The sequence below is a fragment of the Calidris pugnax genome, unplaced genomic scaffold (genome assembly GCF_001431845.1).
Source record: "Calidris pugnax isolate Ruff unplaced genomic scaffold, ASM143184v1 scaffold103, whole genome shotgun sequence".
Lineage (NCBI taxonomy): Eukaryota > Metazoa > Chordata > Aves > Charadriiformes > Scolopacidae > Calidris > Calidris pugnax.
This window is the reverse complement of record NW_015090990.1, coordinates 4,326,748-4,398,551: the sequence shown is the minus strand read 5'-3', so window position 1 is coordinate 4,398,551 and position 71,804 is coordinate 4,326,748. Positions and strand designations below refer to the sequence as shown.

The 71,804-nt window shown below is 38.3% G+C and overlaps 1 protein-coding gene across 1 annotated transcript; it reads right to left on the bottom strand.

Annotated features, from left to right (window-relative positions):
* Positions 1 to 11,329: 11,329 nt before the first annotated feature.
* Positions 11,330 to 39,795, bottom strand: TANK (TRAF family member associated NFKB activator). Its single transcript, XM_014954689.1, has 10 exons — positions 39,724 to 39,795; positions 38,998 to 39,131; positions 35,228 to 35,374; positions 31,940 to 32,048; positions 30,982 to 31,094; positions 23,084 to 23,263; positions 21,737 to 21,813; positions 19,456 to 19,574; positions 17,248 to 17,831; positions 11,330 to 12,871 (listed from the first exon to the last, which is right to left on the bottom strand). The coding sequence occupies exons 3-10, from the start codon at positions 35,324 to 35,326 to the stop codon at positions 12,704 to 12,706; spliced, it is 1,449 nt and encodes a 482-aa protein (XP_014810175.1). The 5' UTR covers positions 35,327 to 35,374; positions 38,998 to 39,131; positions 39,724 to 39,795; the 3' UTR covers positions 11,330 to 12,703.
* Between the last annotated feature and the right edge of the window lie 32,009 nt (positions 39,796 to 71,804).

Genomic DNA, 71,804 nt, shown 5'->3' with positions numbered 1-71,804 from the left:
TAGAGTAAGGATTTCTATAAATCTGCCTAGTATGACCCTAGTATTTCAAGCAAAATTGTCCCTCTCAAAGATATGACTTTTTAAGGATCTGTGAAGATAAATGTATATATATTCCAGTTCCGGCTGAAAATGTATGGATCTGTTTATATCCCCACTTTCCTCTAACTTGTGTACGATATTGATTTGATGGTGGAACAGAATGATGAAGAATTATATTCTAAATCTAAATATCTCTTCTTTGTCTGACTGAATTACCGGGTGCTGTTTAGAAAGCCGCCGTTGGACTCGGATAGGGAAAGCCCGTTTTGAAGGAAGAGGGGAGGGGGCAGCCGGATTTAAAGCCGCTGGGCGAGCGAGGAAGCAGTGAGGCAGAGCGGTGCTGGGCTGTGCGGCGGCAGCTGCTGCGGAGCGGCGCGGAGCGGAGCGGGGCCGGCCCGCCGTGCCTGGGCCGGGCCGGGCCGGGCTGGGGGGCAGCCCGCGCTACGCCTCTGCACCGCCTTCCGAAACAGCCTCTGTTTGTAACCGAACTAGAGCTGAATTGCAGGCACACAAAGGTGTTTCAACTGAACGTGCAATTACTGAGTAATAAAATGGAAAAGGGTTAGTACGGGAGGGGAAGTGACAGCGGGAAAAGCCGGCAGAAGCAGCGGCGGTGGGAGGCAGGCGGCGCCGCACGGCGGGCTGCGGCACAGGCACCTGCCCCTGGCGAGGAGCGAACTCCCTGGCCTGCCTTCCTGGAGAATCCGCTTCTTCTTCTTCATCCTGAACACACTGAGAGATTTATTCGTGAAAATAAGACTATTAAGAATTCACAGATTATCGAAAACATTAGCTAATCACCCTACGCCTGTCCTAGAAGAGACAGACAGACAGTGGGGAAAGCGCTGGGGACAGGCTGGTGTGAAATGCAGCAGCCTTGCAAAGCCTTTCCAGCTCCAGCCTGCTATTACAAGAAAAGGATCATGTGAGGATCCTTTGAAAGGCAATGTTCTGACTAAAGCAAGCAACTGCATTAATTGGGAGTCTTGTATTCATACATGCTGGGCTAAATAAAGCAAGCTGGTTTGCTGCAGCAGGCTGGGGAAAATATATAAAACTAATCCTTTCAACTACTTTGTCGTTGATTAGAGTATCCATAACAAATGCAGAGTCCTAAGAGTTCCGTGTAGTAGCACGGAATACCTTTTTAGGGAACAGAATAAGAATCCTAAACTGAAACAAAATGACCAAAGGGGTTTTTTGGGTTTGGTTTGGGGTTTTTGTGTGTTTTTTTGTTGGTTTTTTTTTTGTTTTTTTTTTTTGTCATTTGTTGCGGGGGGAAGCGGGGGCGGAGGGAAGCGCGAATTACCACGATTGCCTACTTTCGAGAGCTGAATCTACAAGGTATCCCCCCACCTTTTTTTTTTTTTTTTTTTTTTTTTAATCGCCTGAAGTTAACTTTCATGATAGAGACAAACTCGGCAGGACAACAAAGCTTTGATCTTTGTGTGAAGGAAGAAAGTAATAGAGTGAAAGTCTCTCCAGAGGGTAATTATTCTTTGGCCGCTCAGGCAAGAAGTTCCCTGTCACTGTTAAGGTTAATATTAAGGTAGCTCCACTATACTTTCCCATATTAAAAAAAAAAAAAAAAATCCTCCTCAGAATGTTATACTATTAATTGCCAATTTGCATATGTGTGCAGCTGCTGTTTTGGCTCCGATCTTCCATCCGATAAGCTTGCTGGAGGTATCACAGAGCACTTGGCAGCTTTCCTATTTGAAAAGAAAGCCTTCCTAACTACAGAACAGCTGATAGTCTATCAGTGATAGACCCTGATGGCGTGAATTACAATTACACTACTTTTCACACTAAATCTGGGTGATAGCTACTTGGAAAGAAGTTTCATCATTTTTTACCACAAACTGGAAAAAGAATTACATGGTCATGCTGTGCTTTTAAAGGCAGTTTGGTTCACTTTTGTCTATTTAACACCTAATTCCGAGGAGTCCATAGGCATCTGGAGATCTGAACGTCGCGTAATGAATTCACTGTTTAGATGGGAGATTTTTTAAATCTACCTCAAATTACATTTATTAACAAGGCGAGCAGGAAGTGTTAGAGTTGTTAGACGCTTCATTTATTAAATAATTTGTGGGTATTTTCAGTTGTCATATCCAGAGTCATGGGGGTTTACTTATTTTTTAATTAGCAATTCCAAAACAATGCTACTGCAATTTAACAATTCATCACGTAATCTGGGGCTGTTCAGTTCAGCCACTAATGCTAGATAATTCAGATTGTTATTTTGATCTGTTTATAACTCATTTTGTTGTGATAAGAGAACTGCTGCCTTGAAATTAAATGGCACAATTTCCTATGGACCTTGTTGCGACCTCGAAGTTAACTATATCGTCTTTGTCTACCTATTTCTTAACATTATACCTGCTATAGGAAAGCAACGGTAATTTAAAATTTTCACTTATTTGTTCTCTCACTTCATGATTGGTCCCTATTTCGCCTTAATGTGTTTTCTTATACCACTGCGGAGGAGGAGGTGGGGAGGAATGCAAGTGTCAAAGTAAATTTAATTGTAAGAGTAAGTCACCCACATTGCTGCCGAGGTCACGGTGTCTAAACTTTTTCCTTTATACGCCAGCAAGTTAATTTAGCGAGATTTAGCTGCCTTCGTCGTTAAATGTAGCTGTTTAAATATCTTATAAAGGCGTGGTGGAAAGCCTGACTCCTGACGTAGCTAACCTAACAGAAAATAGACTTTGTTTTCCTTTTTTAGTTGCTTGCTTTATTAGATTTCTCACTCTCGCAGATTATCCAAAAACTACCCATTGATTGATCGCCCGTAGAGCTGCATTTGGTGTAAAGAAAAACTTCACAGCTTTATTGGCTCCCAGGAGACAAAACAAACATAACAAGATATTCGTATTAATACAAACAATGCAACAAATGAGAAAATCACCACATTTAAATAAGACGGTAAAGTCAGTCCAGTGTACATCCCAGCCTCTGATCTACTAGACATGGCAGCTCAACTAATCACCAGCGCTCTCCGCCACGGGTCCCTATGGGAGGTGCGTTATTGCTCACAGCATCTCCTCCTCGCGAACACAATTAGCGTAAGAAAATGCCACCGAATAAAACTTTAAGAGCCCAGTTTAACGGCATTTTACCGCAGCTTTGCGACTCCAACTATGAAGGCTGAGATTAGTCTGCTTCTTCAAAGAGATTTTGAAATTATATTTTTTTCTTTCGGTGCATACTCGTACCTGGAAGCTGTTGCTCATTTTTTTTTAGGGCACCACGCATCTAATCATAACAAGGCGTTTATTGTGGGAAGAGAAAGCGAGAAGATTCCAACTTTCTGCCATTTCTTCTGAAGACAAAGAAAGGGATGTGTCCCTTTACCCTTGGTTTAAAAAAAGTCCAAGGAACAGTTTTATTTTTAAAGAAAGAAACTTCCCCTCCCAACACAAACACACCCACACACGCCACGAACTTTTTTATTTAAAAGAGAGCTAATACCCTCTTAACTTCGTCCCGGAAACATCACAAAAGGAAAGGAACCGGTTTTGAGGGCAGCAAGCCAGTAAGTCCAGTCTCTGTGTTATTTCCTACGCGCTCTTTATCAAAAGACGCAACCAGCTTGATATATAGTAACATTTTCTTCACCGGCATTTTCTTATAATAGCTATTTTCTTCACCCTTTAATGGAAAAGTCACTTAGGCCCAGTGGGAAATACGGACCTTCTGAAATGCTATGGGAGTCTTACCATCCTTATCATCTTGTTACCCTCACGCAAAGGGCTAGGTAATTGCTGTTCTGCCATTCTGGTAATCTCTTCTCTTTAATAGACTGACTAAAATCAAAGTGAAGCTGGATTTGTTGGCCATACGATTCCCTTGAAGCCTAAAGAGGTTTGACAGTTCTGAGAATCGCATCACGTTTCAGGTCTTGAATCCATTTTCCACCGGATGGTGGGGTCGAAAAAGGCTGAAGGGGCTGCCTTTTCTTTCTGTGTTTGTAGCGTCTTCAGGCCGGACGGGCATTTCTTGGCATTCCTGGTATTCTACTTGAAGGAAAAGGCAAGGCTACCTTATAAATTCTTACTGCACTTCCGCCCATTACACTTTAATGGGCTTGTGAACTTGAACGCATGATTACAGCCTCTCCGCTAATAACATCCGCACTGGGCTTTTTTCACACTTGAGCGTCGATCCCCGCACACTCCCGCCTCGGCGGAGCTTTGGGTAAAACTTTGGGCGCACAGGGTTTGCAACATCGGCTCCTGCGGGCGGGAATCGCTTACCTTCCCTCTTCCGTGCGCAGCTCCGTAAGACTTGTGTGAGGGAGCAACACGCACGTGTTTGGATAATAAAAAACCGCATCTAAAACTAAATTGACTCTAAAAGAATTTGTAAAGCATACAGGATTTTGTTCTCTTAGAAGACGCATACACAGATTACTACACGACTCCTCAAACAGTTGCAATTGCGGCATATAATGCCGAGTTAGCACTACACAAAGTACATTTTAAAATGACGACTCTTAAAACCTTGCTAAGGTGTAGGAAGCTAGTTCATGACCAACTGATACAATGTTTTGAATTACTTTCCAGCTACGTATTCTTCTCAAATTTATTTTTCCCAAAATACCTGTGTGTGTATACACAAAATTATATGAAGTAAAACCTTCGCAGAAATGGAGGGAATAGTACGCTGAAGGAGATTTCAGAAGTGATACAAAAGAATGAAAGGAAGTTTTGTTGGTAGAAGGAAACCTGCTGTTCCTGTTCCCTGGGCAGAAGGAGGACTAAACCTGGTGGCTTTATCCTGGAAGACTTTTATCATTCTTTGAATACTTAGGGACACTAAATTCCCTGAATAAAGAAATCAGATGAATCCATTCTAATTAGGGATATTCCTGTTGCTACCGTCTTGTATCACTTCAGGCAACTGGGAATCTATAAGTAACAAGCTTATTTGATCTGTATCAACTGCAGTTAAATGGACACATGGATGAGAACTCTATTAAAAAATCAGTGTATGCGATTTTGGCTGCTGAGTCTCCGTGGGCTTTCACATCTCGGATGGCATGGAGCCCGAGGTTTCTCTCCCGTGCTCCTATTGAGCTTGGACGTGACTTTTTTACGCCCCCACCCTTATGTCCAGAGTTATGTACATGTTTCCACATATTAAAAATGTAGTCTACACTGCTCGAATTGGCAACACTATGAGAGCCTCTCCAGACGTCTCCGTCACCAGGTCCATGCGCGCTTTGAACAGTTTCACTCAAGCCAGCTAGTTCCGTTGGTCTGGTTCTGCACTGGAGGAGAACTTGCCTAAGACTACAATGGTATTTTTCTCCTGCTCACTTCACATTGTGTGCCTCCTCCTCCAACTGCTGTAATCCCTTTAACCCAACAGAAACCTCCAACGCCCGACTGTTGATAAATTGGTGGGTCGGATGGCCTTTCACTTGGTTGTCACCCCTGGAAAAAAGTGCTAATGGACATTTGTAGATGGGATTCTCGCCCGACCGGAGGCTCAGTTTCTGTTGTGCAGGCACGGTCTTGTCACACAAAGGCTCGACTCCATACCCCGTCTGTACGTCTATTCTTTTGCATGCACACTGACCCCAGGAACAGTTTCTGGGGTTTGTCAGGGCACCTGTTGTAACCAGATGTTCTGACAGCCTCACACTCCGCCATCTCAACGACTTGTCTCATTCCGTTATCCCGCGTGCGTGAGTAACCCGTGTACAGGAGCCTTGTGGTGGCGAGAAGGGCAGTTAATCAATAAAAACAATAAATAGAACATTATTTGTCACTCCTTTGCCTGCGGTCAATTAAAAAGAAGAAACTTTGACTGGCGGCATATCAGTAATGTCAGGAGGGGCGGCAGTGCAGCTGCACGGGCTGCCTTGGTTCATCCATCATTACCTAGCAAATGAGCCGACTGCCTTGTGGGCAGGTACAGAAGCCCTGGCAGGCGAGCAAGAGAAGAGATTATTTTTGCATATCTCCTGTGAATCTCCAGGGAATTCAGTGGCGTTCCTGATCTCAAATGCTTGTAATTAAGAGGATGGCATCTTTGGGCTGGAGAATTCCGGAGAAAATCATTTTCACAGCACCTAGAGGGCTTGATGTCGCGCTTGATGACAGATGGGAAACCTTTATGAAGGCTCCGTAACCTTTTGCCCTGAGAGAGTATACTTTTTGACGCTGCAGGATTGGGAGGATATAGATGTTTTTACTCGGGTGATAGTGTGGCGATTTTTTGAAACAACGAGTCATTTATTAAAGTATTTTAATGGACTATGCAAACAGCGAAAACCTGACAAAGCTCGTGTCACTGCTGAGAGCGAAAACATAACTATTAACCATAGAATGTTTTGCTTACGGAGACTTTTATCTTGCACAGAAATAAGACATTGGAAAAGACTAGCAGATAAGCTTTCACGTTTCATCTTTTCAGATCATGACCTCAGGAATGCCATGCCACTTCCATTAATCCTTTTCTCGAATTAAGATGCCTGTGAATATGAATAAAGTAGTATTTAAAAAACGATAGAAAGGAAAAGAGAAAGAGAAAACAAGACTCATTCACATTCCGAGTCTGCTTTCTGTCTCACACGTATTACATTTCACAAAACAGATAGAAACAATAGAGCTTATTAAGAAAAACTTGTTTTGAATGGCAAATTAAGCATAATGGAAATACACACGTTTTTACAAGTAGTTATTTTTTTCACCAATTGAATATTTTAAACCTTTTAAAAGTATGTACTTGTCTCTGAAAAATGTTTTTCTTTTAGCTCATTTTCACCATATCACCCTGCTATATATATCTATCTACAATTTTTAATTCGGTCAGCTTAGAGACCTTAATAAGCACAGCACCTTGTCTGCGGCCAGACATTAGCCAATAGGGGTGCCCTACCTCAGCTATTTATGAGCAATATCAGTGTGGGTTTCCAGGCTGAAGAGGCTGATGCACGGATCGGTCCACATTATGGCTTCTTAGGCAGGAAAACCCGTGTTTATGATATTCGAGAAGATATCTCAGCATTCATCTTCGACGGAAATACCTTTTCGGTGCAGATGAATGATCAAAATAGGTATAATAATTTGATGCTAGTTTGGAAAATTATGTGAAATCAAGAAACGATCCGAGAATCTTTTAATGAAAAGTAAGCTTGACCTAATGAAAAGTCAGTTTCTGCTTTAATCCTTATGTATAGTTCTAGAAAATATTAAAGATAATAACAAAGAAAGGCAAGTTTTTATCTCCATCCCCCATATCTCTAAATTCAGAAGCACAGAAAAAAAATAATCTCCTTTAAAAAGGGCACAGAGGTTAGCTTGAATTTTGCTTTATATTATAAATCCATTAAATCAGTATTCCCGGTTTGCACAAACCTGATTTAGTGTTATATGATCTCTTAAAACATAAAACACTCCAATGTTGAGCACTAAGGTGGACTGCATTTTTCTGCTTCTTAGGTATTGCAGCGATCTGGGAATTTATTTTTACAGCCTGAGATGTCAGTATGCCACAGAAGCATGAAAATCTCACCATCTGTATGCTCATGGACAATCTCATCAAGTACACTCAACGACAGACTTAGAATAACAAAATTTAAACGCTATTACTACCGCCTATCCGTACATGCACTCAAATCTATTTTAAATAGCATTCAACCTGAGTTATCATGCCGCTTACCTCAGGCCTAAAACACTAGAATCCATTTCAGTGTTTGCTTACCCGCATGAATCCTGTCGTGTAACAGGCACATGCTATTTGAAATAACACTTGTTAAATTAAATGGGAGGTTACACGGAGATGCGTAGCATTTAATTTTGCCGAGTGCTGATCCATAACCCAGTGAAGGTTCAGGAGTCGAGCAATGGCTTCACCTGGCAGTTTACCTAATGTGCCGGGCAGTGTCCTTCTGGATATGTGTTACTTGTCAGTGCCAGGAAACAGGGATATGTTTTAGCTGGAACTCTGCTATAGCAGACACTACATAGTTTAGATTAACTCCTTTCAGTAGTACAGCATCAATGTGTTATTCCCTTAACATAAAACATACAGATTATGTAAATCTGTAATAAATACTATTTTGAAGTGTATAGTAATCAGAAATCTTTCAGGGCAGGATGGAATGGAAACTGAGAAATATTGGAGAGTAAACATTCCAACGCTCATTCCTCTGCTTCTCCTGGCAGAGAGGAGCACTTGCTGTAGCTGGGCTGCTATCGCTCCAGCGCCGGGGTCTGCCCTGTGAATCCCAGAGTGTGGACTTTCAGGGAAAGCTAGGGCCAAAGTGATCCCACGCAAAGCGTTTCTCCTCTCTCCGCAGACCCTGTTTGTAAATGGGAAGGGTTGCTGCTGGTCTGAGGCAAGGCCAGCCCTTTCTGTACCTCCTCACAGGGTGCAGACTGGGTACGTGCGGTCATTCAGGCTTGCAAGGGCAAGCAATCCGAGAGGCAAAAGGCAGCGGCGGAAGAGAGGCCGTTACAACTCGCTTACAACATGTTCAGCATTCCAGGCTCTAGTCACTGCGCACAACTAAGAGGGCAACGGAGCCCCTGGAGCCCATCAGGAATTGGCACAGCTCTGCATTGGCGGGCCTGGTCCAGGGCTTCCCTAGGAAGCACCGCTGCGCTGCCGACTATCGTCCGTCGTCCTGCGGGGGAGAGGGAGCCAGGATGTCAGCGTGAGGAACCCACAGGACTTGTACGAAGTCTCTCTCTCGCCTCTGCCCCTCGTGGGGACACATACTGACGGGCTCCTGGAAGCCTGGGCACCGAGGGCGAGGTCTGCAATCTACCACTGATACCCACCAGCCTGCCAGATCCCCCCGGGTGCTGCCGCCCCGCCGCCCGGTCCCATCGGGACCCTCTCTGGGTTACCATCTATGGCGGGCGCGGCGCTGCCTGCTGCGGAGGGGCCTGATTGTGTCGGGCTTGCCATGCGGCCGGCGAGGAGGGATCGCGGCAGGCAGGCAGGCGGAGGGAGGGATAGGAAGGAAGGGAGGAAGGAAGGAAGGAAGGAGGCCGGGCTGATTAGCATGCAGCAGCGCTCGCAAGCCCGGCTCCATTGTTTTAACACCTCCCCTCTCCTCCGCGCCAATCTGTCACCGTTCAGCAGGCGAACGCTGCTGCCTCGAATGCTGCTCTTCTCAAATGAGACGGATAATTAGCTGCCCCGCACGAATGGCGCACTCTTCTCACCCCTGATTGCTATCACCTTCTTGCTCCTGGCAGTTTTGACACCTCGTAATCAGCCTGCTGCTTTTTCTCTTTTCTTTCCCCATTTCTGATTTTTTTCTCCCCCTTCCTTCAGTGTGTTTCTTTTTTTTTTTTTTTTTTAAATGCAATCCCAGTTGCCATTTGGATTGAGACTCCTCTGTTGAGTTAACCTTGTATGATTGCGGGGGAAAGGGGAATGTACGGTAGGGAGGAAAAGAAATCGCCTCCTCTTGAGTCTCATCTGCTGAGTGAACCACGGGTGGGGGTAGGAGCATCTCGGCTTGATCCTCCACTGCTTTTGTTCCTAAGGGGGAACAGTGTCTCCTGAGCATCCTCTGAATTAACGTTATCTCGGATGGGGAAGGATCGTGTGTGGAGCGACTCCTCCGCTCAGTTAATGGAGACAAGACCGCATGTCTGTTATCTGTTTAGTTAAATTCAGCAATATGAGGAGGGGATTTTAGAAGTAAGTTCACACGGCCAGGAAGCTCTCGCTCTTCCTCCCGGGTAGGGAGGGAAGGAAGACAACTTCTCCTGAGCCGCTTAAAGTGAATTCACTGTGTTTGATGGGAGTCGGAAGAGAGCTCTGATTGGAGTGCGAGATGGCAGAGGGAACTTCTTCCCTTCTGATTCCGGAGAAATAAGAGATCCCAGTTAATGCTCTAGTGATTTCTGTGAGATCTTAAAAAACAGAGGACTCGTGGAATCTGTCATAGGAGCGTTTTCCTCTCCTCTAACAAGCACTGACAGTCTAATTACTGGAGCTACGAGCAGCTGTCGAGTTAGCCGGAGAGACAGAGGAGCTCCGTGTGTTCTGCCCGGCCGCCGGCACCGAGCCCTCGCAGCAGGCTGAGGCAGCCGGAGCGCCGCAGCGTGCCCCTCAGGCCCCCCGGGGAGGAGAGGGGGGCGGTTTGGTTCCCTGCTTTCGAGTCAGAACTAGAGTTCCCGCCAACACCGCGGTAGGGGCGCCGGGACAAGTGAGCCCGGACGGGACCTCGAAAGCTTCAGCCCCCGCGCTGCCCCGGGAGGATTCTGCCGGCCCTGGCAGAGGGGGGATTCGGTAGAACACCTTGGCACAAGTCTGCTGCTCCTTGTTCTCTCTCAAGCTCCACTTCCTTCCCCTAGATTTTTTTTTTTTTTAATGAAATCCCACTTCCCGTTTGGGTTCAACCTCCTCTGCTGAGTTGAGCTTGTGTGGAAGGGGGAGCGGAGGGGAGGAATACTGAGCCTCCTCTGGTGAGTGCGATCAAGCAGATGTCCCTGCTGGCAGCAGCAGTCCCCGCCAGGAAAGCTTTATGAGAGGGGCCCACTCAGGGACCGCACTCACCTCCCACTTCAAGTCGCTCACAACTGCTTAGCGTGAGATTTATGTATTTCTTTACTTATTTATTTCTATTTATTTATTTATAAACCAGACTGGTGCCCTTCTCGGTGGTCTCTGGTCGGTGACCCTATCTGGATGCCCTCAGGCAGCAATAGTTTTAAGCACACCGAATCTAACAGCTTCCTAAGATGCCGCAGTAGGCAGGAGCTCTCCTAGCGGGAGATGGATGGGTTCTGCTGGTGTAGGAGGCTTTGGGCAGCCGTGTCCCCCTGCGCTGCCCTGGCTGGAGGCCGGACAGCCTGGCTCCAGAACCCAGGCCGGCTCGGGGGCTCGGTGCAGGGCTCCCCGTCCTGTCCTGCCCTTCCCCTCCCTTCCCTGCCAGCAGAAGAGCTCATGTGGAAAACGCGTCCGTGCATGGTGGGGACGGGACACACACGAACAGATTACTTAATTTTCTTTGAAGGTGATTCGCAGTTTGATCAGCTCTTAATAACGTGAGCTCCTGAGCTCAAATTTAACGGTTGAGAAGGCAAACCGGTTTTGTGTCGGGCTGGCTGGAGATGTGCGAATCCCTTTCTCTCCTCCCAATCCTGGAACTTGTGTCTCTCCCAGGAACCACCCCCAGCCGTGCTCTCCGGGGAGGTCCTTCGCACGGCGAACCCAGGGATGCACCGACCCTCCGCAGCGCTGGGCACCTGCCGGGCCTTTGAGATGCCCATGGCAACATGCTCTTTCTCCAGGTCACGCAGCACACACGCACTGTACACTGCTGTTTATTACAGTACACTCTGTTGACAGCCAGTCACAAACATGAGATGTTTAAAATAGAGGAAATAATTGCAGGAAAATCCATTTCTAAAAATTATGCAGGTGTTAATTCTTCCAGAAATTGGTCACCTGCAAACAAATCTTTGAAAAGAGAAACTGTTGTGCTTTGCTGCTATAAAAATATTAATGCTAATTATCAAATATCAGGACTAAAACCTATATTCAGTTCAAATGCAAAAAGCTCCAAGTCACCCTTTACCATTAATTTAAATTACTTAGTAAACTCCCCCCCCACCTTTTAATTTGATCCCAGAAAATCCAGAAAATGTGCAAACCTTATCAGAATGCAATGTTTCAACTAAACACAAATTTAAATTGCATTGAGAAAGCCACTAAGCATATTCAGGTTAAAGATTAAGTCACTGAGATCTCGGTGATTAGGCTTTCCCCTTTCATTTCTAAGCTGTAACAGACTTGAGCAATCCTTCATAGCAGACCAGAAGGAAAGGGAAATAATCTTTGTTATTATTAGTTTTAGGGAAAGCTTAACCTTTTCTCACTCTGTCCTTCATACTAATATAACCTTTTCCATGAAAGCATTTTTAACTAATTATTAATGCTAGAAAGGTACATGAAGAAAATCCTTATTTTTTTTATAACATGTAACGGATATCCACGAAACTGCTGCTGTTACATTTTGGCAGAAGTAATTTATGGGCTGTGTTTGATTACTCTCTCTAGTAAACAATTCATCTGGGAAAGTCAACCATTTATTTATCTTACTAGTGAACAGGCCTATCCTCATTTTGGCACACCTGGCATTCACTTACTGTGATGATTTTACAAGAATCTGAATTGAGAGGTTTACTATTGTAAGTGAAATTTGGAAATTTTGTAACAGAAATTAAAAAGGAGAGCCTACTTCTCTTCCTGTTTACTTCAAGGAAAACATAATCACATCACTGGATACTGAGGATACTGGATATTAGCATTACACCAGTTTCCCCAGCCAGGTTAAGGCATTAATCCTGCAAGTCTACATTCAAAAATAAAATCATGTCTTTGGACCTATTCAGGCAATGATTAATTGCAAAAAAAAAAAAAAAAAAGAAAAGAAAAAAGGTGTTTAACATCACTCTCAAAGGTAATATTGAAGCATAACAAGCAGTAATGTGAATTACAGTACCGAGTGACTTAGTTTCATTTTACCTTGTCAAAGGACAATTAAAAATGTGCTTATATGACAATTTCAGTCATGAGTTCTTGTTACAAGAAGTCTTAATTCTTAAATTCTTAACATATCTATTGAATAAAAAAAAAATCAAATGTATGCAAAAACAGTGATCCATTGAATTCTCATACATCAAGACTGTACTTTAAAGTGGGAATTCAGATGCCGAAGAAAATCTTCCTTAGATGTTAGAGATGGTGGGAAAACTTCTCGACAGAATTCACATATTCCGCCCTGATTCAGTTCAGAGTCTGTATAAGCTTGTGCCAGCAAATCATTGTCTCGAGGCTGCCAAATGAGCTAAAAGAAACAGAAAATGATTATTGCTGTGGTTTACGTTATGCTGTGGTTTATATTTATATATAAAAAAATACCTGCCTCTATAAACTAGGTGTTCTCTACAGCTGCCTGGTCAGAGACATTAATTAGAGAGTTCTCATTTAAGGAAAGCAAGATAGGACTTCGATTTTTTAAAGCTCTATAAACATACTATCCTTGCAATCACTTAAAATGCCTTGCTATCTATTAATGATACATACTGCTATAAACAAAAGTCTGTAGTATCAGTCTCATATGTTAAAGCTTTTCTTTAACTTTGCATTTCAGTATTTTACTGTGGGAGCCATAGTACATAACAGTCATTTAACAGAAATGAGAAAACACATTTTTACCTTAGAATAAAATGTTTCTTGTAGAGAGTTAATATGAATCTTATTTTATTTCTATTCTTACTGATGCATAACTAGTTTTCAGTTTACTTGTAAGATGACCAGAGCAACGTCATATGTCTTAAGTTGCTTACTTGCTCAGACTGCCTTTTAGTGTAAATGTGTCTCAAATAATCTGTTTTGGGATTCCTGATGATGCTGCCATGACAGCATCAAACTCAACGGGACCATCTGAATACCTATCCATGCATTCAGGCAATTCTGCAAACCATGCTAAATTTGGTTCAGCAGCTGTACTGCTTGTGGTCCCTAAGCTCGCTAGTTTAAAGCCAGCAAGTTTGTTTATCTGATGTGGGAATTCAAGGGACTTTAGCCTGAGAGATACTTTAAGTCAGAGTGTACATTAATTATTTAGGGTCATACCAACTAGGAATCAAAAAGTCTTTTATCAGTTTTCAAAGTAAAGTTAAAAAATAACTTTCATTAAAGTATTAGCAACATGAGATAAAATACATAGATAAACAACATGAGATAAAATACATATACAGCCAGGATGATTAAGTTTTGAGTAAATTGAAAACTAAATGCATACTGCCGTGACTGCAAAGTAGCCAGAATAGCAGCAAGCTGGTAGGAGCTTTATGTGGGGATGCAACCTAGAAGAGGAGAGCACCCTACAGTTTTTTTTGGCTCCGTTTTCTTCTCTCTTGCTTCACTCACACATGGAAAGGCATGCGAGAATGCTTTAGAAAGTAGTTTCTTCAGAAGTTTTAAATTTCTTGCTATTGATACTTACTCAAGAGTTTTAATTTTCAGCTCTAATTCAAATTTCATCATGTCAAATAGTTAGAATCTATTGTTTATTCCGTGGTAACTCACTGTACAACTAATGTGGCTTTCATAGCAGTTAAATCTCGTTTTTAAACCAGCTAAACTTTTTGTAGTCAATTTCCTGTCTCTTCCCTATTTAAACAGTGTTTAGCTTATCAGATAGCAATAGCAGATTTACTGTCTTTCATTATGGCCAGCAATCCATATAATTAAATTGACTAATTAGTAATTAAGTGCAATCACACCACTTTTTTCAGCTCAAAGAGTCTACTTATTGTATGTTGCTGGTGTAAATTGCATATTAAATCTACTAGACACTGACACACTTAAACATCCCTACTGAAATGTGCTTAGAATTACTTGTTTCTAGTATCTTACAATGTAAAGTACCATCTTAAAAAAAGATAAAATAGTATTGTAAAAACCCCATAAAAGACATAGTAAGATTTCTAATCTTGCAAGCATGACATGGGGAGCAACCCACTGAGGCAGGCACTTAACTTCCATTTCTTTCTTTGGAGTGTTAAGCATGTGCTTAATATGCTTTTCAGAAGAGGGATATATTTAAGCAGATGTTCCATTTCAAAAACATTAATATTCAGGTTAAGATCAATAGACTATTGATTTGCTTTTAAAATCATGAACGTTCTTAGAAATATTTTTTGTGGAAACAACCCCCTCAAACTGTGAATACCAATAAACACACGCATCTATAGCAAGTCTCAGTTAAATGTAGTCTGTAAAATCCTAGGTCCACTAATATCCGTGTTTATTTTAATCTGCTGCTCTTTTCAGTCACATGTTTTTTTAAAAAGTTACATCCTAAGAAAACAGTACTGAGTTTTCACATTTAGTATCTACATAGAAGGAAAGAGCTAAATTTATTACAGCAACTGAGAGCAGTTCCAAGAACTTACTGTTGCCAAATCTATTGCATTTATGGGGTTTTCCATTTTATAAGTTAACATATGTAGTAAATACTTGAAAGTTTTATCTACACTAGGAAAAAAAATCAGGTATATAATTCCTCCCTATTGGAGCTTCACCAGTGGCAGGGATGACGGAAACTGTAAGTAGTGTGACCACCCCTTAGAATGGTGATAAAAATACTAAGAACAAGTTTGTGCATAAATTTTGTTAAGGTTAATACAGTTGAAAGGGCATGTATGCAAGTAACCTTTAAAAAACATTAGTATTTTAATCTACGTATATATTATTTGTGAATCAAATCTTTAGCACAATTATCAGTTAGAAGAAAATAAAACTGAGTAATTAACTGGGAAAAATACTTAAAAACATCTTTTGAAGGCAGCTGAATAAAGATGATGGATGTTTAAACATACTGATATACACAGATGTATGTTTAATGGATCCTGAAGTAATACTGACTTGTTTCAAACAAGCTTAAGGATCAGATATAACATTTTAATCAGTCCTGTATGTTCTACAGTACTATTGTAGATATGACTTACAAATACTGGAACAGTTCACTATTGCCTTTCTTTTCTCCAATTGTTAGCATTATTGTATTTTCTCCACAAAGTTGAACATTTACATTTTAAACTATGACTCCAAATGAATCTCCTTATTTTGCAGAAATATCAATGATCAAACTAAGGGCTTATTGCTATTCAACCACAATTCTTTTCTACTTTTTTAAGCTGCATACTCTCCTATCAATTTATAATCACATACCAGCTGTTTCACTTGCTGTAATATACAATGCAGGGTGCCATCTATTGAAAAATGAATACACAGACTAACTAGTAAAAGAACAAGCTGGAGAGGGAATACAGAAAAAGAGGACAGTAACAAGCAATAGACTGAATGCTTCACAGCTCCACAGGAATTCTACCAGTGCTAAAATAAAGGGTTTAATTTGTTTAACTCAGTCACAACTTTAGCTGAAGACGAAGGAAAAATAGAGCACAATAGCGGTGATTACTAAGTTGGTATAGAATTGAGCTATCTTACATTACAAATAGATATTTAAAATACATTTTGAAAAATCAGACTTATAGTTTAAAATACAATGATGAAGAACAGCAAACTTTCTACTATTCAAAGTTTTCATCCAAAACTAATTTGCAGTAGAAAATTAAACTAGACTGGATATGTTTTAGGAGAAGTAAACATCAAAGCTATCACGTCCTACAAATGCTTTCCAAATGCTAGTTTGCATGTTATGCAGTGGTGAAATTGAGAGGTAAAGCTGTTTTGCTGCATGTACCTTGTTATTAGCAAAGTACACAAAACCACATCAATCTAAATAATAACAATATGACAAATAAACCCTCACAGAAATCCTAAATATCACTATTTGCTTATTCTTGAAAAGCTGTCCTCTCACAAGGTGTGAGAAAAACCACAGTAGTGTAAAAAAATCAGTCCATAAAGGTCCATAATTTTGCCAGCAATTTCAGTTGAGATAGGATGTTACACCAAAGAAACAACGTATTCAGAGACGTGATTGTCAGAACCTGCTGAAATGTTTTTCTGCATTACAGCAACTGGGCCTTGCTTTCAGAAGCTCCCGTGGACTTCGGGTGGCTATAACTGAAAGTCAAGCACAAAGTACCTCCATAAACCTAAAATAAAATATTTTAGTGAACTTCCCTTCTTTTGAAAAAATAAATATGCTTTCCTCCTTGACTACTTAAACTCTGAAAAAAAAAACTACGTCTTTTTAGAGGAGAGGAATAAGGTACTCTTTATACTTCAGATCGAGATAAAAAGTAGAACATTTTCCCACAGTGAAGTATTTATCTGTTCAGCTTTTTAATTAGTCCATTTGTCATATTCTCTGCTGTACATTAAAAACAATTAAAACAATTATGTGCCCTATTCAGCTGAGATCAAGGGTAGAAAGGAAGCAATCTAGAGGGCAATGTACAATTAATGACAGCTTTGAAATAGATATAGAAGCAATTAATATCTAAATGAACTGAAATTTGTGCAAGCATATCCAGTGCTTACATCTGCTTGAATTCCTGCCCTTTCACTGGAAAAGTGCCTTGTATACGTACTTCAGGATCAGGAAGAAGAACTGACAGGAGAGGTTGTCTTAAAAACAGACAGACCTCATAGAGGATATTAATTCTGTCTCAAAGATCTTTGCAAAGTGGTTGTTCGAATCATTATAATTTTTTGAAATGTACAGTATTTATAGAAAGATACCTGATGAGGACCTCTGATGGTTGTCCCAGCAGCTTCTAAAGAAGAAAAAATTACTTCAGGTACACCCTGGTTTGTGTGCTTAGGTACAAATGTGAAACCAGTGTCTGTTGTTTTCAAACATGTTTTGTCATGGGTATTTTCTATGGGCATGTTTGCATGATTTGGGGGGGTTGTTTTGTCAACAGTAGTTAAGCTTTGTAAAGCTGAGGTCATGAGATCAACTCCATGAGCTTCAAATGAGTTAGGTTCCAATTTACTGAGGTTAACAGCACGGTCTCTGTGCTCCAGGTTAAAATTCTGATCTTGAAGCATGTTTTCAGCTATACCAGTACAAGGAACTGTTGGTTTTTCCTGAGTGCTCTGCAAGAAAGCAGAGTCATTGTCTGTAGGTGGAAACTTGACATTAAATTTAGAAAGTGATTCTACAGAGTTGTTGTCCTCATCTTGGCCCACTCCTCTTGGTGTGATAGATGTGATGCATGATGCACCTCTATTTATATCCTTTATAACCCGAGGCTTAAAAAGCTCTTCTGCTTGTTCATCAGTTTTATCAGTACACTGTATCGGCATGGAAAACTGTATTTCTGTGAAAAAAGAATGAAGAAAACATTAAATAGTCCACTGAAGTATAACTATTAAAGGTGAGGCATTGGGGTATTTTCCCCGAGAGGTTTTTGATCTTCCTTCTTGGCTTTTTAACCTTTATTTTTTTCTCTTTGAAATCAGTTTGAGGCGTAGTTCTCTTTCACAAACATTAGCTCTGACACAAAAATTATCAGAACCAAACTAAAAGCAAGTAATTCTGTTCTAACAGTTCTATTTCTCTTTGATTTATGGCTAGAAACCTATCATTTTATTGAAAATTATGTTGTCCCATACTCTTAACACATACTTGCATATATTTACGGAAGTTTTCTGGCAGAAATAGAAGCTGGAACCAACACCATTTCACACGGTGCCAAGAACATGCTAGGCACCATGAACACAATTTTAGAATGTATTCAGGTACCAAACTCACATTGGTTTCCAAATTAGGTAAGTATTTAAACTGAATAACTACTCATAAGTGGGAGCTTATTTCCCCTTTGTTTTGAGACTTTTCCCTCAATTTTTGGCATATTATGAACAAAAATAGTAATAATCTATATGATTACTCCTAATAAGGTGAGAGAATAACATCAGTACACGTTTACTGTACAGCAGCCTGCTGACTTCACTCAGATATTGTGGTAATGTGGGCCACAGAAATCAAGCAGATTAAATCTATATCATGTATAGCTTTTCACACAGTTGAGTTAGACACTCATTTAAGGAAAACAAATCCATTCTGAAATAAGTCACCAAGGACTCATCCCTCAAAATTCCAACCCCCAAACAATAACGTTTAGTATTGTACAATCAGAATATAACAATCAGACATAGTGATTTGAAGACACAAGCTAGACATTAGCGCTTCGTGTAACAAAACTTTGGTAACGGTATAACCTAAATTAGAAGCAAGTCCTGAAATCAGCATCTTCTGCTTCAACTGTTTAAGTCTGGCACGTCTTTTTTGAAATCACTTAAGAGTCTGATCCTACTAATAAGAAAAGCTAATAGGGAATACCCATAGTAGCTTACATGATTTTAAATGTAAGCATTAGCAGAAGTGGACATTCAGGATCTCTTCCAGTTGCATCAAAAATCAAGCCCTTCTTTTGTTTTCAGGAACTGCTGGATTAAGCTCTTGTCTCATATAACAAAATGGTATTCAGAAGCCTGCACAAGGAAGTCTAGAAAAGAAGTCCTGTGACTCTCCTCAGTCCAGCAGTTTTCCTCTAACAGATATGGGGCTAGAGACATTCCTAACAGACATCTTTTGAACTGACAGCTAAATTAAAAGCAAGCAAGTGCTGTCATTCACACAGTATGATGGGATATCACATGTAGTAAGTGCCTGCCTCTCACTCCAAGGGACAAAACAATTACAAGAGCCATTGATGTGATGACTGGCTTTTATAGCATGTGATTTGGAGCATTCGTCATAGAATGCCAAAACTGGCGGTGCTTTTTCTTGGTGAAATACTGAGCACCATGTGAACAGACTTGAAAAAGGCAGATGGTAAACAGTGGAAGTACTTCTATGTATGTGTAATTTACAGTATTTTCAAATATAAAGCAAAGCTTTCAAACAGCTGAATCACAATAAGAGCTTAAGTATGATATTACCAGTTTCAGGTTCTGGCTTTATCTTAAATTTACTCAGTTGGTCTGTTTGTTCTCTGGCTAGCATACAGATTCGATGACACTCTTCTTTCATGTCCTGGAAAATAGTCTCCAGATTCTCCCTGGAAGATCAAAATTGTAAATTAAAGTCAACCAATTCAGCTAGTTGTGACCTTTAATCTAGTCACACCCACAAACCAGAGAAAAACAATAGTGTGAGCTACTTTTCTTGGATAATTTTACATGTATACATATTTTTATTCTTCTCAGTAAAAGCAAGCAGAAAATGGAAAAGAAAATGTTGTCAAAGAGCTGTTTAGTCATAGCATACACACCTACCTTTGAGCTTAGGGCTTGACTCTGCAAGGAACTCCCCCAAAAATCTGGCCTTTACATTTCTTTCAGTTCCCTCAGATATTTTGTGGAAGAGCTTATCTTTCACAAGGGTACTGTTTCTATCTCATTGTACAGAAAATAAGATGCTGCTGCTGTGAACATTAATTGTTCTCCATTGTTTTCTGTGCGCTTCAGATTTTGCAGGAGAAGGAACACACAAGCATTTGTTACTTCTTCCTTCTCTGTATACCTGACATTTTGGAGAGGGGCTCATGAATTCATTCTCTCTCTGTTTTAGACAGTATCACATTACTTTTCCTTTTATTTTGAAGGCCTTTTTATATTATATCTTTTTCAGAGTATCATACATCTGATATTTAGTTATCTGCACTAAGAATGGTAAAAATAGTTCTTCATGCTGGTATGAGTTTTATTTGCCCAAAGGCACTATATTACTCAGTTACTGATGCATCCATAAAATTCCATTGTGAAATTTTAGTAAACTTACTGAGGAATTTATATTTCTAAGCACAATATCACGGATTTTATAAAACAAACTTCAAGGATGAAAAAATTAAGTTGGTGACAAAATGGATTTGTGTTCTCTTTTGCATCTTTGTATCAAAAGAGCTCAAAAGGGATTTTTCTTTAATCCAGTGAATTGTTTTCCTTTTTGTTACGTATTCATATAGCAATCAGGAGTGTCACGAGCTGTGTTCCTACTTCTGCTGTGCTTCTCTTTTTGGAAGATGTCTATTTGTATCTCACTTGAAAAAAAAATCTACAGAAGTTAAACTTGCTACTGTTAACACTTACATCCTGACCATTTTTCAGGTGTTTTGATAATTATGAAATTAAAAAAGACTCAAGTTTCTAATTGGAGCTTAAATGCATATATCATTAGATAAATCAATCTTAGTATGCTAGACATTTGTGATACTATAATCTTACCAGTGTAAGATTACCAGTAATCTTACCAGCCACATACCTCTTTCCAAGAAAACAGTAAAGTAAGGGAGCTATTTGAGAGGAGGGAGACAGAAGACAGGTAAAGGTTTTTCATTTTTTAGATATAAATCAGTAAAGACAAAAAAAGTCTTTATCACATCACATCCCGGTCTTATTTCCTCTCTTTCTTATCATAAAGCAGTAGTGAGTCAGATTAAAGATCCTCACAGTTCACCCAACGTATGTCTGAGAGTGGCCAAAAGCAGATGTGTCGGCAACAGTATAAGAAGACAGTTAGTTTATGATACTTTTCCCTAATACTGTCCTAGAGAATCTTCTACGTGATCCCAGCAAAATTGTTACAACTGGTATTAATGCCTATCCTGTGAAAAATGCAAACCTAAGACTTTGGTCAATATTTTTCCCAAAACACTGGCAGAAGAGGGAATACTTGCATAACAAAAATACTGCTTTTGGTCCCTTGGTCATAGCAAGGGCTGGCTGGTTTCAGTGAACAGATAAACCTGGTTTCAAACTCTCTTATTTAGGATGAATCAGGCCAAGAATTATTTCTTCAAGCTGACTATCAGACCTCCTCCTGGCAGCGCAGCAGGCTCCTCTGCTGTGCTGCCATCAATTAATCCATTATGGTTGTACATTCCTCTTCTGAAGAGAGTTAATGCAAGGGAGTTAATGCTTATCCAAACCCCAGCATTAACATCCACTGCTGTTTCCTGCAGAGTTTAACCTCCCGCTGAACGAAGTGGCTATTTTCCTTCCTCCCAACTGCTGCTTACATACTTGCAAAGCCCCAGCTATAATTCCATGTAGTTGCCGGCTTTATTACCTTCCCACACCAGCTCTTTGACCTGTGATGCTCTCCCCATGCCCCATCCATTTTTTTAAGGTACTGTTTAGAAAAAAGGCAAATATGTGGTCTTATTTAATAGCAGAAAAGACAATTAAAAGCAAATTTTAAAAATGCTGCAAAAGTATTTACCTTTCAGGCATAGGTGAAATACCGGAGATCCCTAGAGATAATTCAGGCTTATCTGGAACAATTTTCTTACTTTTCACCTTGAAGTAAAAGATGAAAATATTGATTACAAGTTAGCATATTAATTTTGCTCTTCACCCTGATATGAATAAAAATGTCACAGGATCCTTCACCTAGTCCTTCTGGAAGCTCTCAAAACATTCACAAAATGACAAAACCAGTTTTTTACTGTTTGTGTGAAATTCCTATTTTTAGTTTAACTTAGCAACTCAGTATGGCATTCCTCTGCTCATACTCCCTTGAAAGGAAACTGGTTCTAAGAATATTGCTTGACTGTCATTCTGGTTCAATCATGTATAAGGTAAATTTTGTATTGTGCATGAGCTTGTTAGTGAGGTATCCAGTTATTTTAGCTCTTAAAAATCAATTTATTCACTGAAATTTTCAATGAACACATCACAAGCTAATGCGTCAAGAGTTTTTAGCAGGTTTTTAAATAAGATATTAACTTTGACTACCACCTTGTGGTTAACTCTAGTATTACACAGTTTTAAGACCAGGCATTAAGGGAAGTTTTTATAATAAGCAGTCATTAAGCTGCAGTTCCACTAGATCTACATTACCAGATGGTCTGGGTAGTTCATATGTGCTCCAAATCAGACAGAGAACTTGATCATATGTCTGCCAAATAAGCTGATTTCGATGATACGTTATTTATAATCACAGACCTAGAGCCTACAGGTCTTACCTTGCACTAAAGTGCAACTGCAGCTCCCATAGGCACATTTGAGCTGCCTTATACCTAGTAACGTGGGTTAGAAATGCTTACCACCGTGACTTACGTAATGCTTAGGAAGTCTAATAGCAACAAGTTATGTGTTGCTGTGCTCCTCCCCTTACCTATGTTCACTTTAAATTAGCTATCTAAAATATGGCGATGTGGTTAGATTCACATGGATGACTGCACTCTAGCTATCCCACAAGGACAGAATAGCACTCTGGTTGCTATTCTGTAACAAAAATAGGGTGGCATAAAAAACTGAAAAAACTCAGTCTTGGTGAAAACTTCCAACTGAAAATTATAAAACGGAAATGCTGGAGTTTTCACAAATATGAAAATTTTAATGACATAATATAAAATGATTAACACACAGATCAGTCAATATGTATTTAATATTTTGGTGTTTCCTGTGTGCTTTATATACTTTAATGATTTCCTCGTAATTATATAATGCTGAAATTTAAGATCAATTTCTTAGAATAATTAGTATAAATATGTTTGAAACGTAATAATTTACAAATGTTTGGGTTTTTTTCATTTTATCTCAACCACTTGGTTTTTTATCTTACCTCCCTTTTATATGTTGGCACCTGTATACCCTTTTGTGCTTCATTTAAGTCTTTCAATTTGCTTTTCAGAGTTCTTATTTTATCTTCTTGGTTGGAAATAATAGATAAATACTTCCTTTCCTTTTGATTGCTTTTGTCTTCAAGTTGCTTCAACTTCATGCTCTCACTTTCTAACTGTTCCTAAAAAATAATTTTAGAAACATCAATACTACTAAGAGAACTGAGGCTTGTGGAATATCACTATTCAGCAGCCAGGAATAAATTAAGCTTTTGCAACATAAGTAAGGGCCACTCTCATTTATTAAATTATTATTTTTAAACTGTTAGTAAAGACCTTCTACCACTATACACAGACATAACTTACCATAGATGATTACTCAAAACAACTGTATGTTCTGAATTTATGAAAGTCATATTAGTGTTTATAAAAGATAAAGATACTCTCTTGGTCCACTCACTATATCATTGACATGAACATTTTACATACAATATATAAAAAATTTCATTAAACTGTAGACTGCCATGAGGTCACCCCTGAGCCTTCTCCAAACTGAATAAACCAAGTGACCTCAGCTGCTCGTTGTAAATCTTGCCCTCAAAGCCTTTCACCATCATGGTCACCCTCCTCCTCTGGACACCCTACATAGTCTGATGTCCTTCTTATAGCAAGGTGGCAAAAACCACACAGAGTTGTTCACGTGGGGCTGCACCAGTGCAGTGTAGAGTGGGAAAATCACATCCTTTGACCAGCTAGCTATGCTGTGCTTGATGCATCTCAGGACACAGTTGGCCCTTTTGACTGCCAGGGCACACTCTTGACTCATATCAACTTGCCATCAACCCAGATCTCTTTCTCCAGGCATGCTCTCCAGCCGCTTGTCCTCTAGTTTGTACGTATCACCAGGATTACATTGCAAATACTGAAATGCTATGAAGATTTGTGAAACAGAAAACAGTGGCTGGCACCACTTTAACTATCTATCTGGTAATTCATAGAATATTTATATATATGGGCTTTTTGGAGCAATGCAGAAGAATATAACAATGTGGGATTTTTGGTGGAATGAAGAAGAATATAACAATTTTTTTTCAGTATGCTCAAAGACAATCCTTGGATAATTTTCAACAACCTGTGGTTAAAAACTGTGGCTACGAAAACCTTCAATCTGTCAGTTTATGAAATCTATAGAAACACTGATCTTGAACTGAATCAAGTGTAACAAAAGGTGGCCTGAAGCTCCATGTCTGTCTCTGCCAGAGAAGTAAGCCCAAATGGTTAACTCTGTAAGAAGTAATGTTAAGTGAAATGCAGTGAGATAGTCCGCAGATAGGTAGGGCAAGGCGAAGAGAAAAGGAGGAGATAAGTGCTCTTTCAAGAACATTTGTTTTATTTACAAATGGGACCTAATTAGGGTGAGGTTGATGCATTTGGAGATTAGGTAGGTAGGGCTACTCTGCCAGACGTTGACAGCCATGTATGGCTGGGTCCAGAGCCCCTCTACAGAGACAGCACGTGGTTAAGCATGGATGTATGTATATGCAGCTGACACAACAGTTTAGCCTCAAGAAGCTATACTAGCTGGGTAAAAATCCCACAGAAAAATGGCTTTGAAGCCATCGGTTTTTTTTCTCTTTAGTTTCAATTGTGACTTTGAAGAGTAAACCTATAGTAAGAGCTTCAATGCAACCCTGGATTTGGGTGGTATCTCAGGGATTGAGATTAAGCCTCTTCTTCTTAGTAAACTGAACACATTGTCTAAAACCAGAATGTTTCTATCCCAGCAAAACTCCTCTCTCACCATCATCTGCAGATCTGACATATCCCATTCTTTCAGTCTTTGAATTTACATGGTATTTCTGCTTTAGGTGTTGCTAACTTCCTTAATCCTAACCTTTCTTCCATGTTTTGCACTTCTGGCATGTGGTGTGGGGAATACATGTAGAGTCCTAGGACAGACCATGAAACACTTTGTATACTCTTCTAGTGTGGAATCTGTATATATCATGGTAGATAAGAATTCAGGGAAGCAGATGAAAAACAAAAGAACAAATAGCAAAGGACAAAAAAAAGGAGAAAGATTTTTTGGTATAATTCTCGAAAAAACCAAACAAGACTGAAGATTTTAGGCTAAAGAACCCATACATCATCTATAACTGATGCTATAGCAGCTAGATTTCATTTTTTCAAATGGCACTAGAACACTAGAAAGAATTACAGTACTATGAGGCACTGAAAGTTCAAAGCAAGTTAAGGAAGTACCACCGTCATTGTAAACAATTTCTTCCTTATATCTAGTTTAACCATTCCATGGTAAAATTCCATTTCCTCTTTAAAAAAGCTAATGGGACACAGCTTCTCCTGTATTTTCCTTTGAAAATGATTTGCTGGAAATCCAAACACCTAGAAAAAAGCTTGTGTTGAACACAACACTTACCCTTGAAGAAAAACTCCATCTTAAGGACAGTAAAATAACTTTCACTGAGTCTGTGATACAGCATTGGTCTGCACACACATAATTAATCTGTTTGAGTCTATTACGGCTCCAAATAACACAGGGGCTTTCAAAAGCTTTCAGCAAACTGGGAGCACTGCATTAGTTTTATTTTTCCTACATTCTCCTTCAGGCAGCGAGGACAAGATTTAAGCAAGCAATGAGAAAAGCCACATAAGAACCAACGTGAGAAGAGCCATGCAACATGTTGCAATGAAGATGTATCAGTACATACAGATAGAAATCATTCTTGCGCACCATCAGGATATCACACCAGGAAACAGTAGAGAAACGATTACTTCTTTTGGGATCTTTCAATAATACAGCACTTCATAGCTTGATGATCTTAGTTTCTAATATTGACTGAGTTTGGGTGTTTACACATTTATAAACTGGCTGAAGTTTATACAGCTAATGCCACGACAAGTAAGTACGTCACATGGGTCATACCTGCTCAGTTAAGTACCTGGCCACACAATGGATATTTTAAGTATGCTGGTATTGGCAACCAACAAAGAGGTTACATCTGTATTATGAACATTATCTTTTCTTTTGGAGAGGCTTTATAGAATTAGAGGATAATTCAAGTTCGAAGGGACCTCAAGATTTCTCTAGCTCCTGATTAGGAGCAGGGTCAGTTATGTCTGATCAGGTTACTCAGTTGGTCTTGAATTCTCCAAGCATGGACATGGCACAGCCTTTCCAGGCAACTTTTTCCAATGCCTGGCTGTCCTCATAGTGAAAAGTTTTCCCTTATGTCCAATCTGAACCTTTAATGTTTCAGCTGCCCTTTATCTCTCATCCTCTTGCCATGCACCACCGTTAAGAGCCTGGCTCTATCTGCCTGATCACCTCAATGTAGGTATCCAAAAGCTATTAGCTTCCACTAAAGCCTTCTCTTCTCCAGGCTGGACAAGTCCAGCTTCTGCAGCTTTTTCTCATGGTGTAGGTACTCAAGTCCCCAACCATCTCAGTGGGGCTTCTGCTGGAATCACTCTAGTTTATCAATATCCTTCCTGTACTGGATGCCCCCAAACTGAGCATAGTAATTCCAGATGCAGACCAATGAATGCTGAAAAGAGAGAGATCCTCGCTTCCTTGGCTGTGCTCCTGTTAATATAGCCCAGGAAGCTGTTGCCCTTCTTTTCTGCAAGGACACACTGCTGGCTCTTGTTCAGCTTGCTGTGTAACAAGACCCCATCTCCTTTCCAGCAGAGCTGCTCCACAGCCAGTCAGTCCCCAGACTGTACTGCTGCAAAGACAGGTCCTTTTATTGCTCCCCAAAGTGTACTATAATGGTGTGTTTCAGTGGCTTCCTAGAATAAACAGTCAGATGGTTTAAAGGAAAAACAGTGTTCAGCTGATGAACTACTATAAGTGGTCTCAGGGAATACTAACTGTAAATTTTAACAGTTTAACCAAAACCTCTTTATTATTGGGTAGAGACAGCTTAAGCAGATGAAGCAACAAGAGAAAGGCTATTGATACCAGAATTTCTTGTATCGGGTAGCAGGACCTAACTAATCCTACTGAATACATTATACTAGCAGCAAAGAACAGCTAAATGCATAAAATTGTCAGCTACCATAAAATCATGAAGTACAGCTTTCTTTGCAAACACAGGAAACAAAGTGACACTACAGAAGCTGGTACTGACTGGAGCACACAACTCTACAAGACCACTGCAGTAGCTGCTCTTGGTTACTTAAATATTTCAGCACCATAATTTTAAGCACAAAATGACTACCATCTGCCATTCCTCTGCTTATGTCCTGCACAAAAAAAAAGACCTAAACATTTATTGCAGGCTGAACAGTTTCATACACCATATACATCATTCATTCCTGACACACAGCCTCCTCTCCTTTTTCACAGCGTAAGAAGTTCTGATCAACAAACTCCACAGAGTGTTTAATGCTGAGGTTCTTGACCTAGGAAAATAACCCATGAGCATGTTTTCCTGTCACAGGTATTGACTTTAGCTTCATGTTTTATGAAATTTACAGGGATTCTGATGTCTGACTCTACTAGAAACAGCATGCAGAGAAGCTTTACTTGACATTGTGTAATGTCACTTACTAAGGTTTTCTGTTTGCTGGGCAGATTTGGCTCTGAAACAGTAACTGGATCTTCCTAGTTAGTGAAGTTTAGCTAGGCTGTACTCAAAAACAGGCAGCAATTTAGGTCCATTTGGTCTCCTCAAGCAGAGGGACTGAAAAAATCTGGTAATATTGTATTTAATTTGGTACTGACCACCGAGCCAATCTGGTCCACTCAGCTCTTTCAGTGAAGATGAATGTAAACAAAAAAAAAATAAATTTATTACGCACTGGCAACAGAATTTGACAACAGCAGGTAAAATACACAAGTATGGTCACTGACTAGAAAACACAGAAAAGCTAACCTTTCCCTCATTTTAAATCTCTGAAATTTAAGCTCTAATCATGCACCTATTACAGTTGATTCAGGATTTCTGTTAGCTTTAATGGAGGACAGAACATGGTCCACTGAGAAATCCCATTGGACTTAGCAAAAGACAGTTTCAATAGGTATCAATAAATCCAGGCACCTCCAGCCACAGAAAAGAGTCTGAGTTTCAAGGAAGGACAGGAAGAAACAGCAACATTTTAACTTAAAGATTGTAATCATAATTTATCATCTGGAACTGTACATTTTACAAGCCTGAAATTTTTGGTGAAGAAGTAGAATAAAGCACTTAATGCAGTAGTGGACAATGGCTGTAGACATAATTTATTTCATTTAGAGCAGAATGTGGATAGAATATGATTAGAAAAATACAGGCTTCCAAATAGAATATTGGAGCTTCCAAATTTCATTAGCTGAAAAAGCCAAAACTTTATTGAATTAGATGCAAGACACTGTCACTATACTGGGTCAGTGACAGGACGATGGATTTTTGGTCTAACAAATGTCAAAATGTGATGTCTAGGAAAGAGTAAAAGAAAACAGGAGGCATTCAGGATACATCTTTTAATAAATTTCGAGACCTTCTTAGTAATAGTTTCTATGTATTTATTAACTCTCAACAGATTTCTCTTTCATGAAGTTGTCCAATTTTCCACTGGTTGACTACCTGCCCTGTGAAGAATCGTCTCCTTTTGCTTTCTTCTTTTTGAATATGGCACACCTTTATTTTTTTTTTTCCTTCTTCACTTTTACTTCATTTATTCAGAAAGATAGACAAGTGGGAACTCTTAGGTTAACTTGGTGTGGTCCTGGTGATTTGCTACTGTTCATTTTCCCCAACTTGTTCCATACATTCATTCCATCTTTTTATCCATCAAAAGTTCTTCATTTAAAAAATGCAAAAAGCAGCAGCTGCCACAAAAACATATCACACTACAATTAATTTTCCATCATCTTCACCGGGAAGTTGGGACTATATGGTTCTCCTCTTCCAAGTTTATTAAATAAAATGAGAACTTCTGTACAGAGACTGCTGCATATGTCCACCCAGAGCCAGCCCATCAATGGCATGGCCAAGACACAGCCAGAGCTAATAGAAGCATGCATACCTCTGCTGTGCTGTCTGGACATCTTTGTATCACTCTTGCCAGGTTAGTGGAAGCTTACTAGGCACAACACCAAATATTAGTGTCCTCCTTATATTGGAAGGATAGTGCAAAGATACCCACATGCCTCTGCAGAAGCCAGCCTTGAGCCAGGCAAACTTTTTCCTCGAGGTCCATGCTCTCAACACTTAGAGAGCTACTACATTCCCAATAACAGGAACATAAATACTCTGAGTCAACCTGACTTTGCATGGGTTTAGATCAATAGAGATCTGAAAAGACCCTAATTGTGTAGCACTATGCCTGGGTTTAAATGCAGACAGACTGTATAGTTGACTCTGCACGGAGTTATATCCAAAATATTTCGGTTCATGGCACAGATGAAACAAAACCCATATGAAACTACCTACTGCTGAGAAATAATTGCAATAACTGACTACAAAAAAAGAAAAAAAAAGTGCAGATAAAGACAAATAACTTACATTCCATTAAGAAAATAGCCCCTGAAATGATTCCAGCTTCTCATGCATTGTCTGTAATCTTCTGTACAGATCACATAATTTCTCAATGTTTCCCCATGAGAACAGCAGAAAACACAGCTTCCTTTCTCCTACTCATTATAAGACTGAGTTACTTAAAACTATTGTCCTTGAGCAAGTATTCAGAAACAAGGTATGACTTGGTCAGGTCTCCATGTGCAACCGTAAGACATAATTTTTATCCAACTCAAGACAGAGAAATGCAAAAATATATAAAGATGTTCCATCAAAGAATTAACCCTTCATCTATGTTGTATTCCAAATAAATGCAAAGATTAGGAAAGAAATGACATCTTGTGATTACAGATTCTAGTGTAGAAAAGTTATATGAAGACTTTTTTTAAATAAAAATGAAGTGTATATAAATCTTTGGTAACAGTATGCTTCAAATGTTTCCAAAGGCTTAGTCTCAAATGAGATTCCTTCAAGATAATTAAGCAACAGTAATCCAGTGAAATTATTTTTAAATTAACAGTTCTGATTAAAAACACATTTCTCAGAATTTAGCATAATTAAACTTGTTTATAGCTCAGGTTTAGGAAACACGTCCTGAAATTAAGTCTTTCTAAACACAATGCCTGATTTCATATAAGGGTTGTCTTATGACCCTTACAGGCTCAGTGCTATGGAGATTCATATTAAAAATTAAAAATTAAGAGATTTTATGTTACAAGACAGTTCTCAAAAAACATTGTATGATGACTTAGGATAAGAACAATGCAACTTTGTGCGTCTCTGTCACTGTCTTTGCTCAATATGCAAAATCCATTCAAGCATTTCCCACTTATTCTGCACTATTACTTTATCCTTATTCCTGTGATTCTCAACAGGCTGTAGTGAAAATCTTGGTGTTACTTCAGCCAAGAGGGGCAGAAGAGACATTGCATTAAAACTGGCTATTTGAAAAAGCAAACAAGTCATCAGTGTCTCCAGACTCTATCACTTTTTGAGTGCAGGTTCTCCATTTCTTGCAAAAATACACAGAGCGGTTGCAATATGAAAAGCTCTCATGAGAGAAAGAGAAAACCCCTTCTTGACCACTGGTTTTAGCAGGTTAAGAAATAAATGAGCAAGTAAGTTCCTACTTTATAATTAAAACTACTCTGGGGACTTCAATGGCCAAAGAGCAATTGTACTGGGAAGGATCAAAGATAGATGCATTGTTCACCTAAGTACTTCAGTGGCACAACACTCAATGCACGTCAGGTGAGGATCTTGATTAGAAGAAGTGCAGTTCAAAGGCACCAGTAAAAATGCCACTTATCTCTTTAGGTTCTCAGTATAATCACAGCACAAATGTGTTCTTATGTTAAAGATACTGCAAATGACCATACCTTTAAGAGTTTTTCCCTTTGCTTTGCTATGTTCAGTTTTTCAGAGAGCTGGCTGAAAGGCAAGTTGGAGGTTTCAATGTCTTCATGCATCAGAATGTAGGGATGTGCATTACCTTAAAAAAAAAAAAAAAAAGACAGCTGATTGTCACTGTTTTTCCCTAGCCAGCTTCTAAGTAGAAGCAAAATTAAAAGAAGCTAGGCTTATATTAACTTCTTTATTTTCTTTGAGCAAGTCTTCATATTAAACAACCAAGAGAAGCCCAATTCTGCGCTTAGAGACAATGGAAGACTAAGCCAGCAATAAAGAATGTACATATACTCTTAAAAATAAAAGCCAACCACTTTGCTAGTATTTATGAAAACCAGGAGTGTTAGGCTAGTGTGAATAAATATTTAATGAGCATGGCAGATTAACACATGGTTACTTTGACTCTTTTCTCTTATTTGTGTAATACAGACAAACAGTGGAAAATTATCCATCAATGACTATTTGATTTGAAAGAGATTTACCTGTTTATAAAGCTTTGGTTATCCAATACGATAAGCATCACAAGACTCATATAACATAAAATACATATAAGCATGGCATTCACCTCTAGAACAACCTGAGCTAAGCTTATTAACAGATAATTGTAAAGTTAATATGTAATGATTGTAGTTTTAATTCTAGTGAATGATTCGAACCCATATTTCCATAACTTTTATTGGCTTCAGTGTAAGCAGGTTCTACATCTAAAGAAAATCTCACCATTTCTTGAAGAGGATAAAGAGAGACCTCAGAAGTGTTGCATTTTATAAATAGATTTTGAAACTGCACATTTGTGTTAACTCTCACGTTCACAGAAAAGTATGATACTGCCTTGAGAGATGTATATTGTAAAAACTGAAGCAACAGTCAGAACTATTCATCAATGCAACACAGCATAAAAAGAAATAATGTGCAAATTGGAGTACATACCTCTATTAGCATTCAGAGCAGCTAACTGCGATTTCAGTTTTGCAATAATGCTGTTTTGAAGCTCTATCTTTTCCTGCTGTTCACGTATTTGCTGCATGTAGTTTTCTGTCTGTAAATACAATATAATTAGCATTAATCTTATTCTGTTTTGACTAGGGGTCTCCTATTTGGCATTTAAAAAGCAGCTCTGATTTTTAAAGATAATTATAGTTGTGGACCTCTGTGTGAAAACCCAACCACAATCACCTTTGGCAAGTCCATATTTTTGAGACCGCCCTGATTAGAAAAAGTATTATAGGAAATAATTTCTGATTTTCAGTAACTGTTTCAACTGTGACAGTTTTAAAGGATAGGATAACTTTTAAGTATAGGATTCTTCATTTATAGGCATAGAATACATCAGGTTTAAAATTAGAATTTTAGTATACTTCAGAATGCTGGTCAGTTAGTTTATCTATAGAAAGAAGTAACTTTCTTCTGCCGTATTTTCTAACAAATAAACAATACAAATACAGGCTTTCAAAAAGATACATTTTAAATGGAAAACAACAACATTGCTGATTCCATACAACAGATATTCTGTAAATAAGTTTAATTGCCTATAAACAGAGTTTTGCCTGTTCCTTTGAGTGTAGTAGACTATAGGGGGGGAAGCAAGGAAGCAGCCCCATTCTTCTAGCAATACTCCATCTCATCCTATAAATAGGCCATACAGAGCCTATTAAGACTGCTCACATTTCGAAGTGTATAAATATTGTTAGATAGCAGGTTAATTGAACAAATGGTCTGGTGGCAGAAAGGTGCTAATACTCAAAACCTATTATTTCATTAGCACATGCCTAATGTTGCAGTTACGGTAGTGCTAAAAACAAGCAAGAAAACTTGGGAAGTCCCAGCAAAGAAACTCAGAGAAATGCAGTGAATTTTTCTGAAATTAAGAATATGTTTATTACTGAACAAGTCACGACCTGGAAAAAGACTAGGCATTGTTTTCATGTCCATTCATAGTTTATCCACACTGCTATCTAGTTATCAAATCTCAGATTTAAATTCCACACCCTACTATTGCCCAATGTCTTTTGTCTGTAAAGCAGGCAGGAAAAAATCAACAAGCAAAATTTATTTTTAAAGACCAGGTAGTAGTTGTACTATGAGAGTTTATTAAAAAAAAAAAAAAAAGAGTGATCAAAGAGCAGTACACTCCAGCAGCTATAAGAGACCTCATGAAGCAGAAAAATCACTGAGAACCAAATTGAAAATGTACAACAGCAATGTCTTGTCAACACTTCTGTACAGAGCACAGACATGACAGCTAAAACAGACAGAAGAGAAGATGCTTTTGACAGCCAGTGTGCACAAATTATTCCTTGAGTCAGATGGCAGCAACAAGTTACCAACTAGAAGATCTGCATGACAACCAACCATCCATCTGTATCAAACACCATCTGGCTGAGATGACTCTGGCTTCTGTGTGCTTGACATGGCTCCCAGCTCTAGAGACTGGCAAAACAAGTGGCCTATCGGTAACTTAAGTAGTAAACTGTTAACAACAGAATGATGGACAATCCAACAATGTGTGAAGGCCGCACAATGAACAGAGGAAGTTAGTAGAGTAAAGCACCGTACAAAGGTCATTCAAAAACCAGGAGTTTGGTTAAAAAACCTGAAAAACAACACAAACAAAAAGAAAAACCACCCTCAACTAATTATAGCATCAACTCTTCTTGAAAAAATACTTTTTTTCTCTTTTGAAGTCATGAAATTCAACTACCGAAAGTTCGGCTAGGACAAAGATTTGAACTGGTGGTAAACCTTTATGAAAAGCTTTCGGTTTTCATTTCTGAACCAGAGAAAATGCAAAGAGAAATCTTGCAAGCATTAGTTCACTAATCACTTAACACTGATGATCTCACACACTTCTCTGGTTTTCTTTCATAGCCTTTAGAAAGGCTATCTGACCTTGCACCTGATGCCTTGTTTCTTGGACAGAACTTTCTTCTATGTACTGTTAGATGACCCAGGAGCATTAACGTGACCTGTTTTCCTTCAAATAACTAACTTTTCATCTTAAGAGACAGAATTTCAAAGATTCCCAAACATTTTAAAATGTGTTGCCTTTTGTTAAGCTAGTTGCAATTTCAGCACAAAATGTCTTGACATGCTACTTGTGCTTGTTAAGTACAGAAAAAGCTACAGATTTGCCCCAGCACTGCTGCAACAGACTAGGAATGGAGACTGACTGCACAGTGGGTGATGGCAGACATGACTGACTTGGTATCTGTTCTGCAATGCCTTGGCTAGTTTATTTTGCCATGCAAAGGTATGGCAGGATTGTGCCCAGATATCAGGATATTCTCTACTAGACCTTTCCCTGCTCCCAATTCTACTATTGCTTCCATAACTTGACACTGAGTAGGGTTTATCTGCCCCTGAACGAAGTCCCAGCCTACCACCTCTATGGAAGCATCAGAATGTCCTGTAACATCAAAAGCATTCAAGCCTTCCTATAACAGAGGTTTCAGTTGCCGGGCAGAATATTCATGATAAAACTAGTATTACAAACCTCAAAAATGATAGCTTTGCAATATGCTGGCACACATGATGAGAAGTCCTAGAGGAGTTTTGCCTGAAGTACTGTTTTCTATAACACACTAAGTAAAAATTCAAAGGTGCTCCTTACTATCAGATTGCCTTCAGAATCTTTCTGTTAATTCATAATTAAAGAATAGTTGTATAGATGATTATTTTTTTTAAAATCAACACTTATTCTTTAAGTTTGCTGTAAATGTTTCAACACACAAACTCATCCTAATAGCTTGCACAGTACTTAATATATTAGTCTTTAAATTTTACATCAAGTAAACCAGTAATTCATGTGGCATATCTTCCTGGTAACACAAAAATTATCAAAGCTACTAATATAAATAATTTTAAAAGTATTTTTTAATAAAACAAATTACATATCAGAAGGTACTTCATTAAGGCTAAATTCTATCTACAACTTTGCTTTTTACATTAGAAGACTTCATTAATCCTCCAAACCAGACACCACTTTTTTCACCTTTAAAACTAAAAAAAATTGCAGGGTGAAAACCTGAAAACCACCTACCACATTGACAGCCTAATGAGTTGCTCTGTAGCGTACTGGCCTGGTTTCATAATGGCAATTTCTAACTTTAATAGACGCACTGAAATGCGCATAGCTAAAGTGAAACTGAAATCTACGTATACTACAGTCCTCCACGGGAAGGATGGCTTTAAAGACATGATTCAGAACCCAACACCTACCTTTTGCTGTAGTTCTTTCACAGCGTAGTCCCTATCCATGCATGCTTGTCGATAGGCTTCGTAAGCTTTGTTAAGCTGCTCTCCAATGTTTTTGTCCATAATTCCCAATGTTGTTTCATCACTGAAAAGATGGTCAAGTTAACAGACCTGAAAAGTAATCAGAAGGAAAAAGAGAAAATGCTAAGAAACAGAAGTTTGCAACTGAAAACATATATAACGACTTGTATTAACATCAGATTCAACTAATATGTGCAGTATGTTCGAGCATTAACTCATAATAGTTTAAACTATAGCTCTGCTCACCTTAACGTTTAATTTTATGTTCAGGTTTCAACAAAAGCCAAACAAAACCAGGTTAACTCTGAATTAAATTTTGGATGTACAGAATGTGTAAATGTATGTGTAGTTACACTGTTTGAGGGCTGAGACTTACAATTAGTGCAGATCACCAGTTACCCGATTTTATGATGTTTCCAACAGTTTAATGTTTACTGCATTGTGAAATAACAGCATTAAAAAAAATGAAATAAATCTCAGCTTTTGGCATTAAGCAATAAAAAGATAAAAGCTCAATAACATTAGATCACATGGACCTGTCCTGTTCTATGCCATATTTGAAAATGGCAACACAAGCAACACTACAAGGTGAATTAAAACATCTTTTATCTAAAAATCAGCAACACCACCCAGTAAGAATTAGTAAGACTCAGACCTCTACACACAATATGGTATCAACTTTTTATATTTTGTGAACAATTTCAATAACAATTCTGAAATTACAGCTCATGAACTTTGACACATAAGAATACAGCACTATTAATCATCACAGACTTCAATTTCAAGACAGTGAAATTTGCAAACACAGGTCCTTTGCTTCTATAGTAATATATGACATGAATTTTAAAATAAAAATTTATCATAATGGATAAGCCAAGCAAGAAGAGTATGAGGATGACTTGTCTTGGCCTCTAGTCAAAATTCTAAGGATTGCAGCTTGAGCTTTTGTTCATTTTCTTGCTCTTGAATATCTTCCATATCATAGAGCCTGAATACAGAAACACAGTTCAACTTTCCTAGAAGGTGCAACAGACTGCTGTATGAATGTCACACCTTTTTGTTCTGCAAACTTTATTTTAAAGATGAGCACATATTGCAAGAGCAATTGTATCTCAACTCCAGCATGGCTGTACTTTATTACTAGAAAAGTGAATTCCTTATCAGCTTGGAATCATTTGGGGATCCTTTGATGTAACAAGTATTACTGAAATCCAAGTTTATAGATTTTGTGTAAAATGCCTACGTTGTTTCATACGAAAGGTTTTTGTATTTATTTTTTTTTCTCTAAACACCAGTTCAGCAGTTCATAATCTCAGGACCACGTGTACTGCCTCAAAGCCCTGTTAGTAACACAGGCTACTTCATCCACCCTTTTCCTCCCCCAAAGAGTATCCCTCTACTAACTGGAATATTCATTCTAATACCTGGGCTACATCTTTAAATAAATGGGTAGGCTTTTTTACAATTTCAAATGAAGGACTGTTTTACATAGTTCAATGAATAAATTCAGATATTACAGCTGACTGCAGGTGTGGGTACTAAACTGCAGAAGGGTATTGTTATGGCTGAAAGTGATTGAAAGTGTGCTCTCACATTCTCTAAAAACTTGCACAGTTTGCATTGATGTTGATTTTGTATTTTACTGGAATTCTCCAGAGACACTAGTAACAATTTACCTAGTAAATGGCAGCATCTTGTACGTATAAAAGGTAACTTCAAAAAATGAGTGCAATGGAATTTAAAAGACTATGTTCAGCTTCTAATAGAGGGAATGGGGTTCAGTTCCATAGGACTCACAGTTTGTAGAAAATGAAGGCGACTTCATTCATGCAAATTCAAATCTCAATTTGAAAAACAGTATTTAAAATTTATACCTAACTTCCAGCCTTTTGTTTACCAATTGATTGAACCTGAGAGTATTAACTGAGAGTTGTGCTCTTATCTGTGCTGTTGGTATCAAAAGTAATTGATGTAACAGGCAGAATAGCAGCACTGCACCTGATTTTCTACTTCGTAGGGAAAACCAAGAAGAACGGTAGCTAATTTACTGGTAGCTCCCTAAAATCTAGACCCCATGCAGTAAAAAAAGGGCAATAATAGTTATTACTAGTGACACTTTAAGATGGAACTGTAACCAGAAGATTGGTCCTATATTTTCCCATACCCTAGACACTAATTTCTGCTTCCACCTCACCCTTTCCTTTCTTCCAGCACAAGCAGCTTACTGTAAACTGTATCAGCAAACCAATCCAGCTTAAATCCAAATGCTAAAGATATTTTTGCTGTGTTAGTTTTAATGTGTATCAGCTCCACAGACCACTTCAAATGGCATGATAAGACAAGGAAGCCAGCACAGGAGTAGAAAACATCAGCAAGAGGCTGACAGAACTTCTGTGTTCAATGGCTTTAAAAATGTAACATGAAGTCAGGGTTATGCAATGGTGATGTAAGTCTGCACTGCCACAGACATGGATACTCCTGCCTTCGCCCATCTCTGGCCACAAATTTTTGCTACTTGCTTGTATCAGTATTAGCACTTCTATGCTATGCAGTTGAGTGCGCCGAAGTAGCTCCCTAGTTCCTCAAAAAAGCAACAACAAACCCCCTAAAAAAAAACCAACCCCAAAATTTAAATGGCAGCTAGCTGACTGCAAGCCTGCTGGAGCACTACTACCAACACAAGGAGGCAGTGGGAACATAAGACTAACCGTGGGTAGGACTGCAGCAGTCTAGATTTAGATTGGATTAAACTACTCTGTAGTCACACCCTGAGCTGCCTGCTGCTGGAATAAATAACTGCTTCTTATGTTATCTATCTCATATCCAGAATTCCTTGCAGTTAGAAAAACTGGCTCCTTCTTCTGCTTCTCTTTCATATGCATCAATATTTATCAGGGAATTTGCCAACTGTTCCTTGTCATTTACCCTGCTCCCTACATCCAGTTAGAAGGAAAAAACCCAACCCAACACCCCTAACATAAAAAAAAACCCAAACCCAAAAACAGCCCCCAAAACAAACACTCCCACTATTTTAATCAGGTTTAATTATGTTGTATCCATACAACAACTGGAATACCTTCAGCCCAAAGTTGTGAACCCTTATCTTTAGCAACAGACATTCTAGGTGTTCATTAAATCTTAACGACTTTCACAATTATTAACAACAATATGTAGTTAAACAGATGCAGCAATACAAAACGCTGCATTTAATCTAACCAGGACATAATTAGAGAAAGAGATTAGCTCCAGAGTTTGTCTGATGAGGGGATCCTGCAAATGTGAGAACCTTTGGGTGCTGTGTTGCCAGAGCTATGCCATCGAGAACTAGAATTTAATTTTTGAGTAAAGACCTGAACATTGGGAAACAACTGGGTATAGCAAATGTTGTAAGACAAACTTTTAAGTAAACAAACCCAATGAAGCCTCCAGATGCTCTTAAAATACTTGCTTCAAATGAGAAACATTTTGCCAACATAGGTGGGAAAAAAACCAGCAGCAGTAATATGAATTTTCTGAGTCAAATGCCAAAAAAGCCCAAACATAAAGATTAGCAACACACTGCTGCATATATCCTGAAATCCCAGCTCCACAGATCACTAGAGAGGCACGTTTTGAGTTTTCATAGTGCCTCAGAAAACACCTTAAATTCTGAAAAAATAAGGTTTGAACTAATCATGTGTATATACACATTCATTCATAACGCACATGCCTACCTCGCATAGGTTCACATGAGAACACAGATGCCATCCAGAAGCAAGTACTTCTCTACAAATTTCTGCTTTCAAAACAGCTTCTTCAATGGAAATATTTTGTAAGTTACACTGCCATCATCTTGGGAACTGGAAACCTGTTGAGGTAATCATGTGTGAGAGGCTGAGAGCTCACTGCACTTTCGTTTAGGTTGTGGTGGGTTGTTGTTATTGTTGTTGTTTTTTTTTTTTAATGATGGACAAAACTCCCTCTTTGCCCGCCTGCGGGAAGAGCCGGAGTCCCAGCAGGAGCCCCCGAGGCGCAGACAGCCCCTCCGCGCTCAGCGAAGGGGACGGGGACCAGGGGGCCGCTGGGCTTGTACACCCCCCGGGCCGTTCCTGTCCCCGGAGGCAGCACCTCCTCCCGCTGCTCCGCTCGGCACCCCCGGGACAGCCCGCTGCCCCCGCTCCCGCTGCCCGCCTAGAGCGGCGGGGGCGGCGGCGCCCACCCCGCACTTTCCGCAGGCACCGACTGCGCGCCCCCCCGCCCCGCTCCCGGAGCCGGGCAAACCGGCGGCGGGGGAACCGGCGTCCCTCTGAGCGGATGGCGGAAGTGCGGCGGGGCCGAGGGCAGGGGCGGCCGAGGAGCCGTCCGCAGCCCCTGGGACCCGCACCCCAGCCCCCGGGGCCGAGCGCCCGCCGTTCCCCGCGGAAGGGGACGGAGGGGTTTGAAAAGCGACTCAGACTTACGAGCGCCTGACGGAGCCCGCGGCCGCTCCCGGCACAGGGCGCTCGCTGCCGCCCGAGCACCTTAACCCAGGAACCAGAACTGACTTCCTGTGGTGCCGCTCCCCGCCCCGTGACGGGCCGCCGGGCGCTGCCCGCTCCGCCGCACGGGGCTGCTGGGGTCGGGGCAGCGGCGGGCTGGCGGCCCGGGCACGGCGCCTTCCCCGCCGCCGAGACGGCACCAAGCTCGCCTCTCCGGCCGGCGGCTCTGGGCTGCCCTCCGCCTGCGCTGCGGCGCCCTTCACCCCTCTCGGGCAGGGTCCGTGCTGCTCCCCCCTCCCGCAACTCCCTTCCTGCTGCAGTCTGGACGTGATTTGTTAATAACTACTTACATTTGTAACATAACTATACTTGTCATGCCCGGAGTACTTTCTGTCTAAAGGGTGGCATTTCCCTTCCTCCCCCCCATTTAATTTCTGCAGACAATGAATTTCACTGATAAGAATATAGTTTGCTGCTGCTACAAGCTCTTCTCTCTTTAGGTCACACGTAAAGTACAACCTTTTTTCTGAAGGTGTGTAGGAGGGAGGGAGTTGATGGGAAAAAAAGAGGCGTTTTTCACACACTTGGGCAGGGATGGCCGCAGAGAGTGTTCCAGGTTTGGAACTGGCCTCGGCTGCCCCTGAGCTCCAGTGCCCGTGGCCACGCAGCCAGGCTGCCCCGTTTCTTCTGCCAGAGCAGAACTGGTCCCTTTGCCCACACACAGATGGGAACCTGTGTTTCAGCCATGCCAACCTTACCTGCCCGGGGTGTGCCCCAGGGCTGAGCTCAAACACAAGCCACAGGAAGGTGGTGGTCTCTTCACAGTAGCCAGGTCTTGTTCTGAGTACTCTTTTGAAGGTTACTTCTATTACAATTTACCCTTCCTGCTAAAGTCTTTAACAACTCTTTTGGTCTGTGTTGGCCTGTACTAAGACTGAAGAGACTTAAGGGGAGATAGTTTAATGAGGCAATAAATATACTTCCTGGTTAGCCACTTTTGAGAAGTGAGGTTCTAATGAACTATTAAGGTTGAGAGGTTTGCTGTATTATCATGTTTCCAAGAAAGAGGGATTCAGTTATCTCTTTCAGGGACAGGGTGTTTGAGACATCCAAGGTTTGATTCAACCAGTTCTTTTCTTTTTCTTTTTCTTTTTTCTTTTTTCTTTTTCTTTTTCTTTTTCTTTTTCTTTTTCTTTTTCTTTTTCTTTTTCTTTTTCTTTTTCTTTTTCTTTTTCTTTTTCTTTTCTTTCTTCTTCTTTGTCTTTGTCTTTTTTCTTTGTCTTTTTTCTTTTTTTTTAAAGGGGTGCAAAAAGACGGTATTGTTTCTTTTTTAATGTCTACATTTTTTATTTTTATTCAGTCTTGCCAAGTAGTTCTGCACTTAAAATGGTAAGAGATATCTCAGTTAGCAACTGAAATAAAACCTGCAGTTCTTAAAATCAGATCAATGTATGTAAATGTAATTTAACCAATGCTGCTTTTAAAAAGAGATAGAGAGCAGAAAAGTACAAGTAGGTATTATCTGATGATAGACATTTATCAACTAAGATGATGGCTACCTGAATTTGAATAGAGGCATAATGTATATACCATCTCAGAAACACTATGATTGCACCTTAGTTGTTACAGGAAACAAAAGTTTGTTTATTAAATTCTAGAAATATACTTAATGTAAATTAGCTGTGAAGGGCTCAAACCTGACTAAGCAAAAGTGACAACCATTTACGAACACGACTTTTCAAATCACATGCATCATTCACTTAATACTTTGTCAGTAATAATTCTTTCACAATTAGGCACAAGAGAAACTGGTCTTTCCTCTGTCTTCAATAGTGTTTTTTTCTTTACTACCTTTCCTCCCCAAATACATTAAGGCGTATGTTACAACCTTTACTGTAACCCATTTTGATGTTCTTAGAGACTCCAACCCTTTGAATAAATAGTTAAATAGAAGAAAAGCAAAATACCGGTGAAAATAATGTAAACCCTATATTATGTAGCTAACTTGATCTCAAACTTTAATCTTTTAGAGAGTTTTCTGCTTTACAGTCAATTGTTTTTTGTCCTTTTCTTTGTCCTTTGCTTTCTTTTTCTGTTTTTTTCTGCTTCCTCCTCTTCAGTCTCTGTATTTCCTCCCCTACAGCTATTCCAGTAACATCTTACTGTATTTTCGTCCCACATCAATATTTCACATTTTTATGTCATTGTTAAGGCAGAATTGCTTTCCTATATGTAGTCTTCACAAGATAACTGGGAAGAACAAGTGTATATTAGTGTAGTTAAGAATGATTTAAGATTTTAGGAGTCTACTAATGTTAAAAAACATTACAAACCACTTACCTAGAATTTCGGAGTGGTGGTGAAGAGGTTCATGTCTGTATTATTTTATTTCACTTTATCTTCAGAGTCTTATTTTGACTAATTATACTTAGAAACCTTTTTGGGATACTTTTTCAAAGTGAAAATTTAAAAGTTTGCTCCAAGTGGGTTAAGCAGTCTATTTAACTACCTCCTGTCAGCTGTATACTGTTTACTGTTTGACATATTACTTCTGAAGTGGTATTGTAACAGGAATATTAGTTTTACTGATGTGTTAACAGCGTGTTCACTGGCTAAACTGCAGAGATCTCAAAAGGAACTGACTGCTCTTACGGTAGGCTTGTGGTGTGGCAGTTGCCAAAAGGCTGTATTTCAGCAAAAGCTAAAATCTGATTCCTTTATACAATTTTAAGCTTATAAACACAAATTGGCTTCTACCAGCTGTCAGGAAGAGGTTAAAATGTTTCTTGCAACTTCGTAATGCAGCCATTCGTTCAGACACTAGGTGGCTCACGTCAGATGTTTAAACCTTTAGCAGAACTTTTAAACAGTGGTCCCAAAGGAATGTGTGCGTGGTGCTGGGTTTCTGTGCTACCCTATGGCGTTTCTCCGTTCTTTCAATAGCTTCTTCTTCTTCTTCTTCTTGTTTTAACAAAATAATTTTTTTTTAAACAAAAATTAATTTTGTTTTAACAAAAAAAAATTTTGCTCTTGGAATGCCTTTCCTGGTCAGAAAAGGAGAATTGTGGATTAATTTAGACTGAATATTGACATTCCGTAGTGAGAAGGAAGGCGAGGCTGAATCTTTTAATTTTTTTCCCAACAGCATGAGCCTGTGGAAACCTTAGTATATGAAATGCCAATCATCAAGTATGTTTGTATTTTCCCCATAGGTTGTAACAGACAAAAACTGGGTTCCAGAAGCTAATTAAAGAATATATGATCCAAAGTGCAGACATACAGACTTGGTGCACTATAAGCAACATAAAAGTAGTGTTAGTAAAATTATAAAGTTTGTACCTCATCTTGTGCTTTTTGTATATATCTGAATGCTGACGTTCCTAAGTATAATTTACTCATTGTCTTTTACAAAGTGTAGAAACCAAAGGTTTGGGTTTTCTTTTCTCATCTCTTTAGTAACAGCGTAGGCAATTTTTAAGTTGCCTGGGAGGAGTGTCAACAGGATTATGAAATGCAGTTCTGTACTTCAGTACTGCTTATGACTAATATTAGCTGGGAACTTCCACTGAGAAATACCCAACTGAAGAACTTCCTTAAATGCAGCTGCAAGCAAACAGGCATTCTCTGAAGCTGAGACTTCAGCAGAAACAGCTGCAAACTGGCTTTGGACCCACGGCGACATTCCTTATTTCTGTGAGTGATGTCAATGATTTCTGGAGGCTTGCTACCCTGGGGGAAGGTTGCCCTGCATGAAAAGGGAGCAGCTCATGAACAGGCAACACTACATGCTCGGGAATATTGTAATGAATATAATACATATTTTTTAACATATTGAGAAGAAAAAGCCAGTGATGATGATGACACCAATAGAAAGTAACAACAGCTTTGTAAAACTATTCATCTATATAGAATGTAACCTGTGTTACATATAGAGAGAGTGCAACAAGATGGAGGGTGAAATACTGCTTAGAGAAGGATAGCCAATCCACTGATTCTTAGTTAAGCTCCAAAGGAACTTAATTATGCAGACCCTTGAGCTCTGTTTAAGTTTTACCCTTATTGTGTCTTCCCCTCTCCCCACTCTATACTGAAACTGAGTTTCTGTAGAACAACATAGGGAAAACACTTGCCTTGGAAAATTCATTTTCTCTACCATCAGTGCCTTTTTGCCACAGAGACAAATATTCAGGAGATTTTACATATAAGCATTAATTCCTTAGACCTGTCAATGTGAAGAAGTGAGATATTTTGATATCAACTACATTGCATAGGCCTTCTCCCTCTGTTCCTTGTTAAAATTCAATAATTCTTGGTTGCAGATTTAGATAGAGCTATATTATATTCAGTATCTAATTTAGGGATTGATATAAGGAGCCTTTGCACTGTTTGTTGAATGTTGATTGATCCCAAGCCTTTATTCAGGCTGTCAGTGTGGAGTAAGAGTGGAAGAAGTCAAAGAAGAGATGTATTTAAAATAATACATTTCATTTCTGGGATCTTATGACCCTTTTTCTTCCTTGGCAAAAAGGGGAGCAATGTAGTGCAGCAAGATAACAGATTCCATGGTATTATTTTTGTTTCTGTAGTCTCATAAAATTCCAAAGTTTGCAAAAAAGGAGGAAGATGTTGATGCAAAGTCATTAAGTTAATGGACCCGTGTTAGTATACCTATGGAACTTCTTTTCAAAACTGTTCAGGATATGAAAATTTTGGATGTGTTCAAGGGGAGATTGGACAAGTAAATACTTGAGAGATTCACTGAGGGAAACTAAAGAGACAGGCAGCATCAATCTCAGGAACTTCTCTGACCTGAAAATAGCTGGCAGCTGGGACAAGACTCTGAGGAAGTATTACATATGCTTGCCCTGTTCTTATTCTTCCCAGGGCATTGATTTCTAGCCACCGCTGAAGAGAAGATGGGTCTGAACCAACGTGGCATATGTTCTTATGTTAATGACTTCATGCTGATACAAATGTGTAGGAATTTCTCTACATTAAATAGCATCCTGTAAAAGACAGGGTTCTGTAGAAGGACAGGGAACATTATTATTGCAGAAGCTCCAAAAGATCTTAGAACGTCCATTCAGAATTATTTCTTATTATTTTAGAATATTCATTTGAAAGATAAAACCTTTGAGTGGGTTTGTTAAAGATAATCAGTGAATTCTATCTGGCTTCTGAAAAGATGCCGTGTGTAGTTTGACTGTGTTTACAGTTAAATTGTGATGACCAACAAATCACCCGCACAGTATCATGGCTTTCATTGTTAGTAATCGTTCTAACTACACACAAAGCTTAACAGAAGGTATGTCTATGGAAATACACAGCGAGGCAACCTTCTTGATTAGTGCATTGGAAACAGATCTTGAGAAAAAGGCCTCACGAGCAATTAGAGATTTTTTCCATTCTTCAGCTGATGACAGCATCTAACCGTTTAATGCAGTTTATTTAGTGCAGGAGTTTTGAACAGGGTCTCCATATACACCTCCTATTGGTTTTTTTAGTTAAAAACTGTACAATGGAATAAACTTTCCAGGCTTCTTCCTAGAATAAAATTTATAGGGAAAGCTAGTAAAATGCTTTGATTCTGTTTCATTTTTTAAGGAAAACACAAATTCCCTTTAATTATTTTTACAAGATGCAAAATTTACAGAGCAACTGAAAATATATCTGTAACTTCCCTGACACATGGAGTCAGTATTCTGCCTTTCAACATTATTTGATTGTATGTTACAGTGGTATTTGAAAAGAAATAGTTCTGTTTCTCTGCACAGTGAAAAAATATTTTGGAATGATTCATCTCTGCAGTCTTTTTCTTGTTGATATAGTTGTTCCAGCTCCTCATGTTGATTTTAAAATTGTTTTATAAATGAAAAGATGGCTTTGTGACTTCAACAGAGTGCTTTTCTTGATTCTTACTCACAGTCCTCCTATGAGAGTTTGGTGGGTCTAAGCTTGACTAATTAGAGTGTGTAAGACAAAATAAGATGCTCACATGAGTGTTTCTGTAAATCTTACAATGTAAGATTACAATGTAATAAATCTTACAATTGCAGTGAAGTTCTATAAACCAAAAAGGTCTGAGCATTCACTGAGTGGTCAGGCTGCTCAAGGTTTAACTAAAATATATTGATGTTTACAGGCAGCAAAGATAAATCAGCAGCTGTGCCCGCTGAATTTTATGGTAAATCTTCCCCAACGTTAAGCAAAGAAAGCTTGAAGCTATGTGCTGTGTAGTGGCTTATGGTGTGTTGACACTGTGCTTGGTTGAATACAGCCTCATTGTCTGTGAAGCTAAGAGGTCGAAATGATATGCAAAAATGCCGACCAGCTTCTTGCAAATGATATTTGTTCTTACCATGCTGTAAGTAAGAATATATGTACCAAATGATAACAAAAAAAAGAGGATAATTCATTGTGTGTTCTCAGTTCTAATGCAGAAAATACATCACTGGTAATAGCTGACTTTCTGAAAGAGTTGTCACACTGTAAGATTTATTCCTGGTGAAGTAGGGAGGGAAACACACGATCAATGGGTTTGGGCCTTTTTGCATAATTAGTGGCAAAACGCGCGCACACACACACACACTCACATACACGCTCACTTACTTCGTCTGGCACAGCTTCAGTCTTCTTATTCACCAGCTGCTAAGTCATTTTCATATCCGTAGCTGCTTCCTCTGAGTGAAAACACACCTGCTCTTCTAGCATTGTATCCATTTATTGTTGGCTTCCTGGAAGAAAAAGATGTAAGAGAATTTTGGCTTGTATCAGAGATCTGAATAAGCATGGGACAGCTTAAAACTGCCACACTTATAAAGCTATTATATATTAAATTGTCGGTATTAATTACCAATTCCCTTCAGTAGATATACATGAAGGGCCTAGAATTAAATGTTCTAAGTGTCATTTTGCTCACGTTATTTTCTGTCTTTATTTGGAAATACAGTTATTTGACTAGATTTTGACCATTCCTATAGTGTTGCCACATACCTGCCAGCGCTCTTAAATTGCACTGCAATCAGTTAATTGTGTATGTCAAATGGGAGAATTCTACACAAAACTGAAAAATCATTCCCTGGCACAGTATATAGCAACTGCATTTTAGACTGCAAAAGGGAAATCAGGCAAAAAGAACATTAAAGAAAGGCAGCTCTTAATATGGGGAGTAAACCCAGGAAAGGTAAAGTCACAGGTATTGGGTTAGTTGCGAATAAGAAAATGAAGTACCAGAGGCCCTCCTTCCCTGGTGCTTGGCTTTACCTTTCCATCCATATTCCGAAGAACAGCCAAATTGATAGCTGTCTCTAAAGCCCTCTTATTGCAGATTTGATCTACACGATGGGCTGGACCTTTTAGAAATGATCTTAAATTTCTTCTCCACATTCTTCAAAGGCAATGAGCTGATAAAGTATTGTTCCATCAGTCCAACCCCTGATACATTTGTGTCTTCCAACCTGTCTACTCATACCTTGTTGACAGATAGTAGAGTAGCTAAAGACAAGAATCACAAAAAGAATTTAGGGTTATGGTACCAGCGGCTTCATGGAGGCTGCTTCAGCCTCCGCTGCTTAACTTCTTTCCTGCACAGAGTATGAGGCAGTGCTTTAAGTAGAGCTGCTGTCTCTGGGTAATACTCTGTAGTCCTGAATCCTTTCTACTCATGTCTCTTGGAGATGAAAATTCTATTTTGCATGGACTGATTGGGGCAAATCACAGAGATTATAATTCTTGTCTCATTACTACAACAATCTTTGGGTTCCAGCCTCAATTCTAACAATGTTTGCATGTTTTATGACACAGTAGGCAGTAGGTCATTCCCACTTTGCTGCTTTTGACAATCAGCTTCACTGACTGATTTTCTATTTTACTGGTGCTTAGAACCAGCCCTCTGAAGATACCATCCTTGCCAAAGGCAGCATCAGCTTTACCTAAACCATTTCTAACATATGTTTGCCTGTTTTGAAGATCTATATTGGTGATAAAGATTTCACAGCCTCCCAAGGGACCTTCTGTTCTTTCTTACAGATTTTTTTTTCTAAATCTCTAATTATTCTTCAGTTGAACCACACTTTCCACAAGGTACAATGAACAAACTGGACAATATGCTTCAGCTGAGGCTTTCCACCATACTTTTCAACAAATACATGCTGACTGTTTTATATCCTTAAAACAACAAAAACTTAAGTTTTTAAACAAACTTTTTCGATAATTTGCTCCAGTATTTTTCTCAGAATGAAAGTAAAGCAGAATAGCATGCAATTCCCTGGTTTCTTCTGTTCTGTCCTCTTAAAGACAAACATGACTTCTGTCCTTTTTCATTCATTTAGAAGCTCATCTGTTCTTCACAAGATCTCAAAGATAATTGCTAATGCCTCCAGAATGTCTTTATTCTCAAAGGAATTTCTTCAAACCCAGCTGGTTTGAAAATATTTTATCTAAGTTATCACTCCAGCCTATATTTTCCCCTTGTCACTGATACTAATTATTTTAGCCAGCCAATTGAGGTTGACCTTTCTAGTGAAGAAAAGTAAAAAGGATATCAGGCTTTTCAATACCATCTCTAATCGCCCACTGAGTAGCACATCTCCCTTTCCTTTGTCTTTATCTTACTACAGATGTATTACCAGAATACATCTTTTTTCTGCCTGGCTATTGATCCCATTTTGTGCCTTGACTTTTCTATTTTGCCATCTTTTTTACGTTGTTGCATTATTCTTTTACACTCCTCAGTAATTTAACTTAGAGCATAGAAAGTAGAAACTTTATTGAGCTTAAGACAGTTAAAAAAATTCTCACTGTTGTTTAGCATGTTGGGATTCTCTAAATCACATTTCTCATTTTGTCGCTAGCGTGGATTGTTTTGTGTTATCTCCTCTTTTTCTAAAAGAGCTGGAAAATCTCTTAAACTCCTTGATTTTTTTTTCAAGGATCATAAAGATGTTTGTGTGCTGGATTTAGGCACTTAAAATGTATGTATAGATCTAGTCCTGACTAATTTGCCAGAAGTCACACTATGTGTTTATGTTAGAGATGGGCCCGAAGCACAGAAATGTCTTGCTCACATTACTGTCTAATTTTGATCTGATTAAAGCAGGATTATTTGGTTTCTATCTGATTTGTGTAGGTTTATTTTATGCTAGCAAATTGCCTTACTTACCAGTGTTTCTTTGCATGCCCTTCATTGTCCTTGTTTATTTCTACATTGTCTTGGGAGAAAAAAAAAAGAATGAAAGAAAGAAAAAAAGTTTCAGTATGTATTTTTCCCATCTGGTTAGTCCGGCACTCTTCTTAATTAGTAAAATGCCATCCTGTCAGATTCTCTCCTGCCAGGAAGTCATTCAGCTACCAAATCACTTCTTCACCTCCATCATATATTTTAACATTTGAAAACAGCAAAGCTGTAAGATATCATATTCTTCCTTACAACAGAAAAAGCAAAATCAACTACAGCAATGCTAATTAAGTGTAGTTTAGGATTAATTTGAATTTAAACCAGGCCTCATGGGATTTCAGAGCATGTACCCAGAGTGTCATAAAATATGTAACAGCACTTCTTCTCAATTAACATTCATTTATTTAGGAACAATAAAAAGCAGCACAAATAGGCACAACCTGTTCCTTACTCTTTACCCAGTAGTTTCTGCTCTGCCCAAGCTGCTTTCCCTACTCATTATTCCAAAGGCCAGCTCCTTCTTATATCTGTGCAATATGAGACTTAATCAAGTATCAGGGTATTCCTTTTCTTGAGTCTTAAAATCTTTTTTCATTATAAAACCACTTAAGGACTAAATGTTGACTATAAATCATAAGCCATATATTTGAATACATGAATGTGTTGCAAAAACATAATTACTGTGCTTCTTTTCCATTGTGCCAAATGGAATGCCAGCCATTTTAAGATTACTGTATGGTTTAATTAATTTATTTTTAAAATTTTTGTAACAGCAATGCAAATACTTAAATTAGTTAATACTATCATACTGATTGTAAATAACAAGGTTAATAAATGCTAAAATTAAATGTTCTTTATAAAAAAAGAAGACAGTCTTAAGGAGAACTACATCTGTATTTGGAATGTATAAATATATTTGAATATTTTATAAGCAACTAGAAAACACAGGAGAAAAATACAAAGTTACAAACCTCCATGGACAGCTTTTATAGAATTTCTTGAAGAGGAGTGCAATAGGAGAGAATTCTATATATTCATATAATTTAATAGAAACTATAGCATTTTCCATATTTGTTAATATGTTGTGAAACTGCTATAGAATATATAATTGTGCTGATTTTGGCTGGGGTAGTTAATTTTCTTCATAGTAGCTGGTGTGGGGCTATGTTTTGGATTTGTGCTGAAAACTGTGTTGATAACGCAGGGATAACTCAGTGCTTACACAGAGTCAAGGCCTTTTCTGCTCCACCAGTGAGTGGGCTGGGGGTGCACAAGAAGCTGGAAGGGGACACAGCCAGAACAGCTGACCCCAACTGACCAAAGGGATATGCCATGCCATGTGACATCATGCTCAGCATGTGAAGCTGGGGAATGGAGAATGAAGGGGAGGATGTTTGGAGTGATGGTGTTTGTCTCCCTACATAACCATTACGTGTGATGGAGCCTGGCTTTCCCGGGGATGGCTGAACCCCTGCCTGAAGATGGGAAGCAGTGAATGAATTCCTTGTTTTGCTTTGCTCGTGTGTGCTGCTTTTGATTTACTTATTTAACTGTCTATCTCAATCCACAAGTTTTCTCCCTTTTGCTCTTCCTATTCTTTCCCCCATCCCACTAGGGGGAGGTGAGCGAGTGGCTGCGTGGTGCTTAGTTGCTGGCTGGGGTTAAACCATGACAATTCGAAAAATAAGTTTCTCTTAAATTCTGTAGGGATTTTTGCTTTTACATGGAAGGAATTTGAAAATAAATATTATCTATGATTACACCAATTGGGTATTTCTCCCAAAACATTTCTACTGCATTCTGACTCCTCTGTGGTGTGGGCTTTTTTATGTTTTCTGGCCAGCTGGCAGGTGTGTTGAGGTGAGCTTTAAATAAAATGAAGCAGAAGTAGGAAGGGTGAAGTAAACTACTGGGAGAATCTGCTGCACATAGAAGTCGCTTCTCTAGGCATCCACTTCTAGTGGCTGTTGAAGTCTCTGAATCAATAAGGGCATTCTTATGCAGGAACTTCTACATATGTGGAAGTAAGCAGGGAAGGACTAGGTGATTGTGGCTTAGTACTGGGTACCATCAGTTCTATAGATGTGACTGTTCTAAGGTGTAAGAAAGCTGTTTATGCTCATTGTGTGGACATATCATGTTTTAGGTTTTGTCACTAGTAGGCCAGCAGAGGATGAAAGCAATGATGTTTTTTCTTCTATAGTGTAGCTTGTGAAAAGTGTTTTGTGCTAACTGAATGATACAAATCCTCTTTGAGTAAAGGCCATGTCCATAATGTGCAGCCAGGCTAAAATGCTATGCAAATCATAGAATCATAGAATCATTCAGGTTGGAAAAGACCGTTTGGTTCATCGAGTCCAACCATCAACCTTACTCTACAAAGTTCTCCCCTACACCATATCCCCCAACACCACATCTAAATGACTCTTAAACACATTCGGGGATGGTGACTCAACCACGTGGGCAGCCTATTCCAGTGTCTGACCACTCTTTCTGTGAAGAATTTCTTCCTAATGTCCAGTCTAAACCTACCCTGTTGCAGCTTAAAGTCATTCCCTCTTCTATTGCTAATTACCTGTGAGAAGAGACCAGCACCAACCTCTCTACAATGTCCTTTCAAGTAGTTGTAGAGAGTGATGAGGTCTCCCCTCAGCCACCTCTTCTTCAAACTAAACAGTCCCTGCTCCTTCAATAGCTTTTCATAAGATTTATTATCCAATAATATCTACAAAAATCTTTTGTAATGCAAAATGTAATGTTACTTCACCATAATTCTCAGTTAGGCTTCAACCCCAACTAAAGAAACTGAAGATGCCCAGGCATCACTTCAGTAACTGAGCAAATCTTTCTCGCTTCCAGCAACATAGCCATATAAGGTGTTGGCATTTCAGCCAGTAGGCAGAGACTCTGTGAATGTTCCTCAGTTCCCTGAAGCTCTCTCTAGCATCCTTACACTGTTCTCTCTGACTGGATACACTCCAAGAAATAAGTATAGCAAAGCCAGTATTTTAGAATGTGGAAACAACCTCCCCCCAACTGGTCTTTATTAATCACTGTCTCTTTGGACAGCATTTCGCTTCCCTAAGTGTTTGTCAGATTTGTGCCCCAGGCATGCATGCTTGAGAAATACAGTTTTATTTGGGTATTGAATAACGTAATACATCTCATTAGTAATAAGCTGCTTTTTCTGACAGAACATAAGATTTATTAAACATGACTGTTGGTTTCATTCAATGTCTAAACAGGACCTTGCTGCAAATCCCAATCTACTTGATCAGACGTACAGAAAAATGCCAAGGGTAATACTTCATTATATCATTAGGAGTAATGATAATAAACAGCAATATGAATCTCATGGCCTCTTTTATATTAAAAGAAATGAGACCATAATGTCTCGCACTACAGGAAAAAGACAGTAGTTGACAAAGGTTAAGATAGGTATACAGTAAAATGAAGAAGGTTAATTATGGAGAGATGTCAGACACCAATTATCTCATCTATAATAGTAGTGTTCTGTTACATTACAAATACAGCTTTCACTCCTATTTCTACTTTTGGCAGCCAACTAATAGGCAAAGCATCTTTGGAATGGTCCTGTATATTGGGAATTTTTTGCCAACCAAACTGAGGAATGGTAGGTAAAGCTTCCTTTCTTTCAGCCAGACATTGTTTTTCAGCATTGGTCTTCCTGTTCGTTATTTGACCATTGGCCAGCATTGGTCTTTCTGTTTGTTATTTCTCCTCCAGAATTGTTTCCATTCCTTCTAGATCCTCCTGCCTTCATCCTCTGCTACTTTGACATGGCTTGTAAGAGTTTCTCAGTTTTTGCTTTGTCTTTGTGCAGACTCCACCGACTCTCTCCAGCTCAGCTGCTCCTTCTTATTTTGGTTCTTATACCTCAGAAACCTCCCAGCCTTTGAATTTCATGGCAACCATTACTTTTCCCAGTTAGATACTTCTTCACAATGGCTTGCGTGTTTCTATGACAAGGGGAAATGGCCTCAAGTTGCACCAGGGGAGGTTTAGATTGGATATTAGGAAAAATTTCTTCATGGAAAGGGTTATCCAGCATTGGAATAGGCTGCCCAGGGAAGTGGTTGAGGCACCATCCCTGGAGTTATTCAAATGACGAGTTGACATGGTCCTCAGGAATATGGTTTAGTAATTTTTTATTGCTTATTTCTTATTTATTTTTTTGTCAGGGTTAGGTTGATGGTTGGACTAGATGATCTTTAAGGTCCCTTCCAACCTAGACGATTCTATGATTCTATGATTCTGGCATAACAAACACCATCCCCATAGACTGGCAGCATGGAAAAGCTCCCCTGGTGCTTGAGATAAGGAAACAAGAATTTTCTTCTTTGCTGCCCTGAGATTTCAGTAGAAAAGTACATGAAGTGGAAAAGTAGTGGAAAAAGTAGTATGGGAAGCGGGAATTCACCTGCCTTGAAAGAGATTACCAAAGAAGAAGAAAAACGATGAGATGAAGAAAACACTGCTGAAACAAGGGATTCATAGGTACAAACTGGGATATATGTGATGAGATCATCTTTACCTAGATGATGAATCTGATTTTTCAAGTAGCAACCTGGAAAGTGCCATGACTGTTGTCAGCTTTGAGTTATTTCTAAAGAGCAGCTGCAGCTGTAAAAAGACAAGTCCGATTTGGCAAGATGCAGGATTTCTCATGACTCAGAATAGCAAAGGACATGGGATAATAGAAAACTAAAAGAGAAGCAAATTCTAGTGGTGATAGGAGGTAAAAGAGAGGACTTCTTCGGTTCTAGCCTACATAGTGCTAGTTACCTCCCTGGCTCTCCTTACCTTTTCCCTGTCATGCAAATTTTTCACTGTCCAATCTCAGTGCCTCCACAACAATCAGGGTAATGTTCAGACTGAATCTTTAAATCCACTCAGCATTCAGAATATATTGGATTGGGGTTTTAACAAAATTGTTGTTATTGTTGTTCAAACCTGTAAGTTTTCAAAATAAATTGTCTTGAAAGCATATATCTACATTCTTTGGATGTCTGACGGCACAAATGTCGGCAGTAAGGGTAATGAATATACAATCATTATATTACCAGATTTATTTATTTTATCAGATTTATTTATCTTCCTTATCTCCACCCCTATTTCATTTTGACATCGGAATGTGTTTGGCATTAGGGTAACACTAAATAAAAACCCAGCAAACAGCTTGGCTAAGATTGATTGAGCTGCTTCTGAGAAAACAAGAGCTGACTTGAACTTTTTTTTATTTTATTAAAAAATATGACATTTACCTGAAGCTTATCCAGCTCTTTTGGGATTTTTCCCATCTGTGCTGCAGGTACCATTTCCCTATTATTTTTAACTTTTCTCTTGCTAGCTCTTGAAGATGAGCATGCATACATTGCCAGTAAGCATGTCTCAGCTAGCAACTACGTAAATAATAAAAGAATAAAAATAGGTTACTGGAAAACACAAAACCACTAAAAGGTTTGAAATGTTGTCAAATACAAAAGGTGTTTTAGGAAATTATTAAAAATGCTGTCCTCTTATGACCTTCATTTTCTTATTTTTTATATACGTGTATAATAGAACAGCATGCTTCATTAAATACATAGTTTGGCATCTGGGTTCACCGTATGTTTTTGAATATCAAAACAATAGAGATTCCACCTCAACATTTTTTTCTTATAATGTACTTTGAACAGAATGTTACAGATGGTGCTCCTTGACTGCTCACAAAATTTCAGGTTTGTAGTTTTCCAAATAATTCCCTTAAATTATCTAATGAGTTTCAAGACTTTGTGTCTGGTCATTGAGGCAATGGTGAACATCCAGATGAAACCCAGAATTATGAGATGGTAAGGAGTAACACAGAGCCTTGTAAGTTTTCTCTGTGGAAGGCATTCTCAAGTTGATCAGATTTTGCACCAATATGGTCTTGTAACTTGGATTGCCTCTTGTACATTCATAATTTCAGAGATCATCCCTACCCATTCACAATCCAATAAATTCCTTTTGGCAGCTCAAGCACCAAGAGAAAATGTATAGGAGGTGTGAGTACGGACACGCTATCAAGGAGGAATACTGAAAACATTGCTTGGGCATACAATGATTATACACAGTTTCTGTGTCTGACTTTTCAGTTACTCCTGCTTCCCAAAGTAGCTGCCTTGACTTCCTTCTAAGGTCTAGCACGTGACTGTCCCAAGCTTTGCTGGCCCTTTTTTTTGCTCTTTGTCAGATTTGCAGCCACTCCAAAGGGGAACCTTGGCTTATAGTGTCACTGTTCATGAATGCCAATCTAGTGCCATTTGTTTCTGTGATAGTTTCTAGCTGTCTCATTAAAATGCTTCTTCCAATTAGGATAACCAAGAATTACCTGACTCTAATTACATTTCTGTTTGCTTGCAGATCAAACACAGGCTTGATGGCTTTGTGATTTCCAGTATAAATATATCCTAAACATTTCTAGCTCACAGAAATGTGCATAGATTCCACTTCCCCACGACTAACACAGAAGGTCTTTATTCCTCTTTGTGTTTTCTGTTTGTTTTCTTCCCCCCTCCCTCCCTCCCCAGCTACTCTTGTAATTTAGTATGCAAGAGAATCATGGAATCATAGAATTCTCTAGGTTGGAAGGGACCTTTAAGATCATCTAGTCCAACCATCAACCTAACTCTGATTAAAAAAAAACCACAACACAAACAAACAAAAACCCAAGAAGATGGGGATAATCCCTAATTTGTACCATACTCCCTCTTGATGCTTGCTATATTCTCTGCTTTCTTTGCCTATGCCCAGTGTACCAATATTGATAGTATCTCCTGGGCACAGTGTGAAAGAAAGGTCTGTGGTTTATTCACAAGGGAATCAAAACATTCTGAACATTCTGTTCACTATTTGTCATCAACTTTTTTGGCCCTCTCAAAAATAGATAGTTTTTACCAAGTTCCCCCATCATCACCATCATCTGACCTGCACCTTTGGTACTAGCAGGGAACCCTTCTGGCAGATGGCTTTCTGATTTGCTCAGGTCTTTTTCCTCTGTACCAGTGAAGCCTACTCAAAAGACTCCTCATCAAAATAGTGCTGTAAATAAACGTCCAAGCTAGAATGATTAACTTCACAAGACAGGTGATAATGGTGTTATAAATTTGTTGTATGGTAAGTTTGCCTGCTATGTGCAATCGCTTGCTGACTAATTAAAGTGCTTTTGAAAACGTTTCCTTTACACTCATCAAGCTTCAGATTCATCTGTTAAATATAAATTATACTGTAGAGAGAATTTTACATGTCAGTTTATAATTTCTCCTCAATATAGCAATTCATATCTTTTTATATTTTGACATTTAGGGAACTTTTTTGTTATTTGCAAATACCTTTCTACGCATAGTATAATACAGGCTCTTACTGATCATTCATGACATGCCCTTGCATACTGCTGTTATTTCTGCAACCTACTCTTGAAGTCAAATCAGTTATTTAAAAGTCATGGGTACTGTGACATTAATTAAACATTAAACAGTATAGTTCTAGCAAAGTGCTTGATCCTGTGATCTTTCACAGGTGATTAATTCTTATTTATATGGTTAAACTAAATGTAAAGACAGGATACTACATTTACAAAGCTGTGAGCAATACATACATGTATATTTCTTTTAAAAGAGAAAACTACATAGATCACAAAACATATGGTATTCTTTCCTCATCTGTCATTCACTAGATTGTGCGTGTAATGTTAAAACTTTAGGTACCAGTTTTTCTTCAGTTTCAACGAAGTAGAGATTTTTAGGGCCCTCTGTATTAGAATAGTAATGAAGGATGTTTTATAACTACATTTGTGCGTTCTAACTCAGAGAACTCTGACATGTATCAGTATTTCAGAGGCTAAACATCTCCTTCCTTATTTGAAGTTATACTGAGCCTTACTTTGCTGAAGCTTCTGTCCAGGAGTGGCAATATCCATTTTTCAGGTGAAAAAGTATTAGAAAAGTACTGTTGAGATTTCAGTTGTCTTTCTATATTATTTTATAACTGGAAATAGGAAGAACCATTCACTGTAAACTGCATTTTGATAATAGGTAATTTATTGGATTGGTCACAAATCTGAAAGGTTGTTGGAAAAGATAAGGAGAGTTTTCAGATTTGAATTTAGTTGAATTTCATGTGGCCAATAAAGTTCAGCTATTTAAAATTCCTCACTGATATAATACAGAAGTACCTAAGCTGGCTTTCAGCAGGTTGGGGTTGGGGTTTCTTGTGTGTTTTTTAATTGTCAGTCTAACACTAGGGTTTAGAGGCAGCGTGTACTTGAAAGAATGTTATTAGCATTGCAAAAGTACCTTTTTTCTGCACAAGTAAGACAGAGGGTGGGTGACTACAGTGAGAAGTCAGATGTGTGCGTATACACTGAAAGGAACTTCTGCAGGAAGAGGTGTGTTAGAAAAAAAAACTATAATCCAAATGTATTTGCACAAAGACAATAATTAATATAGAAAGGTTCTATTATAAACCATGGATTTTCATAAGAAGCAGTCCTATTTCTTCAGAAATGGTATGTCTCTAAGTACCTTTGCTTCAATATTTCTAATAGGAAATAAAACTGACATCTTGAATATAAAAAATAAAAAACAACCAAACAGAAAGCAAACAAAACAGAGGATCTATAGGATACAAGATAGACAAGATTCTGTCTGACAAAATGAATAAAGAGAAAAAAATGATATGTGGTTTGGTGATGGCCAAGTTTCTTATGGTCAGGGTCCCATTTTTCCCAGTGATGTGTTTAGGTCAGGCCAAAATAGCTACATTTCTTGGAATTTTACTTGCTATAATAGAATGCTGCAGGATCTCCCCCCATCTCTCCCATAGCACAAGCTAGATTAGTCCAAATTCCTCTACCCAGATCTGGTAGATCTGGCATATGGGCTACCAGCTGCCTATAAAACACCAGTTATCTTCATTTTACAGCAGGAAGAAAGCCCTTTTAGTTAAGCATTATATATACATATTCTATCAGCATGCCTATTTTTATTTGAATTTCTCTCTTATTTTAGATTTGAGGGCATGAGTTTTGAATTGTTTTGAACTAAACAAAGAGAAATGTTTGCAGCATAAGGTGCTGCAGCTTAAGATGTCATGCTCTGACCTATGAGAGAGAGAAGAGGAGAATGTCATAACCTATCCCATAGCATCCATCTGAGGCAACTACCAAAGGGATGTTTCTCAAACACCGGGTGAGGATGGGGTATGTTCAGAAAAAGTTGGCTGACCGGAAGTATTGGCAGAAGCTAAGGGATACAGGTTAATACTACTATTTGCACAATGCTTTAAAGCAGAGTAGCCATGAGAAATTTAAAATTCCGGCAAGTTTTTTGCTCTTTCTTGGTGATGGATTTCTTCTCTGATTTCTTCAGTGATGACCATTCATAGGGTCACTTGAAAGCCTGTTAACCATTTCTAGAACATATCTAACAGAATGAATGATACAAATACATTTTCATTTTTCCAGGACTGCAGAAATTTATGTACAACTTCCTACAGATATAAAACTGTAAGGCTTTGTGTTCTTTCTTACTGTGATGTTATCATTTGTGCTATCAAATATAAAATTCTTAGTTACGTTTCCTGTTCAGAGACTGTTTAAAGCTTCAGAGTGGCAGATGGGTGTTTTTTTAGCCCTACAATAAGAAGTAATAAGCAGCAGTACAACACTCACTAACAGGTTTCTGAATTTTTTTACTGAAATAACAACTATCGAAATACCAGTATCTATTCATTGGATTTGTTCATCTGCATCTCCACAGGCCGTAGATGTCCTTGGCCTCTTTATTTTTTTTACCAGATGGCAGTCACAACTGCTTTTTCATCCACTTGTTCTGTATTTATATATTTCAAACAGATTTTGAGATGGATCTCATGGCCTACTGTGATCATTTAAAACATTTATATAAAAGAAAATTCCCCCATGTTTTAAACAAATAGAAACAAAACATTCTTTCTTAACTAATACATTCTTATACTTTTTTCTTTGTAATCCTGTGGGATAAATTTTGCAGGAAATTATCCTCTGGGTATCAGATCTTTAGAGATACATGGGTTGGAAATAAAGAACAGAAGTGATCAAATCAACTCTCAGGTTCATATTTTCTCCTCTAGGGGTGGGAATATTAACCAAGCAGACCTAGCCAAAAACATATGATGAAGAAAAAAGTTGCACCTCTGTAGTATTATGCTTAGAATCACAGAGTAATTTATGTTGGAAGAGGCCCCTGAAGATCGTTTAGCCCAATCTCAAGTTCAAAGCTGGGTCAACTTCAAAGTTAGATCTTGTGCCTGAGGAACTCATCCAGTTGAACTTCAAAAATCCCCCCAAAAAGGCAATTCCACAGCTTCTCTGAGAGGTCTGTTCCAGTGTTAAATCACTTCTCTAAACCTCCTACCTACACCCTTGCTAATACAGCCTGCATCACCACGAATGCAGAACTGCAGACTCATGTTCAACTTGCTCATCAGGACCCCGGGTCCTTTTTCTGAACAGATGGTATCTAGCCAGGTGGTCTCCTGTTCTTTCTCCACTTCCAAACTTTGGTTTTGGTTTTTTTTTTTGGTAAGGAACCGTCTGCTGGTTCTGTAAATATAAACTTACCATGTATGTCCTCTCTCTGCTCTAAACCTTCCTGTGAAGGACTGCAAGGCCTGTGCATTTTGGTTTTTCTTGGTGAATCCTCCAAAAGTTGCTGATCTGAAGGAGCTCAATCACCTCCCTGAAGATGAAACGGGAAGCCTTCATGTCCTCATGAAGAAATTTGTAAAAGTTCTGCAGGTGCAAAATTTATTTTTAATTTGAGATGTAAGAACTATTTCATTAGATTGTAGAAATAGTCTTTGGTTTCTTCTCTCACCTTGTATGTATTTTTATATGTAGCTTCTAAAAGTGTTTAGGAGCTTCATCATAGAAACTACATAGGAAATATAATCAACATACCATTAAAACCTTCAAAATAGATTTTCTTATGGATATTAAAATGAGGACAGTGAAAACATTATAGGAATAAAAGAGTTCCATGTTGCAGTGGTAGAAAAGGAGCAGAAAGGCTATTGAACTAATTGTATAATAAGTTATTAAAAGAACTGTGATGGTGACAGATGGAAATAAACAGTGCTGCATGAATAATAATCATGTTTTTCCCTACCCAAAGATCAACTCTAGACATTCTGTCTGAATTAATTTTCCTTTAAATTAAGAGAAAAAAAAACGAAACAGAAAACAAAAGAATTCATGAAATCCCTGCATATGTCTCCTCTGTAATATGCTGTATTAACTTTCCTGCAAAAATGGAGGCTATCCTTGTGTACAGAACATTTAGAAATATACATGTATATGACATAAAAAACAGGGAGAAATAACATATATCATTACATCAGTAAGAATTCAAAGAATAATTGCAGCTAAACAAAAACCAAAACAAACAGAAAACCTCCCCAAAACCTGTCAAAAAAATGGATTCCTCACAAGAAATTAATTACAAGAAACAGAAGTACATTCTGCATAGAAATTATGGTCATATGAAAATAGTAGCCACATACTGATACCTTTATGTATACTAGTACTCCCCCTCTGTCTGTATAAATAAACAACCCTCGCTTTCTTATTCTCTTCCTCTCTTCACAGCTTCTTCAAATCAAATTAAGATTTTCAGGACAACCAATATTGTTTTCTGTGTATTTGTACAGTATGTAAGCTCTCAAAGTCAGACCTCTAGTGTGCTGTCATAACAGAAATAAGAGCTGAAGTAGTAATCATGCTAACAAAGTAGGGGGGTAATTTTGTAATTTTTATATAAGTGTAATTCACATCGATTCTGAAATAAGTTCTGCCAAAAAGTGATGAATAGAGGATCAGGCAGGTGGTACTTCGAATCTGTGTGTCAGCTCTTTTGCTTTCCAGGTGCCAGGATTTATGTGTTGCTTATTTCAAAGTAGGAACTTTTAAATTTTCCTTTTTGTAAAGCACTAGGTATATTCTTTGGCATAAAATAGAAATGTCCCTCAGATTTTGGCTATCAGATGTATGCACTGATCTTGTTTGTATTGCTAGATGGTTCAACTCTGATTTGTTGTATTGTTAGGTCTTTAAGCCTGTGAGGTTAATCACCTGAAACCATTCTAGTTTCTGAATTGAGCAAAGCTAGTCCTATTGCAAAAAGCAGGTATTTCGTGTACCCAGAGGTCTGAAACAATTCTACATCTCTGCTAAGTAATTAGCGTGCTTTTTCGTAAGTGTAACATATGGCAAGCATACTTGTAAACATACCCTAAGATGCCCTTTTTATTGCTGAGTTCTGAACTGAGCTGCAATTTCATATACATATATTATTTTTATATGATAGCCATTACAATGGTATGTTTTAATATTACCAATGACCATATCAATGATTGAATTTGCTCTCAAAATTTTGCCACAAGTATGCAGTTACACTTTGCATTCATCTGTGGCCGTGCACTCATACAAGTTCAAGTTGGGCAGAAGAGTTTTCTGGAAGCAGGATCAAGACAAGGGCTTCCACAGTCAGTCTGGCACGAGGTAAAGATCCATGCAGGCTCCACTTCCAGTGGCAGGATAGCAAGTGAGCGAGGGTCTTTTCAGAGGTATGGCTGAAGAACAGCCATGTGTTAGAAGTCAAGCTGAGAATATAATATGTCTGGGGACAGAGTAGATGAGAACTGAATCCAGTATGTGTACCTCACCCTCTGGAGAAATTTAGTACTGTGCTGAGTACCACCTGGAACCTGGGCACTAAACTCTGACAATTTGGTACTGAATAGATATAAGTTACTTATTCATCTTGCAGAAGTCTTCCTCTCTAATCCAGGTTTCATTCAGAAAGCAGCATGGAAGTCTCACACTCCTTTTGTTCATTGCAAGGTTTAAATGTTGAGTTTGTTACTCAGGAGCTCTTTCTTCAGTGAGCTTTTCAGAAGAAAAAAGCAAGCTGTCTTCAACAAGATGCAATTGGGTAGTCCAACAGTTTCGTGGGTAATTTTTATAGATAGACATGCTAGAGATGTAATTTTGAGAAACCAAGAGCTTAGATAGTCATACTGTCACCACAGGCTATAGTCAAAAGTTGGCAAGAAGTTTGAATTTTAGTTAAATGGCACAAATTTAACGCTGTTTATAAATATATTAAAAAAAAGAAAAATTCAACTTGCTGAAGCTTCGGTTTAACAGAAAAAAAAAAAAAAAAAAATAAGGTTTTAAAACTTTTTATTTTCTTTTTTTTTTTTTTTTTTTTTTTTAAAACAAGAAAAGTCTTCATTCCCATCCAGAACCAGGATTAGCTTTCCATGTGACCCCATAAAAATTCTTTTTTTCCTCCTCATCTTCCCTTTCTCCTACTCTTACTTTGGCCAATGTTTCATGCCTAAGCTCTCAATTTAATTTATAAAGATAATTCTTCAGTACCAAATAATTCATGCTGTACTGCAATGTTCTTTACACATTTACAGCACATACAAATGATGAATAATACCATCATCTTTCAGCAAACAACAGACTTCTGGTATGTATACACTGTACAAATCAGCATTTATCTAGATTTTAGATTAAAATCAAAGGGGAAAAACAGGCTTTTAAAGAGCTACTTTACAAAGTAAAGAGAGAAACCTGTATCTGCAATAGCTGTAGAACATAAAATGTTCTGGCTTGGCTCCAGTGACTGTGAACAAATCCTTGACTATAGCTTTGAATGGTGGGAGATCAACATACTTCAGAAGAATTGATTTACCTTTTCCCTCACTTTGGGAAATCCAAAATGGCAATGTAAAATGTAATGTGAGAGACACGTATATTCCAGAGGTAGTTCCAATGAGCTTCAGGCACATAGAAACTCAAGCGAAGGTTGAATTAATCTAGTTGTTTGGGTTACTTTGTTTGTTCTATTTTATGTGTCTGTGAGAGGAGACTTCAGGGAGGAAAAAACCCAGTAGATCAGCTCAGCTTGCTGACCAGCAGGATCTGTGTTAAAAAATTATAATCCTTGACATCATGCAAACACCGTGACACCCACCCGTTTTAGGATTACCCCACATTTATCAACACTGTTCGTTTCTGCAGTACATTAAGCCTACCCTTGCTATTTTCTGCACAATACGAAATCGCCTGTCTGTACAGGCACCATGACTTGAATGATCCATTCGTAATTAAAGTAGAACTAGAATGCATTTTCCCCATCTCCCACATACCTATTTTTACCAATTTCCTTGTTCTGACTCACAGAAGATGTGAAGTGCTGAGGTCTTCCCTAACATACAGTGTCTCCAGAAACTGTAGCTCCCCCATCCCGGTTTGCCTCTGCATGGAAAGTACTATGTGAGCCAGCCATCACCATCGTGTGCTGTGTACCGGACTGTGTCTTTGCCCAGGGTCCAGCTCCTAATGGAAATATTGAGTTCTCAGGACTCAATATAGTACTACTATTTCTGATGTTTATCGGATATACTAGCTAGCTCAATTCTCAGAGAGCTCTAAGAACTGGAAGGGGGAAGCTGTTTTTACCATACACAGATCACACAATGGCAATCACAATAGCTGGGAACTCTACATTTGGAAAGTAAAATAATGAAGAATGTGACAGTACACTTACATAAGTAAAAGTGCCAAAGTAGAAATGTTGTCTAAAAATCTGTGTCTTTACATTTTAGGTGTTTCCTTCCCGCACCATGTTAGAAGCTTAGATAAAGTTCCTAAATTCTGAAGTTCCTCAAAGAAACTTTCCTTTCTCCCACTCCTCATCCCTCCCCAAGAATTTCTGCTCTACTTCTGTGTTTTACTGTATGCAAACACTGGAAAAAAAGCAGTCCTGCAGATTAGGGACCTGAGTGCAAGATCCCTTCCCCCAGGGAAGTGCTCTTATCACTAGTCTCAAGTCAGGTTCTTGCTTATAAGTTTCTGTACTGGCTCCAAGAAATTTGTAGTCAGCAGGAATCATGCAGTAGCTCAAACCTCGGTGCTCAAACCTCACAGCTATTCAGTGGAAATGAAATTGGTCTAAATAAATACTCCTGGATGGGAAGACCCACTATCTTGGTCCATTTCTGAATTCGCTTCAGCCCTGATCCTGGAATTCCAGCTCTGACCTTCTCGTCTTTTAGCTTTGATTCCTACTGTTGATCATCCTGCCTAGATCTATTGCATTTCTGCCTGCTCCTCACCTTGGACTCTCCTGGTTGACTTGACTGACTTCTGCATATATGATCACAGAATCATAGAATGGTTATCTTTTTGCTTTTTCTATTAGGATCAATGAATGTGGATTCTCTAGCATCAAAATTGGGCTTGAGCATTCTTTGCTTTGAACTTCTGCTTCCCTTGTTCTCTCCGGTTCCTGGCTTTGATTCACCCTGGTGTGTGGGGTTTGTCTCTGCATATCAAATGGGTATATTCTGAGAGCCCACAGCCCATAGCAGCTAAGTGGATAGGCTATATAGAGCTGAAATAATTCTGTGGACCTGGTCAGAGTCTTTTGTATTTCCATACTAAGACAGCAAAAGAATATGTTCAGGTATATCTTTTTATAAAATTCTCCTTGAGTCTGACAAATGGATAAGTCACTGTTATCAAGCCAATATGTAATCACTTTACAGCCATTTCAAACAACTCGAAACGCATACGAAAAAATATTAGCCACTTCAAGCTAATAACACTTTTGAAGACCAACTTTGTGGAAATGGCATAAACTATATTCCAAAATATGATGCAAATTGAACCATGAAATAAAAATTTGCCATTTCATTAATTTAACAATTAATTAACTCATCTTTCTTTCTAACTATGATATATCATTAATTCTAATTTGAGTATTTCTTTTAAGTAACTGATGTCCGTATGTATCATATGACTATTCACAGGATTTTGGTCAAGAGTATTTATCTGGTTTTCAGATACAGTGTTGCATACATTCTAAATATATAAAATATATAATAAATGCAAAATACAAAACCAAATAACTAAGAATGCCCTGTATTAGAGGATGGTTTTTATCAGATAAAATATATTAAATTTATAATGTGGAAATTTTCTAAAAAAATAGTTGAAATTGAATTGTATTTGCTAATATGTTGCATAAGTAGTGAACTTCAATGGATTTTTTTTTTTTAGCTCTTCTTAATTTTACAAGAAATGTCTTTGATGGAATGTCCAGCTTCTGTACTTACAGAACATAAAATGTACCGAATATGAAATGTTTTTATCTCACTGACTGACAAACACTATCACCCGCATTGAGGTGCAAATCTATTCTGCAACTTGACAAAGTAAACCAGGATTACTGTGTTTTACTAGTTTCCTCTGAAGACTGGGAAAGCCCGGTTTTCTGAAAGTGAAACTGGGAAACTATGCCTGCACTTTTTGGAAGAGCTGAAAGATATTCTGGAAATAGCTGGTGCAGTAGAAGGCTGTTTCAAGTTATCATAGCAGATTTTGAAAGATAGGGCTTTGGTGTTTGGCCCTGCTCATTAAAGAAACTGAAGTTGCCTTAAAAATATGGAAAGATTTAAAAGCCAGTTTAAGTTATCACAGGCCTCTCTATAGGAACAGTTGTCATGTTTGCCCACTAAAATTTTAATCCTTTTTTTTTATATCCATATGTCCAAGACCTCATACATTGGAGTCATATGATTCAGGGCTGAGTATAGGACTTGTACCTCAGCAAGTCACCAAGGGGAAAAAGAGCTCTAATACTAAGCTGCTGCTGTAGGATGTACCTTCTTGTATGAGTTCATTAAGCACAGGGTACTGCTTAGTAGTACAAACTCTTTTGTAGTTCAGTGAAGTACCACAGTGTCTCCAGAGGGACCAGAAATCAAGGGATCATAGTCGAGGTGGGTCACTTATGTCTGGTACATTTGGTTGCAGAGCAGGAGAGTTCTACAAATGAGTGCTACACAAGGCTAGATGGAGTGGGGTGTGACCAGCTCTCTGAACCTCTCTCTCTTTGACAATTCTATAACTCTCGTAAGTTCTTTATTTTGTGAAGCCTCTACACTGGAGAGACCAAAATAGTTTTCTTCAAATATATGCGACTCCCAGAACTGCTCCAATAATCCCTTTCCCTAACCCTTCCTGTATATGATCTATCTCTAGTTCATAGAATTTTTCAAAATCCTGTTAGTGATTAAACTGTTAGTCACTTAACTAGTCAGCATCTTCCTCGTCCTAGATTTTCACAACTGTTTAGAAAAAAATTCCGAACGGCAATAATTTCTTAGAGCAAATCAAGCGGACAAGTATATAATTTTCTTCTTCTAAATTGAAAGGAATAACCTTTATTTGAGATGCTGAAATGAACCATGAATTAAGGCAAGGACTGAGAATTTGACTGAAACTGTACTTTTTCACATAGACATGCTCTGGTCATCCCTATGAAAACCCTCCTGATTCTGGTTTGGTTGTAAGCCCTTGAAGCATTCTAGCAGGTTTAAATCTTTGAATGCATCTTAATCTAGAAATCAATTTGTTTAATCTAGAAATCAACTAAATCTGTGCTGGCATCATGTCTCTGCAATGGCCAGACTACCATCCACACAAAATGACTATTATTTATGTTGCAAGCCAGTACAGTCTGGACTGAGATGAGCACACAGTCTTTGTACTGACTGCAGCCAGCTTTCTTTTATGATGTTTGTGGTTCAGAGAGAACACCTACTATCCTTGTGAAAAATAGGGGAGAAAATACTGGATGAAAAACTGAATGAAAAATGAAGCAATGCCTGGAGTAAGTGGGAGAATTGTGCAATGGAAAAGGAAATGTAATGAGATTAGAAGAGAAGGGAAACTGAGAGTAGGAGATGGGGTGTGAAGTAGTCCACAGAAAAGTTATACATCGAACTCTCTGTTACTTAATGGATATAATGTTCTGTCAAAATTTTTAATCGCAAATCTCATGATTTTGTTCTTTCAGTAAATTTGAGGGGTGAAAGTGACAACTGCTTCTCCTTTCTTGTTACATTTCAGTACATGCATAGTTGATAGCCTCCAGCCTAGGGGCATTCTGTTCAGGTGCAACCATTTGTCTGTGTAAATGCAAAATTAGGGTATTGATCAAATTCTGTATAAACTGCTGAACCATAAGTTCAAAGCTTGCTGATATTAAATGGAATTTGCTGTCTTGTTATGAGTAACATTTGTTCCTTGAATTTTGTTTTTCCTTTGAAATTGCTGACGCTAGATTAAAGGCTTTGCTTCTCTGACACATCAAAGAAGATGGACTGGAATGCTGTTTCAACATACAGGATTTAAATCCTAATTATTAGTGGACATCTCATTGTATATATTACAATATATGTTTTAAAAATTAAATATTTAAAATATCATCTAATATTTAAAATATCTGCCAGGACTTCATATCCCATGTGCTTCCTCCTAGAATAAATGATGCAAGAGCTTTACATAAAGTAAGCTGCAAAGGAAAATAAAATCAAGCTTGCATTTATTACTGCCCTTTAGAGCCTAAAACCCTGAAAGTTTGTTTTATAGTAAGAATGTCAGTTTTATCTTACCCCAAAGACTTGGTAGGATTTGGGAAAATGTTGGTATCACAGGAGACATTGAAACAATTAAATGAAGGAAATTTTACTTGCAAGATGTACAACTTTTTGGCCAGAGGCAGAGGATATCACTTGAATAGTGTAGAGAGTAAGCAAATTTTCTAAGAAGTCCTTCAGCAAAATCAGAGAAGGGGAGGTAGAAACGCAAGGATCTTTTTTTCTCAACTTTTTGTCTGTGACACACAAAGAAAAAAAGGAAAAAAAAGCAATTTAAAATGCAGATTATAGTTAAAGAATACAGCTTTCTGTTCTTGTTTTGTATATTAACAGCCTCCTAAGTTTTGGCAAGAGTAATCCTGAGCTTTGAAGTCAGGTTTTAGCAGAAAAATAAATAAATCCAAAATATCTCCAAGCACCTAATCTTTCAAAGCAATATGAGGGATATAGCTGTACTCTTTCAACATTCTAATTCTTTTTCCATCTGAAGTGGTTCAAATCCATGACTTTCAAGTGGACATAGGAAAGTACAGAGTGGTCCTCTCTCAATTCCCTTCAATTTTGAGGTCTAGTTGCCCAGCTTTCTCAATGTAAAGCCCAAAAAGCAAAGAGAATTTACTACATATACTGAAAAAAATTATCAGCACAGAGCCCATCACTTCGTTTGCCAACAGATTGACCTGAATTTTGCAGAGCTGTCCTATGTGCCTCTGGAATTCAACAAAAATAACTGTAGTTAATATTTCTTCTGCCATATGCCATCTTACAGTAGAAGAATATTTTATTATTACATTGTTTAAAATTAGGTTTTTAAATTTATGATCTTTTAGAAAATAAAAACATTTTTCATGGCTGGCAGGAGGTGCATAAACAAATGTATGAAGACTAGTTGCATTCAATTTTAAGACTTGGTAACTTAGATAATTATGCAGAACTAGTAAATTAAAAATCTGTTTATCAACAGTAGTCAGTAGCTCCAGCATTTCATCCCAGAGACATTAACAAAGGCTTATCACCTGCTTTCTTGTTGCATTTTGTCTCAGACAAATCAATAGGCAGAGTATGGAAAAAATGCCATTCCCACAACTAACACTTTATAGAAGTTGCAAGAACTTATAATATCTGTTACCAATTAGTTTTCCTGGATTAAACTAAAACAAATTCTAAATAGAAATGAGATGTTTTAAAACATCAGCACTTCTGCTTCTAATATGTAGAAAAGCTGTGTGAAAAAGAAATTCGAAATACAAAGAAATATTTAAAAATTTTAAATAATTGAATTAAAAATATCAGGCCAAAAATTCTTTCTAAATAATTCTTGGCAAAATATTCACTGTGCAGTACTTGCACAGTCTTGGGGATGGATTACATCTACCTGTTGAAGATCTGTGCTGATGCTATTGTTTTTATTCCTCTGTCATTTCTGTTTCATGTTCTGTTCTTTTATATTTTTTTCTTATGTCGTGCTTTGAGGCCCAGTTTTTCATCTGCTATTACTTGTAGTGCAGTAGAAATGTTAACTAACAAAAGTCGAGATGTACAAAGTGCTTCCATGAGTGTTTTTTCACATTTTTCTCCAAGTTTGTGGTATATTCTAATATGGGAATAGCTTGATGTCTGGTATTCAGTGTGTGAGGTCTCAAACATTCATCTAAGAAAATGTAGTTCTGCACACGAGAGCTTTGTATTTCTATTCTTCCATATGACTAAAGCATTATTATATAAAAAATATATAAATCCATATTTTTATAGATCTAAGCTGCAGAATACCAAGGTAAAATGACTTCAAGATGTGCTTGTGGAGTCTCTTCACTGAAGCCAGTTCCCAGTGTCTTTCTAAATACTACATTCTGATTGAACAAGTAGCTATGGCTACATAAGTACGATAGTTTCTTATAGAATGCATAGATGAAATCCTGTTCCAAATGAAATCAGTTACATAAAGTTATTCCAGCACGACTCAGATAAATACCTACAAAAGGTGACTGCCACAATCCTGCAGATATTAATAGAATCTATTAACATACGTGTAAAATTAGTCATATACATAAATGTTGGCAAGGTTCGAGCCACTGTCACCAGGCGATTGTTGTACTAATGTTTTGGGGTTTTTTTTTAACAAAACTTTCACTACTTTTTACACCTGTTGGTAACTGCTTGTTAATAGCTCATTTGCTTTTTTTGGAATATACTTCTTCTCTAGAGAGATCAGTGCTTATGCATGTTTGTTAACAAAATTGTACTAATTTCTATTGATGTTGCCAAATCATATGTAAACAAAGTCTTGGAATAAAATGTAGTTTTTTCATCAATGTATTTTAGTTATTGATCATAGCAGAGAAGAAAGTCCAGTTCAAGGAGACAGAACTGCAGAATAGCTGAGTTTTATCGCAGGTGTGAAGCACATTCCCTTTTCCAGATAAACTATATTCACAGAGCCCATCACTTCGTTTGCCAACAGATTGACCTGAATTTTGCAGAGCTGTCCTATGTGCCTCTGGAATTCAACAAAAATAACTGTAGTTAATATTTCTTCTGCCATATGCCATCTTACAGTAGAAGAATATTTTATTATTACATTGTTTAAAATTAGGTTTTTAAATTTATGATCTTTTAGAAAATAAAAACATTTTTCATGGCTGGCAGGAGGTGCATAAACAAATGTATGAAGACTAGTTGCATTCAATTTTAAGACTTGGTAACTTAGATAATTATGCAGAACTAGTAAATTAAAAATCTGTTTATCAACAGTAGTCAGTAGCTCCAGCATTTCATCCCAGAGACATTAACAAAGGCTTATCACCTGCTTTCTTGTTGCATTTTGTCTCAGACAAATCAATAGGCAGAGTATGGAAAAAATGCCATTCCCACAACTAACACTTTATAGAAGTTGCAAGAACTTATAATATCTGTTACCAATTAGTTTTCCTGGATTAAACTAAAACAAATTCTAAATAGAAATGAGATGTTTTAAAACATCAGCACTTCTGCTTCTAATATGTAGAAAAGCTGTGTGAAAAAGAAATTCGAAATACAAAGAAATATTTAAAAATTTTAAATAATTGAATTAAAAATATCAGGCCAAAAATTCTTTCTAAATAATTCTTGGCAAAATATTCACTGTGCAGTACTTGCACAGTCTTGGGGATGGATTACATCTACCTGTTGAAGATCTGTGCTGATGCTATTGTTTTTATTCCTCTGTCATTTCTGTTTCATGTTCTGTTCTTTTATATTTTTTTCTTATGTCGTGCTTTGAGGCCCAGTTTTTCATCTGCTATTACTTGTAGTGCAGTAGAAATGTTAACTAACAAAAGTCGAGATGTACAAAGTGCTTCCATGAGTGTTTTTTCACATTTTTCTCCAAGTTTGTGGTATATTCTAATATGGGAATAGCTTGATGTCTGGTATTCAGTGTGTGAGGTCTCAAACATTCATCTAAGAAAATGTAGTTCTGCACACGAGAGCTTTGTATTTCTATTCTTCCATATGACTAAAGCATTATTATATAAAAAATATATAAATCCATATTTTTATAGATCTAAGCTGCAGAATACCAAGGTAAAATGACTTCAAGATGTGCTTGTGGAGTCTCTTCACTGAAGCCAGTTCCCAGTGTCTTTCTAAATACTACATTCTGATTGAACAAGTAGCTATGGCTACATAAGTACGATAGTTTCTTATAGAATGCATAGATGAAATCCTGTTCCAAATGAAATCAGTTACATAAAGTTATTCCAGCACGACTCAGATAAATACCTACAAAAGGTGACTGCCACAATCCTGCAGATATTAATAGAATCTATTAACATACGTGTAAAATTAGTCATATACATAAATGTTGGCAAGGTTCGAGCCACTGTCACCAGGCGATTGTTGTACTAATGTTTTGGGGTTTTTTTTTAACAAAACTTTCACTACTTTTTACACCTGTTGGTAACTGCTTGTTAATAGCTCATTTGCTTTTTTTGGAATATACTTCTTCTCTAGAGAGATCAGTGCTTATGCATGTTTGTTAACAAAATTGTACTAATTTCTATTGATGTTGCCAAATCATATGTAAACAAAGTCTTGGAATAAAATGTAGTTTTTTCATCAATGTATTTTAGTTATTGATCATAGCAGAGAAGAAAGTCCAGTTCAAGGAGACAGAACTGCAGAATAGCTGAGTTTTATCGCAGGTGTGAAGCACATTCCCTTTTCCAGATAAACTATATTTACTTATGTATTAGTCATACCTTTAAAGGTTATGGAACAAAGTATAGGAAGAATTATACATTGTGCTCAGTGTAGTAAAACATGCAATAAATTCAGCAAAAAAGAAATTAGGTGGTTCCAAAAGTACACA

Bases quoted from the DNA above. Each gene is read 5' to 3' on its own strand.
- TANK (XM_014954689.1), bottom strand. From the start codon at position 35,326: ATGGACAAAAACATTGGAGAGCAGCTTAACAAAGCTTACGAAGCCTAT. The intron at 21,814-23,083 runs GTAAGATAAAAA...TTTTACTTCAAG, and splicing joins TGCCAACATATAAAAGGGAG to GTGAAAAGTAAGAAAATTGT. The intron at 19,575-21,736 runs GTAAATACTTTT...TTGATCTTCCAG, and splicing joins ATTTCACCTATGCCTGAAAG to GGAGAATCTGGAGACTATTT.